Genomic DNA, 72,089 nt, shown 5'->3' on the forward strand with positions numbered 1-72,089 from the left:
ACTTTGAACAGCTTTATGAGGCGTGGGAAAGGTATAAGGAGTTGTTGCGGAGGTGCTCGAATCATGGCTTTGAAAACTTGGTACAGATTGAGCTTTTTTATAATGGGTTGAATGGCCAGACATGGACAACAGTGGATGCAGTGGCAGGTGGCACGATCTTTGCCAAATCTCCTACTCAAGCCTACGACTTGCTTGAGCAGATGACTATTAATAGCTACCAATGGTCGTCTGAGATGTCAGGAGTACAGAGGACTGCTGGAGTTTATGCTGTGGATCTTATCACACCACTCACTGCACAAGTATCAGCATTGACTACAAAGATAGCGACTATGAATAAAGTGAGTACATCAAACACCGAGGGATTGTCATTTGTTGTTGAAGAATCGCAAATTCCTGAAGAAGTGCAATACATCAACAACAAGAATTTTGGAGGCTATGGAGGATATCGAGGTAACCCTCCCCCAAAACACTTATCATCCTGGTTTGAGAAACCATGAAAATTTTTCATACGCAAATAATAAGAATGTGTTGAATCCTCCGCCGGGTTCAATACATCAAATGGGGAAGGGAATCCATCATTTGAGGCTTTAGTTGGGAAATTCGTTTCTGAATCTAGCAAGAGGATGGCTAGGACTGAGTCTAGAATTGAAAACCTAGAGACCCACATGGCAAATATTGGTGAATCTTTGAAAATCTTGGAGATGCAAGTTGGGCAGATAACAAAACAACTCATGTTTCAACTGTCAAGCATAGTACCAAAGACTGTAGACCCGAGTATGAGAGAGGTGAATGCTGTTTTCATACAACATGAGGAGGTTGGAATGATAGAATTAGAAGAGAAAAAAATTGATCATAAACCCAGCTGGGAAGATAAGCCGACTCCAAGCAAAGGGAATCGAGGTAAGAAAGGTAAGAGTTATGAATTTGATCAATGCATTGATATTTCTTTACTTTCCTATCCCTAAAGATTTTTACAATTGAAGGCTGAGTTTCAAAAGAAAAAAAGTTTTGAAAATCTCAAGAACCTACACTCTAACATTCAGTCTGCAGAGCAGGAAGATGTGACATTTACTGGAGGAGATGATAAGGGAAGGCAAGGAAACCTTCCTCAAAAGCTGCAAGACCCCGGGGAATTTGTTGTACCATGTGAAATAGGGGGTCAATTAGTGGAAAAAGCTATATGTGATTTGGGAGCAAGCGTGAATATAATGCCAAGTTCTGTCTATGAGAAACTTGGACTGACCAAGATAAAACCCACAGAACTAAGCTTGCAGCTGGCAGATAAATCGGTGAAGGTGCCATCGGGCATTGTAGAAGATGTTGTACTTGAAATTGACAAATTGAGGCTTCCAGCAGATTTTGTGGTGCTTGACATGGAGAACACTCAGAATGTTCGTATCATTCTAGGACGACCTTTCTTGGCTACTGCAGGCACCGTCATTGACTTGAAGCAAGAAAAATTGACCATGGAGGTTGAAGGTCAGAGGGTGAAAATCAAGGCAATAAAGGGATCACATGACCCACCATGAGCAAGATTGATATAGTTGGGCCGACGATATTAAACCAAGTGCTGTGTGGGAGGCAACCCACATTTATTATTTTTTTTTAGCATTAGTGTTGTTTTTATTATTTTATTTCAATTCCTTAACTGTTAATTTTAATTTTCTCTATTCAAGTATTAATTTAAGTGTTTTATTTTTGCAGGTTATGTTTTGAAATATATATATATATATATATATATATATATATATATATATATATATATATATATATAAAATAATAATAATAATAATAATAATAATAATAATAATAATAATAATAATAATAATAATAATGGACAGAGGATGTGGCGCATATGCGCAATTTAATGGTGCGCACATGAGCGAAGCCCCACTCGGATGGCAAAGAAATTGGTGCATATGCGCCACTCCTGGCACGCATGTGAACGGGACATGCATAGGTAAGGAATTTGGGCCAGAGGTCTTGGCGCATATAAGCCGATCCAAGGGCGCGCACTTCACATCAGTGAGTTGCGCGCATATGCACCGGTGAAGGGGCGCGCATATGTGCGACGTGTGATTTCAAAAAAATAAAAATAAAAATAAAACTCGTAAACCCTTCTTCAGAAACAAAACACCAGCTGCCTACTCTTTCTCAAAACACAGCCTCCCTCTTCAGCAAACACCGATCGCCGCCCTCTTCAGCAAACGTCGACCGCCGCATTCAAACTCCGCCACAATTTCCGACCACACTCCAATTTTCCATCATTTTCTCGTACAAGTAAGGGTTTTAACCAAATTTTGTTCAATTCCTCGGCATACTTGGAATATTGTGTTCGATCTAGTGGAGGAGCTTTTGTTATTGTGACTTGGTTACTTCTTGTTGCTCTAAAGTAATTTGTGACTGGGTTTGCACGTTATATTGCTGACCGGTTTTGTTGGTGTGGTGAGATTATATTTGCTCAGCTACTATTTGAATTGAGTGTGTTGGTGTGCTTTGAATTATTGATTCCATGGCACCGAAAAAGAAATCGAAAAAGGGTGTCTATTCCTCTTCAAGCTTTGATACTCATAGTTTTTTTAATGAGGAAGCTTAACAGATATATGAGAGCTCCATGACAAGATCAATCATCCCGGAAAGGGGATTTAATTTGTCAGTTTCTCGTGGTGTTATTGTGAATGAACTGGAACGGCGACAATGGGTTGAATTTGCAAAACCCCCATTGGATGCCATTATCTCAGTTGTCTGAGAATTCTATGCCAACCTCTGTATACGTCATGACGGTTCTAAAGTCTTGGTGAGAGGTAAATTGGTGTTGTTTGGCTCTCAAACGATCAATTTGAAATATCAGATTCCCAGCTTTGACCATGACGAGTATAATGAATTCCTCGAAGAAGGGGTTAATAATACAGAGGTCATCCGGACCGTATGTCAAGAAGGCGCCGCTTGGAAAATGAGCTCGAGCGGTCCTATTTCTTTAAATAAATCCAATATGGGCCCTAATGCGAGTGCTTGGACATCTTTTGTATTGGCCCGGATTCTCCCATCCTCGCACTACCATGATATAACCAAAGACAAAGTTGCACTTGTCTTTGCTATTTTAATGGGCAAATCTGTTGACTTGGGGAAAATCATTTACGGATCGATTATGAGAGCCGGCATAGGGTTAGCCACGGTCGCTCTTTCATGCCCTCGTATTGTTACCGAGCTATGCTGACAGGTCGGCGTGGCATGGCCACCTGATGAGCAAGTTTTAAAGCCGAAGGCTCCCATTGTTGCCTTCTTTGGAGATGCCTCTTACATTCCCCATGAGTATCCGGCTGAAGAGGAGATCCCACAGCCACAGCTTCCACCACCACCACCACCACCACCACCTGCAGCAACCAGATAGCGCCGGGGAAACAGATTTGGGCGGTTATAAAACGAGATGCAGGACCAAAGGAGGTTACTAGTTGAGCAGCGTCAGGTGCTGGATTCACTTTAGTTCCGCACCGACCATTTTATGGGATATATGATAGACTTCACTGCCGTGCTCGCTCAGCGGTTTCCACCTATAGGTCCAGAGGATGCGATGTTTCCCCAACCACCGGTATGGCCACCACAGTACCCTAGAGCTCCTTACCAGGCCCCACCCAGCACATGGATGAGGATGATGACGATGGTGATGGCGAGCACTGACGCTCGTCGTGGGAGGTATGATTCTTCCGTTCTTTCTTGTTTATACATTGAGGACAATGCATACTTCAAGTTTGGGGGGGTGATTTGATTTTTTTTAATATATATCGTAGGAGTCTATTAAAAAAAATTCATTATTGTTTTCGCATGTTAGAGTTGTTAGCAGTAGTCATGGATAAGCTATTGTGTAGCCGATGATGAAAATGAAATTGTGGGTCTGAAACATATATGTGTTCATGATAACTTCGGAGTCACATTTTCATGCATTGTCTTGTTTATTGATATTATCGATGCTTAGGGATAATTTGCATGCCTGTGATGCTAAGTAGACGATGGAAATCTGATTTTTAATAATTCTCGCATTACATTGACTGAAACTTTTGCAAACACATGAATGATCTAGGCAATTTTTTCTCAATATCTTTGGGCCTATATTCCTTGTTTACTATTAGTTGTTAGCCCATTGAGCCTCGAGTTAACTGAGATGCTTAACTTTCTTCGTGCACATACCTGATATAACATTTTTGTAGAACAATGCATGTGATTGGTCCGTATGAGAAGACTAATGGATTGACGGTAATCTAGAACTTGTTTGAGCACTTTTCGAGGAGAAATACGGATAATATGTGACATAAGAATGATTTAGGCGATCTTTGGAACTGTTTGAGCATTCGAGCCTACCAAATGAACATGAAATATCCCTAGTGTCCCATTTTGAGCCTACAAAAATCAAGTGATGTGTCAATGGCATACAATTAGCCCCCACTTGTATCTATTCTATATCCCACAACAATACCAAATAAAACTTATACACTTATTATCCTACCTGATTTTTGAGAGAAATAAGTTCATTGGTATTGTAATGATTCCAATACTCCTTGAAAAGAAAAGAAAAACTAATTATGTATAAAGGAGTTGGCAAAGAGAAGAAGAAAAAAATAATGAAAAGAACGAATCAGAAGTGGTGAAAAAGAAAAATTTGGGAAAAGAATGATATGAATGAGAAGAAAACAATAAGTTGGTGGTGAATGAAAAAAAAAAAGAATGATAATGAGTGAAATTGAGGAAGTTCAAATATTTCTCTCAAATTTTGATCTCAATACCTTTATTGTAGCCATGAGCCGTAGCCTAACGTTACAAGACTACAAGACCTATTAACCTTGTCACATTTATCCAATATACTATTGGAGAAAAGTTGTTCAAATCAAACTTATGGATACCTGAGAAATATGGTTAACGAGTATAAACTTTAATCATTTGCATACAAGCATTTCATTGTGTGATTTCATCTTTGCTATACCCGTGTTGAATATCTTACGAGCAAAATATTCACCAATAAAGTCCTTTGTGATCTGTGTAAGTAATTGTGTATTTAAATGAAGTGTGGGTTGAACTGAGCTGAATATTTCTTGAGTTTATAAGGCGGGTAAGTGTTGTGAATCTATTTGAGCATTCGATGAGGTAAATAAACATTGACATATCACACACACATATGGCTCTCAAGTAATTGTGAATCACATGAAAATAGATAAGTCGGAGGCCATTGTCATTTTCTGCTTATCCAGGACTATAGTTGTCAGTGTTTATTTCTTGTTGTTTGAGTCTGCACCTCTATTTTTATTTTATTTTGCTCGGGAGTAGCAAAAGTTCAAGTTTGGGGGGATTTGATAAGTGCATTTTGTGCACTTAAATTATCCTTATAATTCATTTAGATTGTTAGTTTTCTTGGGCAGAATTATGCGTTTTTGTTATTTTTGGTGTGATTGCAGGAAGCTAGGTAAGGCTACGACATAGGCGTGAAAAGGAACAAAAATGGTGCTTAGAAGAAGAAGTATGACAAGCCCCCAGGACTAAAAGCAGCAAGACCCGCGCATATGCACGAGTCTGAGGCGCGCATATGCATGCAAGGCATATGGCAAGACCAGAGAACATCGCGCATATGCGCGGGACATGGGCGCGCATATGCGCGATATAAGAAAAAAATGAAGCGCAGAACAGAGGACTCCGCGCATATGCGCGGAGCAATGGCGGGCACAAGAGAAACTGCCCAATGATGACAGAAAGATGCGCGCATATGCGCCAGTCTTGGTCGCGCATATGCGCGTGGCGTGAATATCAGAATTAAATAGGTTACGACATGAAGGGAGGTTCTGAAATTATTAGTAAGCAGCCGACAGCAAGCAACCAAGGAACGAAAAAGTGAGATCCAACGGAGGACGGAACGTGAAGAACGGAGATAGAAGACGCTAAATCTGGACAAGAAGACGCACTTTCATCTCTCCTCAACACGTTTCTAATTCGGTTCTTTACTTTTACGTTTTTAATGATTACAAACAGGTTTTGTATTGATTTAGATTCGAGTATGAACTAATTCTATTTTCTAGAGATTGACGTAGTTGTGGTTGAACCTATGTTATTGACTTTGAATTTTCATTGAATTATTTCATCATGTTTATTTGTGATTTCTTGTCTTTAATGCTTTTGGATTACTGGCCATAATTCGATTGATCAAATAATTGAGGTCTAACACTCGAAAGAGGGGATTGAAATTAGGACAAGGGGGAAATCACATCGTCAGATGTTTATAACGTGCAAAACACGTATAACTCTGGTGAATCCATAGAGAGAACCTTGTTTGCATTTATTACGTGTTACATGATTTTGAATAGACATATTAAAATCAGTAACATGTAATACATTTCTATTTATCACTTGAAAAAGGGAATAGGAAAATTACGAGTTCTTGGTTAGTAAATATGATGTAATTTAATAATATGTTAGTCAATTTTAATTTAGCATAGGGGAAACCAAACAAAATCATATCTCTAGATTGATCGACTCATTGAATTTCAATTGCGTTCTCAGAATTTACTAGGATTCGTTATTTATCTATGAATTGATTATAAACTATCTCATTGATTTTTCTAAATAAAGTTGAAATATGTCAATTATGGTACTTAATATACAGTTTTAAATAATTACTCCTCGTGGGATCGATATCTGTACTCATACCAGTACTAAAACTTGACGCCGTACACTTGCGGTAGTGAATATACGCAACACAAGCCCTAGCCATGGTGACTTTCAATGAGAAGGAGAAAGGCAAAGCACCCAAAATATCTGAAGCCTCATCTCCTGAGGTACCAATTGATACTGATATTATGATCAAAGGCATTTAGTCCAGTTTACACAACTTGACATCAACGGTCTCTGAAATCAAATCGACTCAGCTAATGCATACGTTCAGATTTGATTCCATCAAGTAGAATACTATGAAGAACCTCAAGCAGGTTTCAAATGATATCACTACCTTATTTCTCCTTGTTGATCAACTGAAGAAAGACAGAGTGACAGCTCCGGCTCTATTCCAGACTCAAGACATGCTTGTCAATCGAATTGACTTCGTGCACACAAGTATGACAAAGAAAATGGATTTGATGCAGGAACAAATGTTGAATGCTATATCTCAAGTCAGTTCTGAAGTTCGTCTTCTTTCTGACCTTGCTGGTGTTGACAAAAAGGTGGAAGACGAGCAGTCAAAGAAAATAACTAGTCAACCAACTGATCAAGGACCTGCTGACAAAAGAGCTAAGAAGTGAAAAGCAGTCAGTTCAGTTATATGACAATTCACTTAGATCTTATCTTACTCTTAGTTTGTACGAATCAGTACATTTGACGATTATTTTATCTACAAAGAGTTCTTTTATTTTATCTACAATGAATTATATCATTTCTTGGATTCTATGTATTTTCAAACACCAAAAAAAGAGAAATTGTTAGAATTAAGATTTCGGAGTTTGACAAATTTGAAGAACTGAAGCCAACTGAATTAAGGTTATATAACTGAACCTAATAAAACTGATATAATTCAAAACAAAGTCAACCAAACTGAAGATTAATAAATAAATGATCGGATGAAATCGAACTGACTAAAGATAATTGAATCGTAAAGTCAACTGATCTATCAACTAAAACTGAACAAGACGCATTAAGAGATATCAATGGATAAGTCATAAATCGAACAACTAATATCAGTTTGACATGTCATCATCAAGCTCAGCCAACAACCGACAAATTGTACACAACATACTGTAATTAACAGTTGAAGCGTCACATATCAGACTGCTATATCGTACTATTGTCAGAAGAATTTTAACACATTCAGATAGAACAATTCAAAAAGATATGAATCATTTAATGCATTCATTGTTACCGTTGAGATGGAAGCCTATAAATAGCTAAGGAATTCAGTATGAAGAAGATTGATTTTCTACGTTAACATCGATTTTGAGAAACTTGAGAAATTCAGTTATACACGATCAGTTGCGATATTCATACAGAGAAGCTCACACTTCAAATATATATTCATAGCTTTCAGGCTATCATTTGAGCTAAGATTACTAGAACATTACATCAAAATATTAGATCTTCTAAAGATCAGTTGTGCTACGAAAACTAAATCAGTTGTGTACTGATAATCGTAAGAAACTAAGAGTTTCAGTTTAACAGTGTTTAAGTCCAAACTGAAGTGGGTTATTACAGCTTCTGTATTTAATGAAAGTCTTTTAGTGAAAACATATACTTGTGATAGAAGGGGTGTCATAGGAGTATTTGAAGTCTCTGACCATCCATAAAATCTTTGTGTTCATTATTGCAGTTATTCTTTGAGTATTCAATCTATCAGTTAGTTTATTTCCTCACTTAAACTAGTTAACTGACTGTTATCAACAAAAAGATTTCTTAAATAAGTTTGTCACTAAACTGATTCATTATTTCGAAAAAGAGCCAAAAATCGTAAAGTATTCATTCAACCCCCTTTTTAAACACTTTGACCCTTCAACCGATCCTAACATACTTGTTAGCAATGTTTTATTAACTGGACAGGTGTTCAAATATCTTAAGCAGAAGAAGTCATCTGCATCAGAATCAATGCCTCCCAAGGTAACCAAGCTGGCTTTGAAATCTAGCTCTGATGAAGATTCTTGGGATGATGTGCTGGTCTCCAAAGTTTTTAAGAAGAAATGGTCAGAACAGCCCAAGGCTATGAAAATCAAGTTTATCAAGAATGTTTCCACATCGTTGATCCCTCCTCCAATTCTGACAATCAAATTGAGAAATCTCAAGTGAATTCAAATAGCCGAACCAGAAATCACAACTTCTTTCTCAAGTGTTCCTCTTTTTCATCCTATAGATAAAAGGGAATAAAGTTTTTATTGAATACCCAACCAAACAAAACAATGTGGACACTGCCATCGTGCTTATAGTAGAACGGGTCAATGAGATTGTTAAGAAGGAAATAGAGTTGTTTGATAAATTGGTTGAATTCCGAACGATCACAACATTTGACTCCCTTATTCAAACTGGCAAATTCAAAGCAGCTGCCAAACTCGAGCTTTCAATGATGGAGTGGATAGAAGCCTCTGACATTCCAACTTCTCTTCTCCGATGAGACTTCCTTGAATTATAGCTAAAGTAAATTGTTCTCCGAGCATTAATCCAACTCAAGAGAACAATTTTGTTCCCACCTATCCAATAGCAAGGGATGATTTGTCCGTCATCGCTCACTTTGAACAGGCTGCTCTATCACTCTCGGGGATTATCATTCTTAAGCGGCATGAACTTCACCTGCATGTGATTGGCGATAAGGCCAAATTCCACCCTGAATTGAATTTGGATGAAGTGCTGGCTCCTGAGAAAATTGCAGATCTATCTACCACTCAGTAGAGATTCATGTGGAAAACACACTGATTCAAGAGCCTGAATCATTTGTGCCTTTTCTCTTGGTGCATATCGATCTATTTGAAGTACCTCTGATTTCTGCCGAAGAAGTTGTGCAATCTATTTGTGTCTTTGATTTCGCCATGAATAGCAGTCTTTCCCTCCGACAAGAAAAGAACAATTCCTCGCATATTCACATCTGCACTGAGCTTTCAGGCCAAATATCTAGATTACAAGAACACATTGATCAGCGCATGGATGCCCAAGGAACTCAACTTACTGAAATCATGAAAATTCTTCTGCGTGTTGATGTCAAAAAATGGGAAAGAAAGAGGCAAAAGGAAGTACAGAAAGCTGTAGAGGATGTCAGGAAAAGAGTTGCAGATCGTGCCAAAACTTATAAAGCTTTGGTACAGAAACATTTTGAAAAAAAAAAGAAGAAAAAACGAGCAAAGAAGAAGGTTCAATATATTTGTTTGTATTTCTTGTAGCTCGTAATTTCATTCACTCAATGAAATACAATATTTCTCTTATTACGATGTTATGATTTTCTATAAATTGTTGTATAGTTTTGCAGCTGGGCTTTGTCATCACCAAAAAGGGAAAAATTGTTAAGATATTTTTATTACCCTTAAGTTTTGGTGATCAACAAAATCAAAACATCATCTAACTGTTTCAGGAAACAGACGCAATCTCTCTTCTACAACAGGAACGCTTCAACCGCTTGGATCTCAACCTATTGCAGTATCTCAGCAGCTTGAAGTGTTTCAACCGTTAAATGTTCTCCAACAGGCGATGTTTAAAACTTCAACCGCTTCATATAAGGAGCTATTTATTGAACACTTAGTGAAGAACATTCTCTGACCGAATCATGACATTCAATGGGTTGCACCGCTACATGTCAAATGTGTCTTGCTCGAATCTCGATAAAGATTTTTATCATCCAGATAATTCTGTAATTATCCCAAAAATGGAAAGATTATTCAAATATCCTACCAGTTCTGATGGAGCTAACAGCTACCATTAACAGAACATCTAGCAGCAACCTTTCAGAAGAACGTGACTCAGAGTTGCACAAGCAAAGAGAACATTAAATGTTTATGCAGCCGCTGATAGTGACATATCATATTGACGCTAAAATTTTACGTTATTTGACCAGTGTTCTGTTAGTCTATATAAATGAAGAGTTGAAAAATTCAAGAGCAGAGCTCGTTGACTTTTGCACTCTCTGCTATACAAGCTTTTCAACCGCCATATTGATACATCACTAAGCTTGCATATCTGCAGATCTTGAGCGCACTTAAAGTTTCATCTTTCATCGCTCATTCAAGCACGCACTAATCATAAATTTATCTGATCATTCAAGGATCAACCTCGTACTACTCAAGCCTATTGTTTTTTATATATGAATGACATTTGGACTGTTTGATTTACTGAGTGGTCTAGTGAACCTAGGGTCCTTAAATATCTAGAAGTGTAAAATGATCTCTAAGAGTTCCAACAGAGATAGTGTGATAAGTCATGGTTGGAGTGGGCTGTTGCAAAAGTTTGTAAGGCTAAAGTCTTTTAGTGGAATCTTTCCTGAAAAAATAAGAAGGGGTGACATATTAGTTTTATCTCAAAACATCCATAAAACCTTGTTTTTTTACTCTCTGCAAATTCTTACATTTTGAACCATTTCTTGTTAACCAGCTAGCCTGCCGGTTGTAGCTATCATTATAAATTCTAAACCGTGTTCCGCATTTTTTAAGTGGTTCAGATTTCTAACTGTTCGAGAAAAGTTTCAACCTCCTAAAAACGCTTGAAAAAAAAATTAAAAACATTCATTTTAAAAATAGTTTTTTCACCCCCCCCCCCCCCCCCCCTTTCCCCCTTCTCTAAACTCTTTTCCGATCTCAACAAACTAATTTTTTGTTTCATAGCCGATTCAATCAATTCTTGACTTATTTTACTGGTCGAACATGTAGATCCGGTCCAGTTTTGAAAACACTCCTTAGCTCTTAATAAAAATATCAATGGTACAGTTTCCTAATATTTCAAAAATAGTTTTATGCTATTATTCCTCAATGTCAACTTTATAATCAAAATAAACGAAAAGGTTTAAATTTCGAGTAAATTTTCAAGGATCCAATAATTATTTATAGATATAAATTTGGTATTCCCTGAATCTATTACCATGTTGTTATAAGGATAATTATACTAAAATAATTAAATCTAAAGACAAGTTTAAGATCAGTCCCTATGTCAAAACTTGTATGTTCTAACTCCAAAACAAACTTGAATTATTTGTTTAAATTCCCTAATTGTTAAAATTACTAAAATAACCTCCATAATTCTTAAAAAATTCCCAATTTATACTAATCAATGAAAATGATATCAAAGTCGAGGTAAAATAATTCAAACATACAATATTATTACTATGTAATTAGATGTTTAAGGAGAAGATTTTAATAAAATTATAGATCCTAACATACGTTCGAGATTTATTATTTTTAGATTTTATTTCAATATTTTAGAATATTTAAAACAAGAATATCTAACTCAGGTTAGATATCAAGAGAAACAAGGGATGAATCAAAGAACTCACGTATAATTCAAAATATTAGATTCCTAGAAATGGATCCAGATTCCTCTAAAATCTTCGGAAATCTTAGAAAAATCCAAAAAACGGTACAAAACTATGACAGTCAGTTATACTATGTACCATATAAAATTGAAGAAATCCTTGAGAAACAAAAAAAGTTGTTGGAATTTTAACTGATATTCAAACAAGAATCCAAACTCTAGAACAACTAAGTTCAAGTAAAATGAACTATAACGTCCAAAAATTCGGTTACGTAAACCGCATACATGAAAATTATTAAATGACTAAATTATTTTAATTAAATGCTTTTGAATGCATGAATGATATATTTTGATTGACTAAATGATTAATTGTGTAAATTTGCTTGAATTCATAATTTAAATATTTTCAGGAGAATATCGGTGGTTGGTCGGAGACAGGGGGACCAGAAACGATTAAGGTATTTGAAGGATCGTTTGCAGAGCACCTTGAGGTGATTCAAGCAAAATATTCTCCAAGAGCTACAATAGCTCGTGTTCTAAGAATGTATACATCGATGAATTAGATCGAGTTTGGTATAGAACCATGCGGAAAAAACTCGATCTAATTCATCGATGTATACATTCTTAGAACACGAGCTATTGTGAACCAAGCGGAAAAAAATCGAAATAATCCTTCGTTAATAAACACTGATATATGCGTATATCACGTGCAACTGAATAACCAAAAGACTAGATTAGTTTTTGCATTCATTAGTTCAGTTATGGTGAGAACTGAACCGACGAATGTTCTAACTCGTTAAATCAGTTTGAAGCAATAGTTAAATACACAAGATATATTTATGGATGTTTGGAGAGTTCAACTGCTCCTACGTCACCCCTTCTACCACCTCGGGTAGGATTCAATAGAAGACTTTGATTTATACAACTACTTGTACAAACCCACCTAGCTTAGGACTTACCCAATGCCTAACTGAACTCCTAGACTAGACTGAAGTCAGGACCTTCCAGTCAATACTTCGTTACCGTCTATGTGAGAAAGACTACAGACACAAGTTTATTGTCTTTGTGCAAGACTGTATTTGAGTGGTGGTGTGTGTGTGTGAGAGAACTGTTCTTTGAAAACTACCCGAAAGTGTTCTCACACACTAAGGGAAATATGCTTCTAAACTAAGCTGATAACATGTTTAAGTGTTCCCTCTTGGCTGATAGCTTCTTGTAAGCTGATGAGTCAATAAGCGTGCCTTCTTCTTTTCGTTGGTCAACTCTCATCTTTTTCTTCACTGAGCTTCGGCTTCTATTTATAGGCGTTTGGCTGAACGTACAGTGAGACTCAATTATTGTGACCGTTACATTTTAATCTATTCCTCGAAATCCATTCCGAAACTTTTGCTTTAAGCGCTGATGCAACGTCTCTTATTGTACTTTGATCGTACAATAGCTTTTGTACATTTGTGCGTAGCTGGAATCCACTAGAATACAAAGCTTGTCTTGATCCGCAACTGATTGGTTCCGACTGATGCTCTGGACTGGTCATCTGAACTGATCTTCAGTTGGGCTGGTGAAATCAGTTGATTCGTCAGTTGAACTGATTTCACTCTTTCAGTTGAACTGCTTAGCTGGGCTCTTCATCAGTTGAACACTTCATCAGCTGGCCGGGTTTTTGAAGATCTTCTACTGAACCACCCATCAGCTGAACAATTAGTTGAACTGTTCGTTTACATTTCAGTTCGAATGGTTCAGTTTGTGTGATCAGTTGGACGTCTTCAGTTTGTGATTTTGACAGTTCGTAACTGATCTCTGCTCCAATTTTGGCTCGATAACTGATCACTTCGAAGCCTGATCAGTTCTTGCTACCTGCGCACTAAGTTAAATACATTAGAACAAAATAACAAGTTTTGTTAACATCAAAATCAAGATTGTGAACATGAAATGTTCCAACAATCTTCCCATTTTTGACGATCACAAAACTTGAACATTTAAATCGAAATTATTATCCCCCTTTGTGAGAATCAAAAACAATTAAAAAAAACTAAGGCGGATAAAAGAATTTTCAGTTCGAGGGAAAACAGTAAGAAAAGCTCCCCCGCAACAACTGAATAAAACGAAATTTAAAAGCAATTTTTCAGTTTGAGGGATACCAAATTCGAAAAAAGTTTTAAAAATAAAAGCTCCCCCTCAACAACTTAATTAAAACTCCTTTTAAAATCTGAATTTAAAAAACAGAAAAACTCCTCCTTAAAATATAAATAGTCACGCGATTTTATAAAAAAATATTTTCAGCAGCAATTATCATGCAAATAGTTAAGGCTACACAAAAACTGGAAATATTCAGTTATACTTAAACTAATTCGATAACAAGATATTTATTTAAACGAATAAACTTCCCTTGTATTATAATTAAGCACGTCAGTTATGTAAGGGAAAAATGCTACTACACTTAGCTAAAGTTTTAAACAACATTAGAACTAAATATACCAACTACTATTCCTTGAATGCTTGAAAGACTGCATAGTCTTGAGTTCATTTTCCAAATGAATGGCTAGCTGCTTTGAACTTGACTTCTGTGCTAGCTAACTGGTCTAGCTGATGCAAATTGGACTCAACTGATTGCTGAACCGCATTGATCATCTCTTCTGATCTGATATGGCAATGAAGCGGCAGCACTTCTGATGATTAATCTCCACTTAACTCATCAGTTTCAGCTGGTAGTTGGGTTTCGTCTATTGATCAGTTGAACTAGTAAACTTGCAACTGAAATCTTGTCCGCAGATCAGTTTTGCTGTTCTGCTGTCAGTTGACCTCAAAAACCTTGCAAACTGCTAGAATAAAAAAACTGAATCGAGTGAAGTGGCTATAATGTTAGTTGCTGAGCCAATCCCCTCTATTCTAATAAATGCGTAAGATATAAAAATTTTAGAAGGATTTTGAAAACCATTTTAAATACCATATTAAAACACATTTTAAAAGAAAATATCAGTTTTCAAATATACTTCTTAGAACAGCTAGCTCTGATACCAATTGAAGGATCGTTTGCAGAGCACCTTGAGGTGCTTCAAACAAAATATTCTCCAATAGCTACAATAGCTCGTGTTCTAAGAATGTATACATCGATGAATTAGATCGAGTTTAGTATAGAACCAAGCGAAAAACACTCGAAATAATCCTTCATTAAGAAACACTGATATATTTGTATATCATGTGTAACTGAATAACCAAAAGACTATATTATTTTTTGCATTCATTATTTCAGTTATGGTGAGAACTGAACTGACGGATGCTCTAACTGGTTAAATCAGTTTAAAAGAAATAGTTAAACAGTTAAATACACAAGATATATTTATGAATGTTCGGAGACTTCAACTGCTCTTACGTCACCCCTTCTACCACCTCGGGTAGGATTCACTAGAAGACTTTGATTTATACAACTACTTGTAAAACCCCACCCAGCTTACGACTTATCCAATGCCTAACTGAACTCCTAAACTAGAATGAAGACAACACCTTCCAATCAACACTTCTTTACCATCTATGTGAGAAAGACTACACACACAAGTTTATTGTCTTTGTCCAAGACTGTATTTGAGTGGTGGGGATGTGTGTGCGTGAGAACTGATCTCTGAAGACTACCCGAAAGTGTTCTCACACACTGAGAGAAATATGCTTCTAAACTAAGCTGATAACATGTTTAAGTGTTCTCTCTAGGCTGATTGCTTCTTGTAAGCTGATAAGTAAATAAGCGTGCCCTTCTTCTCTTCATTTGTCAACTCTCATCTTTTTCTTCACTGAGCTTCGGCTTCTATTTATAGGCGTTTGGCTGAACGTACAGTGAGACTCAATTATTGTGACCGTTGCATTTTGAATATGTTCCTAAAAATCCATTCTGCAACTTTTGGCTTTAAGCTCTGATGCAACGTCTCTTATTGTACTTTGATCGTACAACAGATTTTGTACCTTTGTGCATAGCTGGAATCCACTAGAATACGAAGCTTGTCTTGATCTGCAACTGATTGGTTCCGACTGATGCTCTGAACTGTTCATCTGAACTGATCTTCAATTGGGCTGGTGAAATCAGTTAACTCTTCGGTTGAACTAATTTCACTCTTAGTTGAACTGGTCAGCTGGGTTCTTCATCAGTTGAACACTTCATCAGCTGGCCGGGCTTCTGAAGATCTTCTGCTGAACCACCCATCAGCTGGATAATCAGTGGAACTGTTCGTTTACATTTCATTTCGACTGGTTCAGTTTGTGCGATCATTTGGACGTCTTCAGTTTGTGATTTTGACAGCTCGTAACTGATCTCTGCTACAGTTTGGCTCGATAACTGATCAGTTCAAAGCCTTATCTATTTCAGCCACTAAGTTAAATACATTAGAAACAAAAATGACAAGTTTTGTTAACATTAAAATCAAGGTTGCGAACATGAAATATTCCAACACTATTAAAGATTTAAAATCTAAATTTTTATTTTTAATTAAGAAAATGTTTATTTTAAATAATTTAAGAATTTTACCATTTTTAAGTTCAAATTTAAATTAATTAGTTGGAGCAATTATGTAATTTATAAAGGATATATTTTGGAAATAGGAATTTTAAAACTTTTAGTTTGAGGCCTAATAATTTTATTATTATTAATGAGCCTAATTAATTAATTAAAATTAGGGTTAATTAAGCCAATTAATTAAATCCTTTGAAACATTTTTTGTTTTTTTATATGATTAAACCATAGTGCACACACATACAACGAAACATACACACACGAAAGTTACGTGAAAGGGTGCAGTGGCCGATTTCTTTTTCAAGCCAAAGGAATTTCGAAAAATTTTCTCCTTCGTTCTTTGATTTTATTCCTCGTTCTTTCTTCCAGCAACAATCTCTCGACTCCCTGGCATCCTTAGGTGAGTTTTCGGTGGATTTTTGCCAAGAAAAAAGGTAGAAATCGTCTTCGTCACTGACATTCCACCGCATCGATAATCATATTTCAAGTGTTTTAAATGCAAAGACACGTTCTAAACCTTTCTTTTGCATCATTCAAACTATATTATGTATGTTTACGATATTTTGAATGAAAAAATGATGATCAAGTTTTATTAACATTTTGAATAATTTATTTTAAAGTTTCAAAGTTTTTAATGCACGTTTGATTCACGTTATGATTCCTTGGGACTCGCTGCCATTAAGGGGAATGGAGATGATGTTTACAAGTCCTAAAGGAAGTCCCATGTAGGTTAGAAAAGGGCTGGAATGAGAGGGTAAAGTGCTGAGCCTTGGTTTGGGTGTATTGCATGCGTTGGGTTCGGTTTTGGGGAAAGAAATGGGGAAAGACGGGGCATGGTGAGCTGTGCATTGGAGCTGGTGGTCTTGTGTGGGCTGGACTGTGGCTCTTGAGGGTCGACTAGGTTCTAGTAAGTCGTGGTTTGAATTTGGGAAGAGTTATCAAGTTTTGAGTCAATTCGGGTTATAAACATGGTTTCAGTTTAGCGATTAAGTTGAATAAAACGAAAGGTACAATTGTATGTTTAAGAAAATTAGTAGAAGTCAACAATAAGGTTATATGATTAAGTTGAATAAAACGAAGGGTACAATTTTATGTTTAAAAAAATTAGTAGAAGTCAACAATAAGGTTATATGATGGTTCGAGATAGGCTCGAGTCATGAAAGGTAGGAAAAAGTCAAAAACGAGAAGTTCGAGGTCGAGGGTAAAATGTTCATTTTATGCCCCGGGTAGTTCGAATGTCCTGGCAGTGTCCCAATGTGTCATAATACATGCTAAATGATTTTTAAATGATTGTGGTGAATTTATGATATTTTTACGATAAATGCTACAGTTGAGCTATTTCCGAAAGTGCTTATTTTACGATTTTTAGAGGATATTATATATTATAAATAAAAGGAAATGAGAAATATTTTAAAGGATATGAATTGACTGTGACTCAGAGGATTTGTGGGGGATCTCTCTTAAGAAGGGGCGGTTGGCCACGACCTAGTGACGAGAGTTGCTGACTCCCCGTTGCCAGGTACCATGGTTTATCGATTGATTAATCTAATAGAGGATAAAGGATAGAGAATAAATGATAGTCACTTTCAATTATCATTCTTCACCTAAAATGATTTAGGTTAAAGGATAAGGAAATGGTGAATAATGTTGAGTATTTTGAATGATTTATCAAAATGTGTATGCTTGTGATTTTAAAGTCGGAAATATTTTATTAAAAATATTATTTTAAATGCATGTGGTTCTATATATATTATTTGCTATTACGGTTTGGATGTGTTGAGTCCTTAGACTTACTAGATTTTAATGGTCACATGTGAGGATGATGTTGAGGGAGGCTCGGACGCTTGAGTGGATCGGACATGGTAGTACACTCCCGAAAACCTTACTTTTTCCACAATATTATGATAATCAAAGTTTTGATTAAGATTTTGAGGATTATTTTAAAGAAATATTTGTGATTCGTTTTTAAAAGTTTAGACAATGTATTTCGTATGATTGACGTATGCTTTGATAATTGACGATATATTTATTTTTTATCGCAAATTTAGTTTTTTTAAAATATGGATTTATGTTTTGATATGGTTCGGTCTTTATAAAGATACTGAAAAAAATTTCTAGTATTATTTATTTAAAGTAAGAGGTAAGAGATGTTTCATGAACTCAGAAGGAAAGTTACCACCATCATTTGGTACCAGATCCTTATAAAATCAAAGAGGGAATGCCAAAGTAATGGAAAAAATTTTAACTGACAATGAAAAAATGATCAATATTATAAAATTTGTCTCAGGAAAGAAAAAATATGATGACAACGATATTGGTCTTAATGATCTACAAGACCTTGCAGAGTCTTTTGATAACTTCAAGATGATCTATAGATGAACACGGAGGAGGTAAAATTCTATTATCAATAGAACACCTTTACTAGAACCACCAATGGAAAATATAGGATCCTATGGCACCAATATGGTAGGATCAAAAACAGATTTACAAACTGGTGGAGAATCACATCCAGCGGAAACACAGTCCAATAATAATCAAATTCCCTTGTACCAAACACCATATAAGAAGAATGTTTTAGCACCAATACATCTGTACGAGGCTATTCTTAATCTTGATGTACTGGACTTTAAAAATAGATAAGATCTCATAGATGATTGGACATTGGTTATGAGAATCACAGCAAAAACATTTGATCTCAACAAAGAATGATCATTAAAATTTTACAAGTAAGTATGATGGAATCGGTCAAAATCATCTGGGACACGACTTTGGTGGAAACCAAAGACACAATCATATCTGAAGAATCTCTTAGCGAGATAGGCGGGAGAAAGAATACCCTATTTAAAGCACAGTTTATAGGGGTAAACTATTTTAACAGTTAAGACACGGAAAGAAAATACTCAAGCTCTTGAATTACATGATCTATTTAGTTGATGACTATATTATGTTATTCACTAAATATTGATGAAATTCAGAACTCGAAGAAAATATAGTAATACAACTTTTCTTCACCAAAATGTCAAGTTCCTGGAGAGAAATGCTAATAAAGGAATATATTCCTAATAATCCAGATACTCTGACTAGACGAGCCTATTTTCTTAAAGAAAATTGTCAGAATGGTCTCATATGACAACATTTTAAAAGAACTACAAACGATTAAGGAGTATAATAAATGTACATTTTTATGTTATAAATAAAATGATTTTCCAACAATCATTAGAAGTCACCAAAAAAAACTTTAGATGTCATCTATATGCCAGAAATGGAAGAAGTTGAGGAAGCTCTTGGGAAAGAATAGTATGGTCTAGACAGAAAGCCAAATCTTACAAATCTGGACAAAGAAGTGGACCATCAATGAGTAGGATATCATTCCAAGCATTGAACTCATCTCGAAGCACGGAATTAAGTAGAGCTCGCACTAGACCTAATGAAAATTTTAAAGATTGTAATTTATGGATATGTGGAGCAAGAGGTCGTATTTTGACCAACTATACAAAAAATGATAGAAAAAGAATAAGACACTTCAAATCAACTCCAGATATTGAAAAAGCATTCTATTACCAAAATCTAGTTCGAGTGTCAGTTTGAGAATATTCCCTCAGACGATAGTAAATATGAAGAAAAGGAAGTTTTGAGTCAAGAACGTTCTGATGGAGAGTCAGAATCAGAATCTGACTGAAGACGAAGTGTTTCGAAATGAAACACATGAAAATTGCATGAATTTTTTAGCCAAACAACTATATCTCATAACATGGTGTAACAGATCATGAAAGAAAACCCTAGCCTACATATATATCAAGGATTCTCAGCAGAACAAGTAGAAAAGCTCTTAGGAAGTTTTGGCCTAACAAACAAAAAGCATCACATCATCTAATTTATAATGTTTCTAGCAGCACAAAGCATCACTTACGTATCTGCATCCCTGCATTTACCTAGGTTTGAACATGGATCTATATATGGCTCATATGGATCAGTTAACTCTCGATTATTGATCATTTTTTTATTATTTATAATACTCGTGATATATTATAAATAATCAGTATGTGCGTTATTACTGATATAATAACAAAAGTTGCATAAATCCGGAAAGCATACAAACATACATGTACAAGATTTTAAAATTAATAATGAGACAAATTTTTAAAATAAAATCCCTCATTTTGGATAAGATCCAAATTTTAACTCAAAACCATTAAAACGAAATTAAAAAGTTTAATATTTCATTGCCTTATATCAATGGTAGTTGTATGATGAACGCTACCCGTGGTCAGTGTCCAACTCATACTATTGGGGAAGCCTAGACGCCGGAAAATTGTTACTTCCACTAACATATTTGATGTGTGCTAATTCATTTTTTAATCGTTCTTTGGAATAATTCAATCAATTAAGATAAACAGGGTCTAAATTTTTTTTTTTAAATACAACGTAATGGAATCACTCTGATATACATATCAAAAGTAAAGTGTAGGTCTTGTACTTAATACATTAAAATCAACTAGGGTTCAACTACTATATATCAAGGGCTGACACCTATCTACTTCTGATCCAGATCTCCACGCTAACTTGTCCTCTCTCATCCTCTTCTTGACCTTGATCATGTCCCACCTGTTGTCCTGCACACACACAAACACGACAACAGCCGGATAACTCCAGTGAGAATGTAATCCCAGTATAAACAACGTAAACATGCAATCATATAAAACATATATATAAAAGCATATAACAGTTATCATTAGCATGTATTAAATCTGAAAACATGAATGATATAAAACTGTAAATAAACTCATGACTCGTCATTTCAGACTCGACTCATCTCTAATCTAGGAATCCCGGTTCCTGGAAATTGGCCCATATATCGAATCTCAGCGATAGGAGTCGATCTACTCCTTAGCAACATCGATATAATTCAATCATCCAGTGTCTTGGCATATCCGCCACAGACTTGGCATATCCGCCAATGACTAGGCATTTCCGCCCATGACTCAATACACGCTTTGCTATTAATCAATAGACTAAGCATATCAATTCCATTCAATTGCAAACATCAATGCAATAAAGTAAAGTATGTGGTTTTTGGGAAACTCAAGTCCAATCTGACTCAAGTCGATGTCCCAGTTAACATTGATTTATACCTTTCTTTCTGTCGGTTTCTGGCTTTGTCGAAGTCTCGAATTCGAAGCCTGTCAATAATCAATCTGGCAATGACAATGTTGAGGAGTATAATATCAATACACCACTCAAGTCAATACTAGATATAAACAGAACTCAATCTAATTCTGTTTCAACGGCATAACTGCATAATCTCAATATACCCAACAATATAATTCAACAGATATCAATTTTCACAACTTATAATCGATAACAATACAAATCTAATATCAAATCTCAATCAAATCCCTTTTGAAAATCATAACAATTTCATATAGTATCTATTCTTCAATCCGGTTTCAATTATACGATGTCTACTATGTCAAGAACACCATATATGAATCATATCTGATTCCTTCAATATCATATTTTAAAATCATAACAAAACGTAGTAAAACTTACGTCCAGTTGAATCTCTCGTCGATAGGAACACGGTATTGAAGTCGGATTGAAAATCTAACGGACGGATCGTTCACAAATCACAAATCTAAGAGGTGTAAAGGCGTAAGGATTTTTCTGAAACTTCCTTCGTTTCCTCTTTCTGAATTTTGAAGGAATGCAACAATATATATCTATTTATATATCCACTTGAATGTAAAAGAAACGTGGCTTACTATTCTTGAATTTCAGTCGGCGCTCGAGCGGTCATAAACTACCGCTCGGGCACGGAACTCTCTGTCCGAACCTTTGCTTGTCATACACTGGTTCTTGGGCGGTCAAAAACTGCCGCTCGGGCACCAAACTTTCTGTCCAAATTCTAATCTTGTGATGTATTGGCGCTCGGTCGGTCTTTTCCTACCACTCGGGTGCCAACAGTTCTGTCCAAAATATTGGTCTTGCATTGTATCGACGCCCGGCTTCTCCACTTGAGTTCCTAAAACCTCAATTCCGTTAATTAATCAATATCTTATCATAGTGATAACATCTCGGGCATTACATGATGTGAACTATTTAGAACTCCCATTTCGACTCATATTATTTGGGGATCTCACGACGACCGTCCACTAAGGTTCAATACTGATGGATAAGGCTCGACATGTGAAGAGGTAGATGATCATGTTATTGATCCCTCCTCAAACATGAGGCAAAATTACGTAAAAGTTGCAATTGAGCTCTACCTTCCGGAAATTATGATAGGATGATATTATTCGGGATCATGATAAAGCAAATGGGCCTTGCATACTCACTAAAGAAATTGAATTTCTCGTTTTAATCAGATGGTGGTAAAAATGTCAAAATAATAGGAAGAAATTTGTAAAAAAAAAATATCGTATTTTACGTCTTATAAAATGTTTAAAATAGTCGACAACGATAATATGTTTCATATTCAGTAAATTTACGATTTCGTCAAGTACTCCATTTCTACTATTAAAACAAGCAAACCAGACATAACTACCAAGATTGGCTAAGAAAAATTGTTCTGAATTCAGAAAAATGACATACACACTAATGTTAGTCTTGCTGAACTGACGAGGCATGCAAGATGATGGAACCATAGTATGTAAGCTAAAGTGTAATATGCTTGCTTATATGTTAAATAAAATGTAGAGACAATTTGAGGAAATATAGAATGATGATGACATTCGAATACACATGTAAGAGTTGTATGGTACTGAAACTCATACAATGATGCACACTAATTTTAAGGAGTTCATGAGTGTACGTATGCAAGATGGGGCTCTGGCCTATGAGCATTGTTTACATACGATTGAGCTTACTAAGAAGGTGGTAAGGCCTGTAATTGATGATTTTCAACGAGTTACATGATGACATCATCTTGTTGTCGATCTCTTAATCATTTGATGGGTTCGTGGTGAATTTCAACATGAATAAGAGAGAGGCTAGCCTTGAAAAGCTACTCAACATGCTTACGACTTACGAAGTCGCCATAAAGAAGGAAAATGTTGTTTACTTAATGGGCTTCTCGTCAGGGACAAAAAATGATCCGCAAGGTAAGAGAAAGAAACGTTCTGCTCCTTACAAGAAAAACAAGCCCAAAAAGAGGCAAGCTCCAAAAGATACTTAAAGAGCCCACAAAGCTCAATAAGTCAGAACATGTTTGTTTCACTGCAAGAAGAATAGACATAGGGAATTATCTAGGCCAAAAATGTTTTTAAAATGATAAGTGAATGTCCAAGTAAACACGGTTTGAACAACAAAGAAAAAAACAAGATAGTATAAATCAAGTACATTTGTGGCACGCTAGGCTAGAACATATTTCTCAAATAAGGATGCACAAGCTAATGGGAGAGGGCATGTTTGACTTGTCTGACATAAATTATCTATAGACATGTGAGTCTTATCTAAAATAAAGATGACCGAAGCCCCTTTCCTAAGGAAAATAGAATGTACACATGATCTGTTGGATTTGATCCATATAAATGTGTGTGGCCCGTTAAGTGTTAGCAAGAGATATGGCCAAACAAACTTCATTAACTTTACTGATGATTTCTCGAGGTATGAGTATATGTATTTAATGAAATACAAGTATGAAGTCTTTGAAAGGTTCAAAGAATGTAGAGCTGAATTAAAGAAAAAATTAGGAAAGATACTAAAACATTTCGATCTGATCGAAGTGGAGAATACTTAAGTAATGAGTTTCAAAACTAGCTTAAAGAGAATGAGATTCTCTCACAGTGGACTTCCCCTATCACACTCCAGTTGAATGGTGTGTCAGAACGTCGTAATCGAACATTGATGGACATGGTTCGATCTATGATGAGATTCACTGAATTGACATCATACCTTTGGGGATTTTCACTTGAAATAACGACCAATTTGTTGAACCAAGTTTATACAAAGGTAGTAGACAAAATTCCAAATGAGATATGTATAGGAAAGCCACCTGAATATTCTTTCTTTAGAATATGGGGATGTCATGCTTATGTGAAGCAGATAGTGTGAGCCAAATTGGATAGTAGAGCCAATCTGTGCTACTTTGTGGGATATTCAAATAATTCTATTGGATATTACTTCTATGATCCCAATGAAACAAAGATGTTTGTTTCAAGGAATGTTATCTTATTAGATAAAGAGTCTCTATTGGATAGAAAAAGTAGGATGATGAACTCAAAGAAACTCGCGAACCACCCACTTCTGAAATAGTAGAACCTACACCCTTCAGTATATTGAAGAAACACAAGCTTCTAAGAGATCCGAAAGGGTCTCAAAGCCGCATAAGAAGATGAGCCTCTTTCTTGAAGAAGGCCAAGATGAACCATTCCTGGATGTGATCCAAGAAACTTCAAAAAAACATTTTTTGATTTCATATAAATGGCTTTAAGCCATGTAGTCCACAATCCGGGATGGAATCCATGTATTCGAAACTACCGTAATGAGGTCATCTAACTTCATATTTTTATGAATAAGCAGCTAGTTGCATGATCGGGGGATAGATCTGATACAATTGCTTATTTCAATATATGATTTTTTTTATAAAAAAAAAAAATTTAACTACCCTAGTAGATGCTGGCCTATTTCTCAAAACATATGGTGTTAAAAACCCTAGAATTTTAATGTCCTTCATTTTCTTCTTGGTGTCTCTTTCTCTAGGGTTTGCGAACTCTTCATAAAATGGCCATTTTTGGATTATAATTTGAAAGATGATCAACTAATGTTTCATTCAGTAGTGAAAAATTCTTTATAATGTGTTGACCCCAGTGAGAAAGTCCAGTCACCCGTTCCACCTAAAAATGTGAACTCCCCAAGGAAAAAAAAAAAAGAAAAGAAACCAGGATTGGCAACATGGGTGTTCAAACTTCGGATAAAACCGAAAAAACTGAAAATCCAAATCGAACATCGAACCAAACCGAAAGTCGAATTTTGTAATTCGGATATAAATATTAAAACCGAAATTTATTTGGTTCGATTTCAGATTATATATGTCAAAACCGAAATTTCATTAAATTAATAATTTTTTTATATGAGTGAGTCTCATGTGAGACCGTCTCACGGATCATAATCTGTGAGACGGGTCAACCCTACCCATATTCACAATAAAAAGTAATACACTTAGCATAAAAAGTAATACTTTTTCACGAGTGACCCAAATAAGATATCCGTCTCACAAATACGACCCGTGAGACCGTCTCACACAAGTTTTTGTCTTTTTATATTATATATTTTGATATGATATTTAGTGAATGAAAAACTATTTTGAATAATCTTTAGTTGATTGTTGTTTGTTTAATGAATTTAGACCTTATATTTAACTATTTTACTAAGAAAAACACCTAAAAAGTTAACATATTATATTTTACAATATATTTATATTATTAATTTTAATAATTATACCAAAACTGAATTAACCAACTGAAATAACCGAACCGTTTTGGTAGAAAACCGAACCAAACCGAAGACAAATGGTTCGGATATCGGATGATATATTTCTAAAACTGAAAACCGAAAAAACCGAAATAAAAAACCGAAAATCGAACCGAACCGATCGATGAACACCCGTAATTGGCAATGTTATAATGCAACGGAAACGTTGAAATATTATGAAAATGCGTTTGGCCTTTCGTGTGCTGTAATTCATTGTGACCGTAGGTTTTATTTATGTAGGTTGTGTATGCTGAAGTCTACATGATAGATGATGATATGAAGTGGAAAGTGCTACCTCCTATGCCGAAACCCGATTCTCATATTGAATTTCCTTGGCTGATTGTTAATAATTCGATTGTTATTGTTAGAGGTACCACGGAAAAGCATCCTGTCACCAAAAAGATGACGCTGATTGGCGAAATATTTCAGTTTCAATTTGATACGCTGGTATCTTCTCCATACCTTCTAACCACTTTGTCATTACAGATTCCTCATTCTTGTTTATTCTTGATTGATGGGCATATCTAGCACAAATTACTCTTGATTGATGGGCATATCTACCATGATGCAACAAGTAATGTTTCTGGTCTTATACTCGGAACTAGTTTTCATATCCTTGTAACAGTTTCATTTATTTTGAATCATTGGAACAGAAATGGTGGGTGATTGGAAATCTCCCTTTTCGAGTCAAAACCACTCTAGTTGGATTTTGGAATGGAATGCTGTATTTCACATCTGGGCAACGAGACAGAGGGCCTGAGGATCCAGCGCCATGAAAGGTAATAGGTGAGATGTGGAGCTGATATTGTGAGAATTATTTTTGTGGTTGCAATGGGTGCCACAATATCATTAGTTGTACAAGTAGTGGTAGGTACACTTGTTTCTATTTTATTTATTGTTTTAGAAGTCCTATGTAATGGAAAGACAAGTCCAGACCCTGTCGAATAACGACTTGAGGCAAGAGTATCCATGCTTGCTATGTTTTATACAGTTCTACATCTTGCTCCTACCATATGCCATCAGGGTCTCTAAAAGCATTCTGAAAAGGGTAAAAGAAGACCGACAACTAAATTCGGCATATGAATGCATCTCCATATGATCACAAACCAGCTGAAATGGCATACCATATTACTCCTATTTTGTAATTCCAAGGGAAATTGGAAGCGCAACAAGTACACACTGGCATATGCAGGCACCTCAATATTTACATAACATTTCCCATTGATTAGTTTTCTTCTGAGTAGTTTTGCGTTTTGAACTGCTGATTCCTTACATGGAAAGCAATACGGTGACCTCACCAGCCTTTTCTTCTATACATGCGAAATCACGGAGACTAGTGCAGTATAAGTTCCACAAAGAAAAATTCTCCATCGAACCTTAAGCCTGATGAACCAGCAGGCTCAACTGACCCATCAACCATTCCACCATGCACAAACAAATAACACCCTGAATTATCAACACAAGCACCATGAAATGACCTACACTTGGGTTTGTGGCCCCCCTTGAATTCAAGCCTTCTCCATGTTTTTCTATGCTGCTGCTGCTTCGTTGTCATCGACTCGATGTCTAAAACCCAAAAGTCATCTTTCCTATGCCTATTTGAATCTTCACCTCCGTAAATAAGAAGTCTATGTCCTATTATAAGGTTGGCAGAGTGCCCCACTCGGGGCATTGGCATAGGCATGCTGTTACATAAATCAAATACTAACTGAATCCATCTACCGCCTGAAGAATCAAAGAGCCATACATCATTAAGCACTTCATAACCTGATCCCCTCCCTCCAAATAATATATTCTTTGCTTCATCAATATGAGTTAATGTGTGTCCCGACCGAGATGGAGGGCATGGTTGAGACAAAATTTCTCTCCACGTCCCAAAACAGACATCTTCCGTGAGATCCAGAACCCATGTGTCACATAATCTCACACCGGATGGCCCGATGCCTCCGTGGATAAGCATCCTTTTATTATCAATACAGCAACCAGCATGAGCACCCCTCGGTGATGGTGGCGGTGCACTCAAACAACTCACATCAAGAAGCCGCCAAGATAATTTAACATTACCAAGTTTTTCTTCAACTGTGACCTGGCCAACCCATGTGTCATTTTGGCGGACACCATGTTGATTGATCCCTCCAAACAAGACAAGATAATTGCCAACTACAACACAAGAGTGCCCGAACCTCCCCTCAGGAATGCCCGAACTTGTCTTTTGCCATTTTATTCTTCTCCTCTTCAACTCATCAACTCCTGCATAAGCCGTCCATGTGTCTTCGAGGTGCCTTCCTGAACCATCAAAACAGAGAGCAGCAATGACAAACAAGAAATGACAGAAATTCAGTAATCAAATTGATTGAAATAACAAGTATTTGGTCAGTTTCCCAGCATCTGCAACAATAATATTTTTATAGAATGAAATTATCCAACGGACTCGATCTTTATCTTTATTTCATAAAGATAAAGGCCTTGAGAAACGAAAATACTGCTAGTATAGAGTACGATGATGTTTTTCTACCACTATGGAGATGGTTCTTGGGTCAAATGTTGAATGATAGCTCCATAACACATTTCAAAACTAGAAGCTCCTCTTGTTATGTCAACAGAGTAACAAATTCAAGTTATCAAGACGAATGAAATTGTTGCTTTATTTTCTGCTGACCATGATATACAAGTATTAGGGGTGGGGAATATCAATTCCATCTGCAATACATATGCACACAACGTTACAAGGATGAATTAATTGAACAAGAACCCTCGTGGGAAAAAAGCAAGTAGAAAGAGCGATTGGGTAAGGTTAACCTCCCTCACATCCCCCACCGAACAGAACCAAGCATCCGGACACCAAATTCAGAGAATGGGAAGCTCTGGGTCTTGGGCAGGGCCACTCATCATCGTTGCCCAACAAGAGACTGTGGCAATTCACAGTGTCCAACTGGTAAACCTGCCGGTACATATTCTTCCATCGAAGCTTGGCCGCGTCCGCTGGTGGATGTCCCCAGTCCCTCCTATATACAGACTCCCACAGAGCATCTGAGTATGCCAAAAGATTCAACCTTTTGCATGTGGTGGCGAAGCAGAGAATTGATTGTATGGGTAAGAGGAGCAAGATCGAAAACAGTTGGTCTTGGGATAATCTTGCTATTGGAGATGAAGATACCGATGCATCAGCCATCTGTTGATGATGATTGAATAATACTTCCTCCTTTCGCTTCTTTTTCATTCTTCTGTCTGTACGAGAAAAGGATGTGAAATTTCCAGTTCCTATCTTCATTTATTCACTCTTTCCGTATCTTCTTGTGCTAATTTACTAATATGCCATGGAACGTATAGGCTAAAGAGTTCATCTATATTTTTTATATTATATTATTAAATTTGAGATGATTAAAATAATTAATTTTTGATGTCACCATATATTTTTAATAATTATATTTATATATATATTAATAAAATATTAATCTTTATTGCAAGTTAAATATGGCTCGGTTGATAGAATTTTAGTATTATAAGTATTAATAAGTTGTAGCTTTAATTCATATCTGGATCTTTTCTTTTCCTTTTTTTCATATTTATTTTTTTAATTCATATATCAAAATTACAGTATAGTCTTCTACTATTTTTTATAATTATATTTTATACTCATTTAAAATATAAATCAAATAAATTATAAAAAATAATGCACAAATACGTAACGCGTGCGTCAGTATGATAATTATAATAATGAATAACCATTAATTATCATATTCAAAATTTATGATATAGCTTCAATAGGAAAAAATCCATGCCAGCTTCATTTTGTAAGAGTTTGATGTATTTAGGAAAAAAAAAATAGACATATTTATCTAGGAAAATAACAAAATATAATGTTAGAAAAACATATTAGGCCAACCAGATTCAATAACCGGAATAGCTTTTTATAACCAATCATACTAAATCAATAACAATAGACATTAATAAGAATAAAAATTAACAACAATATTAATAAATGAGAAGTGTAATTAATTCGTATTTGCTTTCAAGAGATGTGGGAGCTGATTTGATAGATAAAAGAACCAACATAGTTGGGAATTTTGATAAACATAGGAAAATAAAGATTATTATTGTTTTTTTAGGATTAAACACAGTATATTAGATCAGTGTAAACATAAAATCTCTTTTAATTTGTCTCTTGACGGATCATATTTACAAGTAATAAGTAATACTTTTAACATAAAAAAAATAATGAATAACTCATATAAAATTATATGTTTCACAAAATTAAAATTGTCGGTCTCACAAAAAATTTCGTGAAGACTTACACGTGAACCTCTCTATACAAACATAATCGATTGATGTTTCCCAAAAATTTCAATAACAGTTGAGCCACATGAATGTATTTTAATAAACACAATTATATATTCACGAGGAGATGATTGATCCTAGATATGACAATGGGACAGGGTGGGGACGGGTTTGTCATTCTCATCCCCGTCCCCGAATTCCATCATCACCCACATACTCGTCCCAATCCCCGCTTTTTCGGGTTCGGCTTCGGAGATCAACTTCTCATCCCCATCCCATCCCTGCTTTTTAGGGTTCGACTTCAAAGATCAACTTCTCATCCCCGTCCCATCCCCCGTTAAACTTAAAGAACTGTGTAAAAACAGAATCGAAGTCTCCTGGAATTTTTAGAAATTTGGATTTATTTCCTTTAAAAGTACATCATACGCAATCACGTGAGTTGGCATTTGTGTAGGAGTTTCCTCCTCGCTCACACACACTTCTTTATGGAGCCCGGACAAATAACTAATAATGCACTTGTCTTTCAGAAAAAAATACAACTAAGGTGTGGGGACCCCACCATGATTAATACAATACTATTATTATTATTATTATTATTATTATTAGACAAAAACTTGTGTGAGACGATCTCATGGGTCATATTTTGTGAGACGAATCTATATTTGGGTAATCCATGCAAAAGTATTACTTTTTATGCTAAGGGTATTATTTTTTATGGTGAATATGGGTAGGGTTGATCCGTCTCACAGATTGAGATCCGTGAGACGGTCTCACATGAGACCTACTCTTATTATTATTATTATTATTATTATTATTATTATTATTATTATTATAGCAGAGATAAATATAATAATAAAATATGAACGCCGAAAAATACAAGATGATCCTCTAGTGTTTCAACCATCTGCCCTTATTCAAATGAAATTCTCTTATTATTAAACTGTGAGAGACGTTATAAAAACCAATAAAAAACAGAATACAAACAAAAAACAACATCTTCTATATATATAACATGACAATCTATACGTAACCTGGGTGTCTTGGCGCACACGAATATCGTCCCGGCTGTCTTTTGATATGAGAGCAGCATAATCTAACTCAACTTCTTTTAGACAAAACTACTTTCAGAGGCTTTCAAAAATATTGCATTTAATTCCTACAGGAGTACTATAAATGTTACCAAAAGAAAGCGGAGCCATAAAACATCAATTTGATCAAGACACGACTCTCTGTTATAAACATGGAATGAAGTTTCGGTGATAAACCTTTAGATTTTGTTCGCCTCCATCAGCTACAATCTTTTCGACCGTTCTTTGACATCAACCCAAGCAACAGTTCCTGATACCCCAGGGATGAACCCATCAAGATCCGGCCCAGGAGCCCGTGGCCCATCCCAAGTCCAAATGGAAGACAGGCCCATCAAGGGCCCAGGTATTCTCCTATAAATACCAGGTTTGAGCGTATGATAGAAAATTCACTATATTGCTTTCAGCAGCACCCTTAGCTGCTCCCCCCATATATCATCAGTCACTGACTTGAGCGTCGGAGGGGCTACGCCAGGACACCCTCCTGGCCCCCTCTTAACGGTCTTTTTCTTGATTTCAGGTTCAGGGTCATCTTAAAGCCCACGTCTGAACTAGTGACGCTCGTTGGGATCGGACCCTAGATTTTCCGTGAGTATCACTTGGCGCCGTCTGTGGGAAGTTTGAGTTGAGACGTAGATATGGTAGGTAAGAGAGGGAGTGGAAGAGCTACCTCAGCATCATCACGTCCTCGGAGGGGACCTGAACCATCTCGTGCTGAGACAATACAGGAACAACCGCATCTTGTGACGAGACAGGAGCAACCTCGTCAAGAGACGAGAACCGAGCAGCCCCTTCACGAGACAAGGGTCGAGAAACCCCGTCCCAATGAGAATGTGGGGAACTTGACCCTAGAACAGTTGGGTCAATTTATCACCCGGACAGTGGATGAGGCCATGAAGAGGAATCAAGAGTCTATGTTTGCAGAAGATCAGGCCGCTCGCCAGGAACGAGAGGAGAATGTGGAGGGAAGTCAGAGTAGGGTGGAGGAGACGCGACCTCGCCCAGGTGAGGAGAATCCGGAGATGGAAGAGATGTGGAGGGAGATACGGACGCTGAGGCAGCAATTGGGAAACAGAGCTGCTGCAGCCCCCAAGAAAGGAAGTCCTTTTTCCCTCGCCATTTTGGAAGAGGGGCTTCCTCCAAATTTACGACAGTCAAACGTTGGAGAATATGATGGACATACAGACCCCGAAGAACACTTGGGGAGATTTGAGAATGCGGCTCTGTTGCACCAGTATTCAGATGAGGTCAGGTGCAGGGTTTTTCTGGGCACGTTGGTGAGGTCAGCGCAGCAATGGTTTAACACTTTGCAGCCCAGCTCTATACGTTCTTTTGAGGACTTCTCAGCTGCCTTCTTGCACCGATTTGCTAGCAGCAAGAAACACCAAAAAAACTATTTGAGCCTGTTTGTGGTGAAACAACAAGAAGCTGAAACTTTGCGAGAGTTTGTTCAGCGTTTCAACAACGTAGCATTGGAGATACCAGCGGCCACTCCTGACATCATGATAAGTGCCTTTACCCAGGGACTTAGAGGAGGAGAATTTTTCAAATCGCTTGTCAAGAAACCTCCGTCGAGCTATGATGATTTGTTAGTTCGGGCGGAAAAATATGTAAATCTAGAAGATGCCCAGCGGCACAAGAGGATGGAGCAGCGGCCCGGGGGAGGAAGAGTTGAGGGAGTAGAGAGAGGAGGAAGGAAGAGGGGTGCAGGTGAAGGGAGGAGGATAGAACTAGAGGTAGAGGACGGTTCTCATCTCATGTTCATGTGGATAGAAGTCATGACAAGGTGATGGAGGTGGGAGAGTCCGAGGGGAGGTGGGAGAAGTCGCAGAGGATTGAGAGCAGGGCTAGATTGCCTTCGCGGGACAGACGAGAAAGATCCGCATCTGGGAGTCGACCGAGGTCTCGTCTATCCCCTAGACGTCGTCAAGGTCCTCCATGGGTACATCAGAGGATCGAGGAGTCGAGGAGAGAAAGTCGAGATCAGGATGTCCCTCGAGAGCACGCAGAACCGAGGAGAGGAATGAACGAGGATAACCACCCTACGAGAGGAATGATTCATATGATCTCGGGGGGTGCTACTGATGGAGACTCTGGGCGAGCTGGGAAAGTACGTGGGAGAAGGTTGGAGAACTTTGAGATATATAGGGGTGCAGACTTACCACAAGACATCGTCATCAGTTTTGGGCCGGAAGACCTTCGAGGCATCGTGGCTCCTCATAACGATGCCTTGGTGGTGACAGCCACCATTGCCAATTATGATGTGGCAAAGATATTTGTTGATAATGGAAGCTCCGTGAACGTCTTGTTCAAGAGCACGTTCGATCAAATGAAGGTGGAAGGATTTGAGTTTGAGCCGGTCTCCACCCTGTTGTATGGGTTTGCAGGACGCGCCATCCCACCTTTGGGTCAGATTGTGCTTCCCCTATCCTTGGGGACTGATCATCGGCGAGTAACAAAAATGATAGCGTTCACCGTGGTGGATACCCTTTCGGCGTATAATGGAATTCTGGGGCGACCAGCTCTAAAGGATTTCAAAGCTGTAGCGTCCACATATCATCAGAAGTTGAAGTTCCCTGTAGGGAAGGAGGTTGGAGCCTTATGCGGGGACCAGATGGTCGCGCGTCGGTGTTATGAGGGGATAGTGAAAGAAGATGGGAAGAAAGCGAGTGTGGAGCTTAGCATGATTAGGAAAGGAAGAAATGAGTAACTTTGTCCTGGGGAGGTACAAGAGGAGCAGAGATGAAAGTTGGAGAAGGCGCTGGGCAAAGGTCTAAAGAGGCTCAGGAACGCTTGCCACCTTAGAGAATATTAATCTTGACTTGAATTTTGATGTATTTCGTTTATGAATTTGTCTTATTTATCCGTTGGAATTCAATAAAATAAGGTTTCTCTTTTCAGTTCATGAATGTTGTTGTATTATGAGAGGGAAGGAGAAAAATTTTATTTTCCTACTAAGGCATCGCCTAGTAGAGAAGCAGCGTGAGAAATTAAATTTTGTTGCTAAGGTATTACCTAGCAGAGGAGTTAAATGGTGGGAGTGTTGAATTTTCATTTTCCTGCTAAGGCGTTGCCTAGCAGAGGAGTTAGAGAGTGAGGGTGGAGAATTTTTATTTTCCTGCTAAGGTGTCGCCTAGCAGAGGAGTTAGAGAGTGAGGGTGGAGAATTTTGCATTTTCCTGCTAAGACCCGGCTTAGCAGAGGAGTTAGAGGGTGGAGGTGTTGATTTTATTTTCCTGCTAAGACCCGGCTTAGCAGAGGAGTTAGAGGGTGGAGGTGTTGATTTTATTTTCCTGCTAAGACCCGACTTAGCAGAGGAGTTAGAGGGTGGAGGTGTTGATTTTATTTTCCTGCTAAGGCATCGCCTAGCAGAGGAGTTAGAGGATGGAGGTGTTGAATTTTATTTTCCTGCTAAGGCATCGCCTAGCAGAGGAGTTAGAGGGTGGGCGCGTTGAATTTTATTTTCCTGCTAAGGCATCGCCTAGCAGAGGAGTTAGAGGGTGGGCGCGTTGAATTTTATTTTCCTGCTAAAGCATCGCCTAGCAGAGGAGTTAGAGGATGGAGGTGTTGAATTTTTATTTTCCTGCTAAGGCCCGGCTTAGCAGAGGAGTTAGAGGGTGGAGGTGTTGATTTTATTTTCCTTCTAAGGCATCGCCTAGCAGGGGAGTTAGAGGGTGGGCGCGTTGAATTTTATTTTCCTGCTAAAGCATCGCCTAGCAGAGGAGTTAGAGGATGGAGGTGTTGAATTTTATTTTCCTGCTAAGGCTTCGCCTAGCAGAGGAGTTAGAGGGTGGGCGCGTTGAATTTTATTTTCCTGCTAAGGCATCGCCTAGCAGAGGAGTTAGAGGGTGGGAGCGTTGAATTTTATCTTCCTGCTATGGCGTCACCTAGCAGAGGAGTTAGAGGGTGTAGATGTTGAGTTTTTATTTTCCTGCTAAGACTCGGCTTAGCAGAGGAGTTAGAGGGTGGAGGTGGTGAATTGTTATTTTCCTGTTATGGCGTCGCCTAGCATAGGAGCAGAGTGGAGGAGGAGAATTAAATTTTCCTGCTAAGGCATCGCCTAGCAGAAGAGCAGAGTTTGGGAGGAAGAAAAATTTTTTGGTTAGTCGATAACGGAAGTTGTTGGGAGCAGAGTTTACGGGGATCGACGGTCAGGTCGTGGGGGTGTGGGGGCAACGCCCCCATAATTTTTTCAGAAATTAGACAATCATTCGCAAGGGGCGTGCTTGGGCGAGAGCATGTTTGGGGCGTCGGGGCGAGCTGGCGGATGAAGGGCGAGCGGGCGAGAGCCTGGCAAGGGCGAGCCTGCAGCTTTGGGCGAGCATCGAGTGTGATGGGGCGAGGCTGTTGTGGCGTCGAGGGGATATCGAGCTTCGCAGCAGCAAGGGGCGAGCGCTGGGCGAGCTTAGAGGCGAGGGGATGGCAAGCTTGGCACAGGCGAGGGCGAGCTCGTGGTGATGGGCGAGGATGTGCGGGGGAGGACAGCGCTGTGGGCGAGGCTGTGGCTAGGCGAGGTGGTGGCGTTGGGCGAGCTGGTGAGGGCGAGCGTGCGCAGGATGGGGCGAGGTGGTGGTGCCGGACGAGCTTGGGGCGAGCTGGGAGATGGGCGAGCGCTGGGAGATGGGCGAGCAGGGCGAGCGTGCGCAGCGGGGCGCTCGGCAGGGGCGAGGAAAGGCGGCGTGAGGCGAGCTCGGCTGGGCAAGGATCCGGTAGGGGCGAGCACGAGAGCTGTTCTTGGGCGAGCACAGGATTGTTCTTGGGCGAGCACGAGAGCTGTTCTTGGGCGAGCTGGTAGGGTGAGCACGAGGGTGTGATGGGCGAGCGCTCGAGTGGCTTGGGCGAGCACGAGATTGTTCTTGGGCGAGCAGTAGTGCAGTTGTGGTTGGGCGAGGCTAGGGGCGAGACGGTGATCGGCGAGGGCAGCGGCGAGCGGCAGGCGAGGTGCTGGAGGGGCGAGGGTGAGAGCACAGCAGGCACAGGCTGGGAGCACGCTTTTGGGTGAGGCTCGAGGCAAGAGGGTGATGGGAGAAGAGTGAGGGGCGAGGGGCGAGGGCTATTGGAGTGAGATGGGGCGTGGTTGTGAAGGAGGGTGCCAGGGGATGAACACGTGAACGGCTGGGAGAAAATGCACAACTCGCACCCGGTACCCCGAGGACAGCACAACTAATCGAACTTCGAACCTACGATTCAGTTCGACTCGGGAGGGGGAGACTGGTGATACCCCAGGGATGAACCCATCAAGATCCGGCCCAGGAGCCCGTGGCCCATCCCAAGTCCAAATGGAAGACAGGCCCATCAAGGGCCCAGGTATTCTCCTATAAATACCAGGTTTGAGCGTATGATAGAAAATTCACTATATTGCTTTCAGCAGCACCCTTAGCTGCTCCCCCCATATATCCTCAGTCACTGACTTGAGCGTCGGAGAGGCTACGCCAGGACACCCTCCTGGCCCCCTCTTAACGGTCTTTTTCTTGATTTCAGGCTCAGGGTCATCTTAAAGCCCACGTCTGAACTAGTGACGCTCGTTGGGATCGGACCCTAGATTTCCCGTGAGTATCAGTTCCGAAGCCTCAAATGAAATAGATATCACTGCTAATAGGTTATAAAGCTAATCAAAATCTTGAGGCTATTCATCTCAACTGTATGACATTGCATTAGATTTTCGTTTTACTATTCTTTTCCTCTTTCCTTTTTTTAAAAAAATCACCATTGATACGGGCTTGTTCACAAATAAACATAAAAAATACATAAAGAGGAGCGTCGAGCTTGAACTCCAGTCCTATGTTAAAAGTAAATGTAGCAAATAGGGCAACTGAATCCAAAATACAGCGGTGGATAGAAAGTCTGATCAAGGAATTTTGATCGAAGGTGACCAACCCAACATCACTATTCCCAGCCAAAACACAAACAGTGCACCAAAATACCTCAACACAATCAAACAAGTGTCATGTCCATGATACACACATAAAGGCAGTAATCCGAGTTATGCAACTATCATAATTATTCAAATCACTTGTTTGGTTGAAGAAGCACTTCATGTGGCAAAGAGCCAAAAAGAGGATTTGGTTAATCCACCCCATGAATTAATTTGGAAGATATATCACGATTTAACAATTGTTTATTCAAATATAGGAAGAAAATGGAAGCATATTTTTCTTTTTTAGTGATGCCTAGTGAAGATTATTCGATGAAACTAGCACCACTGCACTACAACAAAACAGATGCAGGAGGTCATGCGAGGGCAGAGGAAAATTCCATGCAGTTCTATACGGTGTCAACAACACAAAATTGACTAATATTGAGATACAATGTCATAAATATACATAAAAAATAAACATATCATTTCTAAAACTAATCATCGTGAACAATTATGTCAAAGAATTCACAAACCTTATGTTCTGCATCCAAAAATAGAAGAAACTTCCCCACCGTTGAGAAGGTCCTGGTTGATGTTTTGACATATATTGTTTATGAGCCCATTCCTGCAATGCAATTAGACATATTATCACCAGCAAGAAATATAGAGTGAAACCGTAATCAATTGGGTGCTGAAATGCCAGTCAATTGAGACACATGAAGCTGTATACAATAACTCCATTAATATGTATGGAACATTCAGGAATCAGCATTAGTATTCATATTTACATATACAGTTTCTAAATGAACGCCAACAAGTATCAATCATCAAAGAAGGCCTAAAATTCAGATGAGAATTTCTTCCATATATGTGGCGAGATGACCAATAACTCTAAACAGTAGTGACACGGGCACACGTCATTCTAATTACTAGCAACGCACATATGAGAATTTCAAAGCATGTCATTACAATATATGTAGTATATCAAGTGAAACATTTACTAATTTCATGAAATCAGAGCAAGAAGAAAATCACCTGCTGGTCTTTCGGGAGTGGGTATACATCACCAAAGATTGTTACACATGCATTTGACAAGCCACTCCACCCAAGAATCTAGTGAATTTTCATCTTTGTCAAAGCCACATACAAAATACATGGCAATGTTTTTGGTGATGAAAGCTAAAAAAATTGCAAAACGAACCAGCTACCTGTACCACAGGTGTGAACCTTGGATCAGCTAACAAATTCCTTGTATGTATAGCCAATCGTGAAAATGAAAAGATTGGATCTGCAAATATAAGTTAAACAACCACTCCAATCTCAAAATGAATTTTTATTATTATTTTAAGCCTATCAAGTAGAATGTGTCCAGTAAAGAAGAGGTATAAATAATGAGTAGTTTTCAGACTCTAGATCATTCAATGCTTCGCAAAATCATGTCTTTGTTTCCTCAAGGCAACCCTTCATAGCATGTCATACTAAAGAAATGAGGCATTCTCAATGACTCAATAAGGCTATTATTTTTAAGAGTTTGATAGGGAGATATTAATGACCCCTGAAACGAAGAATCAGGAGTGGCTTCTGCACCAAAAAAAAACCCAATTACTAGTACCAAAAGCTGCATCTGGTACATTAATTTTTTTCTGCTCTCTCAACTGTGTTTTTCTGAATCCTTACATTCAGTTCATGAACCAAATGCATCTCTTCTGTCATTCAAATAACAAGTCTAAATGTTTACTTTGTCAATAATTAAAGAGAACATTTTGAGGCCAATTTACACATGTTAAGGAATAATAACTTTCCAGATTCCAAGAAATGTCGCAATAAACAAAAATGGATCAAAATTTTATTGAAACTAAAGATAAACGTGACACAACAAAAAAACAAACAAGGCGTTCCGGAGGTGGACACAAGAACAAAAACTTTATGATGCGTTCCGGAGGTGGACATAAGAAAAAAAACTTTATGATACTTACACCCAATAGGGTCTGCTGCAAAATCTACGAGGGAACCAAATGGATAGCCTTCCCGATGGTGGTGCATCCGAGACATAACAGTAGACAGATGAGCAAACCTAGTCTTCTCTTATTTCAACGAAGCAATATAATAGAGGAACAACTCATTAGAGGCAGTTTTTGTATAAGATTGGACCAGCATAGGTATATCGCTATGACTGCACAAAATATATCAGCAAATTAAAAGTTTTACCTGTTCCATTAAATTTCGGACTGCTCTAAGGCCGGCTGTCAGGGACTCAATCCATGGGGCCCAGCCCAACTCAAACAAGAATCGAGCAGCAAAAATCAAAGATGTGCTATAACAAAGGTTTACTCATGGAAAGTTTAGAAAATAAGGAATGAGATTGATTGGATTTTTATTTACTTTCTTTAATAAGTGCTAGAATCTCGAGCTTAGAAAGGGGAATAATGGACATATTTCTGGGATGTCAATTTAATGTTTATCTTGTATTTAAAGGGTTGCTGATGAAAGAAATAAGACATTCAGCTTTTTATAGCTAATATTGAGATCGCGAGGTTCTCTCAAACGAGCCTCGAACATCCAAAAAAATAGGTAGATAAGGTAGAAAAAGCCACAAACAAATCTCAAAGTTAAACGATCAACATCTTCACCGACCCATAACCCGATCCTTTAACCGTGCTCATAACAAGTTGGTATCAGAGCCAGTAGTCATGGGCGATTTGCAAGCAATCCAACAGCAACTTACGACCCTTTTCAAGTTGTTCAAATCCGAAAAAGAAGACCAAGCACGCAGACAAGATGAACAAGAACACAACCAGCAAGTTCTACACAAAAGGCTTGAAGAATTGGCTGCTCAAATGTCAAAAACCAGGAAGGACAGTGAGGATAGCAGCGGAGCATCTGATTCACAGACAAGAGATCAGCGGAAATCCAATGAGTTGGGAAACTCGAATCAATTCATTCCCAAATATTCTAGGATGGACTTCCCGACATATGATGGGTCAACCGACCCCATTAGTTGGATAAGCCGATGTGAACATTTTTTCCGCCATCAACGCACACCCGAAGATCAGCGTGTGGGGCTCGCGTCTTTTCATCTTGAAGGAGACGCTCAACTGTGGTTCTTAAAACTTGAGCGAGATCGACCCGATCTTACATGGGAGTTTTTCGCACAGTACTGCCACGTGAGGTTCGGACCACCGATTCGCACCAACAAACTGGGAGAACTATCGAAATTGCGACAAACAGGCACGGTGGGAGAATACCAATGTCAATTTGATCAACTTTCTGCACGAGCTTCCTCCCTTACAAGCGAGCAAGAAGTGGAAATTTTCATTAGCGGCCTACAAGAACACATCGCGATTGAGGTAGACATTCACCACCCAAAAGATTTAACAACTGCCATGGGCCTGGCCCGTTTGTACGAAAGACGCACAGGAAGCCTACGACAAGAACCCAATTATCCAAAAAGACGTAACATCCCAACAAACACACGACCATCGATCACGAGGCAATTGAGCAGATCGGAGATGGAGGAACGACGCTCAAGAGGGTTGTGCTTTAACTGTGATGAACTGTTCGTTCCAGGACATCGTTGCAAACGGTTGTTTGGTCTAGAAGTGGTCGAGAACAGCGACCCAGAAGATGAAGTTGACACGATTAATCCAGATGACCCCGGCATCTCTCTTCACGCCATTACGGGAATCAGTAACGCGCAGACTATGCAATTAATAGGGTACATCCATTCGATACCTCTCCGTGTCCTTATTGATTCCGGCAGCACACACTGTTTCTTAGACTCCAATTTGGACTCACAATTAAACCTTGAAATATCGCAACGAGGAGACATATCTGTGAAGGTCGCAAATGGGAAGAGTCTACCATGTTCGGGGATGTGTTCGGCTGTTCAGATTCAACTGGAAAAGCATATCTTCCATGTTTATTTTTACGTCCTCACACTTGGAGAATTTGGTGCTGTCATGGGAGTAAATTGGCTCCGCTCTTTAGGAAATATCACGTGGGATTTTGAAAAAATGCAGATGCAGTTTGTAAGAGAAGGCATGCTGGTTACGTGGCACGGAAACTCATCCTACATTCCGTCACACCGAAGCCTCTCGGCAACTATACTAAAGGAGGCACCCCTTACACAGTTACAACACCTTCTGGAAACCTACAACTGCCTGTTCGAGGAATCTCAAGGACTTCCACCCTCGAGAGGATCCAGCCATAAAATCCTACTAGAACAAGGTACCAACCCCATTGTTGTTAGACCTTATCGATATCCTCATATGCAGAAAGATGAAATTGAGAAGCAATGCGATGAGATGCTACAAAGAGGGATCATTAGACCCAGTTCATCCCCTTTCTCCTCACCCGTATTGTTAGTCAAAAAAGCAGATGACACTTGGCGCTTTTGTATCGACTATAGTGCCTTGAACGCAAAAACAGTAAAGGACAAGTTCCCCATTCCGGTGATCGACGAATTATTGGAGGAATTACACGGCGTTGAATATTTTTCGAAATTAGACTTGCGATCCGGGTACCATCAAATTTTGATGGACCCCAGTAGCATCCACATGACGGCCTTTCGCACCCACCACGGCCACTTTGAGTTTATGGTGATTCCATTTGGCCTCACTAATACGCCTTCTACTTTTCAATCTTTAATGAATTCAATTTTCGGCGGCATTTTGCGGAAATTTGTTTTGGTTTTCTTTGATGACATACTCGTTTACAGTGCAACCTGGGAAGATGACATTTGCCATCTTCGTACGGTGTTCACAATCTTGCAACAACAACACTTATTCCTTAAGAAATCCAAATGTTACTTTGCTCAAAGACAGGTTGCTTACTTAGGACATGTGGTTTCACGGAAGGGGGTGAGTGTAGATGAAAATAAAATAGCAGCCATTCAACACTGGCCACAACCCATGACTCTAAAGGCACTCCGGGGCTTCCTCGGACTAACAGGGTACTACCGCAAATTTGTGCAAAACTATGGAGTTATTGCTGCCCCCTTAACCAATATGCTGCACAAACAAGCATCCACATTGAAGAAAGTGCTCACTTCTACACCCGTCCTTGCTCTTCCCGATTTTTCCACACCTTTCATCGTGGAGTGTGATGCATCAGAAACAAGAATAGGGCATGTACTTCAACAGCAATGGCGCCCCATTGCATTCTTCAGCAGCGCACTCGCCCTTCGCCATAGGAAACTACCCGCATATGAAAAGGAACTCATTGGACTCATCAAAGCCGTGCGTAACTGGCACTCTTACTTTTGGGGAAACTCTTTCATCGTTCGTACGGATCATTATAGTCTCAAATTTTTGCTCGAACAACGTATCTCGACCTCTCCACAACAGCAAGGGATAAGCAAATTAATGGGTTATGACTTTAAGGTAGAATATCGGGCAGGAAAATCAAATGTCGTGGAAGACGCACTTTCACGCCTAGGCGAGGAGGAGGGCTGTTTGATGGCCATTTCGAAACCACAGTGGGATTTTCTAGCAGCCATCAAAGAAGCACACTCGAACACACCAGAAGTACAACGCATAATTCGAGAGGTTCAAGATGGAGAGGCTTTCGGACCATGGGAAGTTAAAAACGACATTTTATGGTTTAAATCCAAAATCTACCTTTCTCCACAATCACCATTAACTGCTCTTATTATTGCAATGGTACATGAAGGCTGTCATGAAGGCTACCAGCGCACTCTCCACCGCATGGGACGAGAATTTTATTGGCCGGGGATGAAACGTCAAGTCCAAGCAGTAGTGTCCAATTGTCCACATGCCAACACAACAAAACGAAAGCAATGAAGCCAGCTAGACTCCTTCAACCTCTGCCCATCCCTTACCACATTTGGGCCGACATCTCAATGGATTTCATCGAAGGGTTGCCTACCTCACAAGGGAAGACTGTAATTTTCGTGGTTGTCGATTGCTTTTCTAAATATGCTCACTTCATTGGCTTAGCCCATCCTTACACCGCAGTTTCAGTCGCCAAAATCTTTTTCGACAACATCTTCAAGCTACATGGGCTACCCGAAACAATAGTAAGCAATCGAGACGTAACCTTCACGAGCTCTTTTTGGCAGGAACTCTTTCATCTAAGTAGCACCAAATTGTGTTTCAGCTCAGCTTATCATCCCCAATCCGACGGACAAACCGAGGCGATAAATCGAATCCTAGAAATGTATTTGAGGTGCTTTACAAGTGATCAACCGAAGAAATGGTTTGAATGGCTAGCTTGGGCATAATTTTGCTATAACACAAGCTTTCACACAGCCCTTAAGGCCACCCCTTTTGAGATCGTTTATGGTCGCCAACCACCAAGCCTTCTGTCTTATCTCCCCGGCCAGGCACGTCTGGAGGCCGTGGATCACGCACTGAAACAGAGTGACCAACTGTTACACCAAGCTCGTGATCGCTTGTTACAAGCTCAGAACGTTATGAAGCTGCATTATGACAAGAAACACAGGGAAGTGGAGTTCAAGGAAGGGGATTTGGTACTTCTCAAGCTTCCAACCTATCGACAGCAAAGCTTAGCATCCAGAGGCATTGCAAAGCTTTCTCATCGCTACTACGGTCCATTCAAAGTGTTAGCCAAAGTAGGGCAAGTGGCTTACAAGCTACAACTTCCAGAGAACTCGAGGACCCACCCAATTTTTCATATCTCATCCTTAAAGAAGTTTAAAGGAGGTTCCTTCTCCAACCCAGTACTTCCTCCCCCTCCCTTGGAAGCATTTCATCCTTCACCAATGGCAGTATTGGACAAACGCACGAACCAAGGCAAATCTGAAGTCTTAGTGCATTGGGAGGGACTGTCACCTGCAGAAGCTTCTTGGGAAGACGCTGCCATGCTCACAGCTCGCTTTCCCTCTTTCGTGTTTGAGGACTAACAACGATTTCCAAGGGGGAGCAGATGTCAGGGACTCAATCCATGGGGCCCAGTCCAACTCAAACAAGAATCGAGCAGCAAAAATCAAGGATGTGCTATATCAATGGTTTACTCATGGAAAGTTTAGAAAATAAGGAATGAGATTGATTGGATTTTTATTTTCTTTCCTTTAATAAGTGCTAGAATCTCGAGCTTAGATAGGGGAATAATGGGCATATTTCTGGGATGCCAATTTAATGTTTATCTTGTATTTAAAGGGTTGCTGATGAAAGAAATAAGACATTCAACTTTTCTCAAAAAATATAGCTAATATTGAGATCGCGAGGTTCTCTCGAACGAGCCTCGAACATCCAAAAAAATAGGTAGACAAGGTAGAAAAAGCCACAAGCAAATCTCAGAGTTAAACGATCAACCTCTTCACCGACCCATAACCCGATCCTTTAACCGTGCTCATAACACCGGCCTACGTGAGCCATCAGCAGAAGTTGCACTCTGCACTCCACCAGATATTGGCATTCTAAAAAGCACAGCTCTTGTCCCTCCACCAGTCGAGATTCCAATGAGATCACAAGAGGTTGTGTCGTCAAATTTAAAACCGAATCCATATCCTTTTGGTTACTTGGTCTAAGATCTGAATTACCCTTCAAGATACAAGAGATGACATCACAATAAAGCTGAAAAAACGATTTGAAATATCCAAATATGTACTATATACAATAACAACTAACTATTCCTATCGTGACTCATCAAGTACAATGACGCTAACTAGTCCGCATGAGCCAAGAATAAGAATTCTTCCAAACTCCACCATGAGAAAAATTAGATATCTATATTCCAAACAAATCCAAGCTTCGGGAAAGTGGGATGTGCACCCCGATTGTTTATGCATGTAGTTACATTTAGATAGATATTTCACTTGAAGCTTCCAATAAAGTTAGTTAATATTTCACTATCATTATGGATTCGTTTATGTCTCCTTTCAATCCATTCTCCTCGTAATGCCTTCATTTGACTGAAAAACAAATGTATCACTGCCATTATCATAATCATAAGCCATAAGTATTCAAGTGAACTATTGAGGCGAATTGAGATTGGAGCAATGTTGGTGTAAGGATTGGATCTTTCCCATTCTCAGTCTCTTGAGAGGTTAAAAAGAACTTAAAGTTGGGAATTAATCATTTCATTTTCCAAATTAATGGAGTTACTGAAGCATTTGAAAAATTAAAATCTAGACTCTTGTTCTTCCCAACAGTAAGGGGAATTAAATTCTCATCAAGTGAATAAAAGGAGTAATGAGATCATAAATGGTATAAGAAAGATAAAAGCGAGCTACTACTCCTCATGAGAGGAATTCGAAGAGTATGAAGTCACGACAAAAAGTGAGACAAAACTTGAAGATAGTGGAAGACACAAGTCTTGAACCCTATGACTAATCCTCTACCATAAAAGCCAAATTGTGTCCACATGAAGGGTTTCAACTTCCATAGTTCAGCCGTAACAAATCATAAATAAGTGTAAAAATAATTGTTCCTTGAGGCATTTCATTTACTAGCAATGAGTTGTGTGTTTCCACACTCCAGGGTATCCTAGTGAATAAATTGACGAAGCTCCAACTATTCCAAATTAATCATCAAACTTATAGAACATAGTTCATGTTAGTGCTTTTCTTTTGTTAGTTAGAAGTAAAGGAGGGTCTAACAGAAAAGGAAACGAGGAGTCCAGAAAAAAGAGCTCCATCCTAAGATTTTGCTGCGTCTCTCAAAAGACGGTACTTACAATAAGACTGTCCTGCTGAAATATGCTCTCGTTGGTGGAGATTTCAAGAGCTACAATTTGTACAACTACATGTACAATCAACCCATGTTTGGAGAACTCTTTAATGTTGTTTGTGGTTTTCCGGCTTCCATGCTTTCTTGTAAAAGTATGTATTTTGAACAGTCATAATTACGGTTATTGGAGGAAAATTATCTTTATTTTCAACGATGACACCTTCGTTGAAGTTATTGATTCTGAAATATTATACATCAAACATACTTGTATCAGTAGAACGCAGTTTCCGCTCCCCACTTTTCAATTTTTTTCAGATGTTTGAAAAAGGTTTTCAACAAGCTTTACAGGTTTGGAACAAAGGATGTTGCTACATCGAACAAGTTACAATCATTAGAATCGAACAGCTACTTTTACGTACTTTCCATCTCCAGTTTTAAGGCCACCACGCTTTATGACACTGGAAGCAAAACCATAAAACAGTTCCACTAGTGACTTTATAAGAAGCAAACCACATTTGAGACTTAAAATCAAAACAAAGTTAAAATCTTCAGTAAAGAGGAAAAGAATTGAGTAGACTGCACCTCTTCTTCAGCTGAACTCAAAGTGAAAATAAATCAGAAGAAAATTAATGGCTATCACTTTTCTGTTCTAAGGGAAAAGGAATAGGAAAGTTCGTGATAAATTCAAAATCAAAGCTCGGTACAAGACACCTAGAGGTAATAAAAGCTCGAATTTTGATTAGGGAAGAGCAAAAAAAGAGGGGAAACATGAAACGAATCATCAAGAAATGACTATACCAGCTTGAATTCATACAATGCGAATGAAGAATAAAGAGAAGCTATGTACCTCGCATTGAAAATTATGTTCTTCCGAGACTAAACTGAATGCAACATTGTTATTATCCAACCGACTGTCCTCTTCGGTGCCGCCAGTCTCCGATAATTTGCTATCCAGCGCCGAAATTCGCGAAGTTTTCGATCTGGAGCAGCTTAAACTGAAATTCCGAAAAGAGAGAATTGGTTTTGAGGGATCGATTGGGACACTGGGAGGGCGTCTGAGAATTTGGGAAGCTGTGATCTTTTAAGCAAAGTTTTTGCTTTTTTTGAATTTGTTAAATACACGAGGATGACGGGAAATCGAGGAAAACGGGTACAGCTTTTCAGGTTCGCGGGAATTTTAAGATCCAATTTCAGCAAGCCTCATTAGTTCAGACAAAATTTTCAAAATTATCCTGAGCCTGATAGAAGGGGGCGAGAGAGTGTCCCGGCGTAGCCTCTCCGTAGCCCCTCCGACGCTCAAGTCAAAGACTGAGGATATAAAGGAAAGCAGTTAGGGGTGCAGCTGAAAAATAATATAGAGAATATATGAATCGTACGATCAAACCTGATATTTACAGGAGAATACATAGGCTTTTCATGGGCTCTCCACCTGGGTTAGGAATGGGCCGTTAGTTTAGGCATGATTTGGATGGGTCATCCATGGTGTATCACCAGTCTCCCCCTCCCGAGTCGAACTGAATCGCAGGTTCGAAGTTCGATTAATTGCATTAGCCTCGGTTTACAAGGGGTGAGTTGTACATGTTTCGTCTGCTGCTTATTAGTCTCCACAAGTTTGGAAACATATCAAATCGCAATCCCGTCTTGAACGGAAAGATTTGGTCTCGGCTTCCCTTGAAAATAGAGATCCCCTCCTTACTTCATTATCACTTCTCTCCCACAGAATTTCCTCTACAATTCATGTACCAGCTCTCCCTCGCCTGGCAACCGCACTCTCCCACCCATTTGCGTGCTCATCCTCTGGCACCCTCCCTCACAACCGCGCCCCATCTCACACCAACATCCCTCGCCCCTCGCCCCTCGCCCCTCGCCCCTCGCTCCTCGTCCATCACCCTCTTTCCTCGAGCCTCGCCTAACCGCACGCTCCCTGCCTCTGCCTGCTGCGCTCTCACCCTCGCCCCTCTAGCACCTCGCCTGCCTCCGCCTGCGCACTCTCACCAGCCGCGCACGCTCGCCCTCGCCCGACCCCACGCTCCCCTCGTTGATCACCGTCTCGCCCCTAGTCTCGCCCAACCACACTTGCACTCCCGCTCATCCCCTCGCCAGCCTCGCCCTCGCCGATCACCGTCTCGCCCCTAGCATCGCCCAACCACACCTGCACTCCCGCTCGCTCCCTCGGCAGCCTCGCCCTCGCCCTCGCCGCTGCTCTCGTCGATCACCGTCTCGCCCCTAGCTTCGCCCAACAGCTGCCCTCGTCAATCACCTGCTCTCTCCTCGTCAGCCGAGCACTCGCCCTCGCCCCTCGCTCGCCCAACCGCACGCTCCTCTCGCCCATTAACATCTCGCCCCTAGACTCTCCCAACCACGCCTGCACTCCTGCTCGCCCCCTTGCCAGCCATTGAATAGATTATCAGCGAGAAACACTTGAAATAAATTTTACCATAAAATTGTTAAAAAAAACTATAAACACATTTAACATTTAAATCGGAAAAGGTAAAAAATAATAAAATCACAAAAAAAAATTCTTATATAAATATAAATATAATTAAGGGATTTAAAATATAATTGAAAATGAAAAAATAAAAAATTCGAATACCAAAATAATCATATCACAATGTAAATGCTTTGTGCTCTGAAACCATGGCTTCAATGAGATAAATATGGTTGAAATGTGTTAAAAGTGTGAGGCCATTAGTGGTTATATCCTCACCGCGTAAGGGTCACGTCATGATCGGGATTCCCACCCATATATATTCGACTCCTCACAATGCTTAAAACAGTATGACAATCAACACAAGAAAGGAGTACAAGAAGAATTTTACTCGACTATTTTCGAAAACCAAACACATGCATCGAAAATTTCAAGTTTAAAACAAGCCCAGTTACCGTATATCTTGATGTTAAACGAAGGTGCACGATGCTAGACTTGGACTAATTCTTGATCTTCACTTGGGCGGAACTTCGGCTCGAATTTTGGCCTCACTTTGGGACGATTTTTGGGCAGAGTTTTGGCTAGAGAGAAGCTGCTGGAACTCGAAATTTGCAGCAAGGGGATCTCAAATTTAGGTATGGTGAGATGCTAGGTATGGTGGATTATTTATAGGAGAGGGGGAGAGAGCTAAATATGGTGGCTGAATCATGTCCAAATTGGCCCCTAAATCTCACGTTTTTTGGGCTTAAAAATCCATCCCATAATTGAGTTATTTAGCTACCAAAATGTGGGATTCATTCCTTAATCCAATGCCCTCCATTTGATTCGAAATTTAGGTGCAAGGAAGGGGAGGGTTTTTGAGCAAACTTAGATGATTTGCTTCTAAATACCTTGAAAATTTCCTTGTATCCAAGCATCACAATAATTAGGCATATAATATTGTAGGATTTTCGAAAATTTCTACAAATAATCATGCCTTAATTCTTTTAGCCTTGTGTCCCAAGCTTGCCATATATCCCACAATTTCGAAAATATGCATATCCTTGCATAAACTAATACCATTTAAATAAAGATTGTATTTCCAAAATATTACAAAATATTCTCACCTAAAATATGGACACTAAAATTTTAGTGGTCTATCTTAAATTAGGGTTGCATGTGTAGGTTTTCACATTATGTGTATCATTGATACAGCATTGAGATTATGTAATTCCTGTTGAAAGTGGACCACTAGTCCACTGATGTACTTAATTCTTATCATATTATTAACAAAATATCGTTTTTTATAAATAAAAAAATAAGAATCAAGCACAAAAATATACATAAAAAAGAGAACCAAACACAATAATATCCATGATCTCCTTCACCATATCCGAAAAAATTTCCATCATGCATCGTGGAAAAGTAGCTGATGCATTACAAAGACCAAATGACATTATTCTAAATGCATAAGTACCGTAGGTGTAAGGCTCGAGATTAATAGTCTTCATTGACAAAATACTTGGAAAATACGAGTATGCATGATATAGGGCTTGAGATTTGATTTATTAATCTTTATTGACGTGAGACTCGGAATATATGAGAATGCATGACATGAAATGAGAGTTTTTAATAAGGTGAGGACGAAACCACACCGCACCCGCGGTAAGGGAAGACACCGCACCCGCGGTAGCATGGACAGAAAGTTGCACATTTTTAAGAAGCAAGACCGCACCCGCGGTAAGAACAGGACCGCACCCGCGGTCGATGTCCAGTAGGGTAGGAAATTTTATTCGAAGCAAGACCGCACCCGCGGTGCGAGAAGGACCGCACCCGCGGTGGTGTGACCGCACCCGCGGTCTGATATGTACCGCACCCGCGGTCGATGATTTTAGAAAATAAAAGAGTTGCCGCAGCATGAGCGCACCCGCGGTGCAAGAGGACCGAACCTGCGGTGCTGCATGCGAGAAATCCACCTTTGAATTGTATGATGACACATGGCATGGTATATATATAGAACTCGAAGATGAGTCATTCTTCCTCATTTCTTGCAGCTAGAGAACCGAGAGAGCAAGGGGTTTCAAGTCTTCCTTTCATCTTTATCATTTGGTTGTGCAAGATTTAGCCATCCAACTTTCAATCCGAGTCCGGATTTGTGTTCCTCTCTTTATAAACTACAAGAGGATGTAAGTTTTGTTAAATTTCAACATGTTCTGAAGTATAAATGTTGGAGAAAGCTTGATATGATTGAGATTATATCTTTATATGATTATAGTGATTATAGATTCGAAACCGGATCGAGAAAATGATATGTGATGCTATTGTTATGAGATTCCAGCTTGTATGAGCTAAGATAATGCAGATTTTGAGTTGTTGATGGATAGATTATATTGAATATGAGTTGAGATTGATGAATTGATCATGATAGGTTGAGATTTGAGTTTATTGGTACTGCGAGATCACGCCGTTATACCGTCAAGATTGATTTTAGATTGTGAATGTGTGGAATTAAATAGAGATTGATATTGAACATTCAACATTGTCATTTCAGATTTGTATTGGCAACTTTGATAGTGAGACTTCGACATCAACAGAGATTGTACGACGAAAGGTATAATTCATGTGATTGTAGGGAAGACACGACTCGAATCAGACTTGATTAGAGTTTCCCAACTAAATCACATACTAGATTTATAATTTATGTTTTGATATGTTTTGAATTGTTTACAGATTATATTAAAATCTCCTGATATGATAATGCTGTGTTTATATATTTATATTCAAGCATTGAGATAGGAGAGTCATTGATAGAGTTGTCAAAACTAGACGTTCGGGGTATCGACGCATAGGAGCAGACTTCCTCCGATTGTAGACATTCGATACAGACACGACCGAAGTCTAGAATTAAGACGTACAGTTACCCCGATTGGGAGGGTAGGTAACAGACAGTGACGTCTAATTCACCCCGAGATCCCTAGAGTAGAGTCAAGACATGAGTTGATTTGCATTGCATGCTTACATATGTTGGTTTCATAGACTATGGAACCTATGATTTAGATCACATGCATGATATTGTGTTTTATGATTTTATTATGCATATGCATGTAGACATGTTTTATACTGGGATTGTTCTCACCGGAGTTTCCGGCTGTTGTTATGTCTGTATGTGTGCATAACAACAGGTGGGGCAGGATCTGGGTCACGACAGAGATGAGTACGAGATAGCGTGGTGACTACGGACGCAGATGATGACTAGTGGCTCTTACTAGACTTGTAGTATTTGTATTTATGGTTTGTATTAAACTATACACTAGTTGGATTGATGTATTAGGACGAGACACGTTTATCATGTTTGTACATTATGTATGATGTAAATTAATAAAGAAAGATTATGCTTAATAATGACATTTGATTTAATGTTAAAAAGCGAAAATTTGACCCACATTTTCTCACAGATCCATTTAATCCCAGATAGAATTGAGTTAGAGCTCGGGTCCCCACAACAGGTGGTATCAGAGCAGTAGGTTCTGTAGACTGAGACAGAATAGACTGAGAGGGGTAGATCGAGTCATCTTCCTTGCTTTTGATGTGCTAGCATGCTTTATTGCTTTCCATATTATGTGTTGTTGTATTATCTGATTTGATTTACAGCATATAATTGTCAAGCCTGGATCAGAACTGATTCTCGATCAGAGGTATATGATCAAAGGAGGGCTGAGACAGATGGTATAGACTGTATACTAATCTGTTTGATATTCAGATATGCCGCCTAGAAGAGTACCACAACCAGCTGCCGGACAAGTGCCAGAACAGGGGAGTACGTCAGGCACTCAGATGGACGTGACCGCTACACCAATGGAGACTTTGTTGAAGCGGTTTCAGTCGTTCCGACCCCCGATTCTGAAAGGCACTGAGAATGCAGCGGATTGCGAGAGTTGGCTGGATGACATAGAGATGCTGTTCGAATCACTTGCCTATTCAGACGAACGGAGAGTAAAGCTGATCGGCCATCAATTGCAAGAGGTGGTCAAGAGTTGGTGGCTAACGGCGAAACGAGCCCTAGAACATCGAGGTATTGATATTACTTGGAAAGTTTTTAAAGATGAATTTTATCAAAGTTTCTTTCCAGTATCATACCGAAAAGACAAAGGGGCGGAGTTCGCTAATTTAAGACAGGGGCAATGGAACATCGAGGAGTATGTTGCCAAATTCTCGTCCTTGCTTCGATTTGCACCACATGTAGCAGGGAATGACGAGGCATTTGCTGATCAATTTATAAACGGTTTGAATCCGGACATCTTTACTCTAGTGAATACGGGGCAACCTAATACCTTTTCTGAGGCGCTGAACCGAGCAAAGGGAGCAAAGGCTGGTTTGATCAGACAGCGAGGAGCTTCCTACAGTGTTCAGGGTTAGAGACCGACGCCACCGTCTGCCGCACAGTTTCCACCACCTCCTCCGCGATATGATAGTGGAAGCGGTAGTGGCAAGAAAGAGTTTTTGATGGCTAAAGGGAAGCAGTTCAAGAGAGCAGGGAGCAGTTCGTCGAGCTCCAGCGGATCCCGACAGAGAGGTCAGGGTCAGAGTTCTGAGTACAGTGGTGTTTATTGCAGTGCGTGTGGAGGTAGACATGCCACGGAGCAGTGCCAGGGAGTGATGGGCAGATGTAACTACTGCAGGCAGCCGGGACACTTCGCCAGAGTTTGTCCCCAAAAAGGTGCCCAGAGATTTCAGAGTGCAGGGTCATCAGCTTCAGTAGCTCAGCCCGAGAGGCAAGATTCGTCTGTCCATTCCTTCCAGCCCATGCCTACACAGTCCCAACCTAGAGCCAGAGGTGGCCAGACGGTGAGCCAACCTCCCCGACAACAGGCTCAGGTGTTTGCATTGGCAAAGGAGCAAGCACAAGATGCGCCAGATGACGTGATTGCAGATAACTGTTTTCTTTGCGGTTATCCTGCATATGTGTTGATAGATACAGGTGCATCACATACATTCATATCAGAACGTTTTGCATTGTTGCATTCCTTGCCTGTCGAGTCAATGTCTACTGTAGTATCTATTTCTTCTCCGTTGGGGAGTGATCTTATATCTGTGACTTCAGTTAGACATTGCATACTACAGTTTGAGGGGCATGAGATCGATTTAGATTGTGTTGTACTTGGTCTATTTGATTTTAATTGCATTGTCGGAATTGACATGTTGACTAAGTACAGAGCTACCGTAGATTGTTTCCACAAGATTGTCAGATTCAGACCTGAGATGACAGAGGAGTGGAAATTCTATGGTAAGGGTTCCAGATCTCGGATTCCCTTAGTGTCTGCTCTGACTATGAGTAGATTGTTTCAGAAAGGAGCAGAAGGGTTCCTTGTTTATGCGGTAGATCTACAGAAATCTAGCCCGGCATTGGCAGATTTTCCAGTAGTGCGGGAATTTGCAGATGTGTTTCCGGATGAGATTCCAGGGTTACCTCCAGCTCGAAAGGTAGATTTTAGCATTGATTTGATTCCAGGTACCGTCCCTATTTCGAGAGCTCCTTATCGTATGGCACCGATAGAGTTGAAAGAGTTGAAAGCACAGTTAGAAGATCTTCTGGCCAAGGGATACATTAGACCTAGTGTGTCTCCTTGGGGTGCTCCTGTGCTATTTGTGCGGAAGAAAGACGGCTCTATGAGATTGTGTATAGATTACAGGCAACTGAACAAGGCAACGATAAAGAACAAATATCCTTTGCCTCGTATCGACGATTTATTTGATCAGTTGCAGGGATCATCTATCTATTCCAAGATTGACTTGCGATCGGGATATCATCAACTCAGAGTTCGAGATTTTGATATATCGAAGACAGCATTCCGAACCAGGTATGGACATTATGAGTTTGTTGTCATGCCTTTTGGTTTAACGAATGCTCCCGCGGTGTTTATGAGTTTGATGAACCGCATTTTTCAGAAGTACTTGGATGAGTTTGTGATTGTGTTTATTGATTATATCTTGGTATACTCTAAGAATTTAAATGAGCATGCCAATCATTTGAGAATTGTGTTGCAAACACTGAGAAATGAAATATTATATGCTAAACTGTCCAAGTGTGAGTTTTGGCTAAGACATGTTGTCTTCTTGGGTCATATTATATCTGGAGATGGTATTTCTGTTGATCCAAATAAAGTTGAGGCTGTGATCAGATGGCCTAGACCGACTTCTGTGCCAGAGATACGCAGTTTCATGGGTCTAGCAGGGTACTATAGAAGATTTATTAAAGATTTCTCCAGTATTGCGAAGCCGATTACCCAGTTGACACAGAAGAATACGCCATTTGTGTGGTCTGAAGATTGTGAGTCTAGCTTTCTAGAGTTGAAGAAGAGGCTGACCAGTGCACCTGTCTTGATGATTCCTTCAGGTACGGGTGAGTTCGTTGTATATTGTGATGCATCTCACAGAGGGTTGGGATGTATTCTTATGCAGCAAGGACACGTGATAGCATATGCCTCTAGACAGCTGAAGCCACACGAGACTCGATACCCAATTCATGATCTTGAATTGGCGGCTATCGTATTTGCACTGAAGATTTGGCGTCATTATCTGTATGGCGAGAAATTTGAGATCTACTCCGATCACAAGAGCTTGAAATACCTATTTTCTCAGTCAGAATTGAACATGAGACAGCGCAGATGACTCGATTTGTTGAAAGACTTTGATTGTGAGATAAAATACTATCCAGGAAAGTCAAATGCAGCAGCAGACGCCTTGAGTTGAAAGGTTTGTGCTTTATCCTTGTCGACGATAGGGGTTTCCAATTTAGTTGAAAATTGCTGTTTGTCTGGATTAACATTTGATACAGGTAGTAGACCATTGCTACTTTCTTCGATTCAAGTTGAGCCAGATTTGATTATGAGAATCGAAGAAGCACAGAAAATTGATCCAAATGTCCAGAAATCGATTGATATGGTCAGATCAGGGCATATATCCGAATATCAGGTACGTGATCATGTGTTATACGTGAATAACCGTCTTGTAGTGCCAGATGTTTCAGATTTGAAACAACAGATTATGTCAGAAGCGCACTGTAGTCGGTTTAGCATTCATCCTGGAGGCCGTAAAATGTACAACGACCTGAAGATACAGTTCAGGTGGAAACAGATGAAGTCAGATATTGCAGAATTTGTGTCTAGGTGTTTGAATTGCCAACAGGTGAAGGCCGAGAGAAAGAAGCCCGGAGGTTTACTTCAGAGTTTGTCTATTCCAGAATGGAAATGGGATCACATTTCCATGGATTTTGTGACGAAGTTACCTCGTTCTTCCCGTGGCTGTGATGTGATTTGGGTCATCATTGATCGACTGACCAAATCAGCGTGTTTTATTCCATACAGAATGACCTACCGACATGATCAGATGGCAGATTTGTATGTCAGAGAGGTAGTCAGATTGCATGGTGTGCCGAAGTCTATCGTATCAGATCGTGATCCACGATTCACTTCGCACTTTTGGCACAGTTTACAGCAGGCTTTGGGTACGACATTACACCTGAGTACTGCATATCATCCTCAGACAGACGGACAGTCAGAGCGGACTATCCAGACCTTAGAGGATATGTTGAGAGCTATAGTACTAGATTTTGGTACTAGTTGGCAAGATTCCTTACCTCTTTGCGAATTTTCTTACAACAACAGCTATCAGACGAGTATCGAGATGGCACCGTTTGAAGCTTTGTATGGCAAGAAATGCAGATCTCCGTTGTACTGGGATGAGGTATCCGAGATACCAGAACTTGGGCCTGATATGATACGTGAAATGATTGAGAAGGTTAAGATCATTCAGAAAAAAATGAAGACGGCACAAGATAGGCAAGCTAAATACGCCAATATCAGACGTAGACCGTTGGTATTTAAAGTAGGAGACAGAGTATTTCTAAAGATTTCTCCTTTCAGAGGCGTTGTCAGATTTGGCAAGCGTGGAAGGTTGTCTCCTAGATACATCGGTCCTTATGAAATTCTTGAGAAGATTGGCGACCGAGCCTATTGACTTGCTCTTCCTCCTTCTTTATCCGGGATACATGACGTCTTTCATGTATCGATGCTGCGTAGATATATGCCAGATACCTCTCATGTCATTCACCCTGACGAAGCTGAGCATGATCAGACGTTGAGTTACGTTGAACAACCGATACAGATTCTTGATCGGAAAGAAAAGAAGCTCAGAACGAAGATTATACCGTTAGTGAAAGTCCAATGGAGTCGACATGGCATCGAAGAAGCGACTTGGGAGACAGAAGTAGAGATGAGACAGAAACATCCCGAGTTATTTACATAATGTAAGTAAATTTTCAGTCATGATTATATTACTTTTCATGTATGCTTTGATGGATTGCCTGCGATTTCGAGGACGAAATCATTTCTTAGAGGGGGAGAAATGTAAGGCTCGAGAGTAATAGTCTTCATTGACAAAATACTCGGAAAATACGAGTATGCATGATATAGGGCTTGAGATTTGATTTATTAATCTTTATTGACGTGAGACTCGGAATATATGAGAATGCATGACATGAAATGAGAGTTTTGAATAAGGTGAGGACGAAACCACACCGCACCTGCGGTAAGGGAAGACACCGCACCCGCGGTAGCATGGACAGAAAGTTGCACATTTTTACGAAGCAGGACCGCACCCGCGGTAAGAACAGGACCGCACCCGCGGTCGATGTCCAGTAGGGTAGGAAATTTTATTCGAAGCAAGACCGCACCTGCGGTGCGAGAAGGACCGCACCCGCGGTGGTGTGACCGCACCCGCGGTCTGATATGTACCGCACCCGCGGTCGATGATTTTAGAAAATAAAAGAGTTGCCGAAGCATGAGCGCACCCACGATGCAAGAGGACCGCACCTGCGGTGCTGCATGCGAGAAATCCACCTTTGAATTGTATGATGACACATGGCATGGTATATATATAGAACTCGAAGATGAGTCATTCTTCCTCATTTCTTGCAGCTAGAGAACCGAGAGAGCAAGGGGTTTCAAGTCTTCCTTTCATCTTTATCATTTGGTTGTGCAAGATTTAGCCATCCAACTTTCAATCCGAGTCCGGATTTGTGTTCCTCTCTTCATAAACTACAAGAGGATGTAAGTTTTGTTAAATTTCAACATGTTCTGAAGTATAAATGTTGGAGAAAGCTTGATATGATTGAGATTATATCTTTATATGATTATAGTGATTATAGATTCGAAACCGGATCGAGAAAATGATATGTGATGCTATTGTTATGAGATTCCAGCTTGTATGAGCTAAGATAATGCAGATTTTGAGTTGTTGATGGATAGATTATATTGAATATGAGTTGAGATTGATGAATTGATCATGATAGGTTGAGATTTGAGTTTATTGGTACTGCGAGATCACGCCGTTATACCGTCAAGATTGATTTTAGATTGTGAATGTGTGGAATTAAATAGAGATTGATATTGAACATTCAACATTGTCATTTCAGATTTGTATTGGCAACTTTGATAGTGAGACTTCGACATCAACAGAGATTGTACGACGAAAGGTATAATTCATGTGATTGTAGGGAAGACACGACTCGAATCAGACTTGATTAGAGTTTCCCAACTAAATCACATACTAGATTTATACTTTATGTTTTGATATGTTTTGAATTGTTTACAGATTATATTAAAATCTCCTGATATGATAATGCTGTGTTTATAGATTTATATTCAAGCATTGAGATAGGAGAGTCATTGACAGAGTTGTCAAAACTAGACGTTCGGGGTATCGACGCATAGGAGCAGACTTCCTCCGATTGTAGACATTCGATACAGACACGACCGAAGTCTTGGAGTAAGACGTACAGTTACCCCGTTTGGGAGGGTAGGTAACAGACAGTGACGTCTTATTCACCCCAGGATCCCTAGAGTAGAGTCAAGACATGAGTTGATTTGCATTGCATGCTTACATATGTTGGTTTCATAGACTATAGAACCTATGATTTAGATCACATGCATGATATTGTGTTTTATGATTTTATTATGCATATGCATGTATACATGTTTTATACTGGGATTGTTCTCACCGGAGTTTCCGGCTATTGTTATGTCTGTATGTGTGCATAACAACAGGTGGGGCAGGATCTGGGTCACGACAGAGATGAGTACGAGATAGCGTGGTGACTACGGGCGCAGATGATGACTAGCGGCTCTTACTAGACTTGTAGTATTTGTATTTATGGTTTGTATTAAACTATACACTAGTTGGATTGATGTATTAGGACGAGACACGTTTATCATGTTTGTACATTATGTATGATGTAAATTAATAAAGAAAGATTATGCTTAATAATGACATTTGATTTAATGTTAAAAAGCGAAAATTTGACCCACATTTTCTCACAGATCCATTTAATCCCAGATAGAATTTAGTTAGAGCCCGGGTCCCAACAGTAGGGACATGTAAAATTTGTCTTCTCTTGATCCTCCGGGGCAATAGAAATTTGATTATATCCTGAGTAACCATCTAAGAAGCAATTATGCTGGTAACTATCCAATCTATCAAGAATTTGATCAACAAAAAGAAAAAGAAGATGATCTTTTCTAGTCACCTTATTCAACCTCCTATAGTCAATACAAACTATTCAACCAGTGATGGTACAAGTCGAGATCAACTTGTTTTTCTCCTTTTTAACCAGTAATACCTCTCGTTTTAGGCACAACTTGCACTGGTGAGACCAAAGTACTATTTGAAATCGACCGCCCCAAAGCATATTTAAATTCTCTCAAAATTCGTAATAAATTTTCTTTTTCATCAGGAGTAAGATAGGAAGAAATAATTACCGGATAAGTTGAATTTTCACCAAAAAAAATGCATAGCATGAATTACTCGGCAGTTCTTTCACTTCCGGAGTAGAAAATGGTACCTCTTTTGCGAGCTCCTCAAGTAATTTCATTTGCTTTTCGTAGCATTCCTTTTCTTTTGGCAAACTTTCAAGAGCAATAAATTGCACTCAAGTTCCCAATCATCAACATCAACATGAGTCTCCGAATTAATCATATATCTAGCCAAAGCATCTTCCAAATTTATTCATACACGCTACACCAAGATTATTCATATAAAGAATCAAATAAATCGGTACGATTACAAGTACATGCCTCTTCTTGGTTAAAAGTACCCGTTTCACCACCAACTCGTAGAGTTAATTTACCCTCATGTACGTCAATTATAGCTCTTCCAGCGGTCAAGAATGGTCTCCCCAAAATTAAGGGGACATCTTGATCTTCTTCCATATCTAGAACTACAAAATCAGTGGAAAAATAAGTTTATCTACTTTTTTTCGTACATCCTATACAACTCCACGAGGATAAGTTAGAGATCGTTCAGCCAACTGCAAAGTGATCATGCTCAGCTTCACCTTGCCAAGCTCCAAGACCCTGAAAAAAGACAAAGACATTAAATTAATAGTTGCTCCGAAATCACATAAATCTCTATTAATTGTTTGGTATAAATCGAAATCCTGATCATGACGTGACCTTTACGTAGTGGGGATATAACCGATATATGTTAAAATTTCGAAGACCAAAATAATCATACCACAATGTAAAAAAGATGAACCGATTTATTGAAAAATTGACATAAGATAGTTAAAATTTTATAGGAAGCTTATATAATAAATTAGAAAATTTAAAATGAAAAAAAATAATGAAAATTACATAAAAATACTATCAGACCCTCCAAAATATCGTCCAAACATGTTCTGTATTATTAGATCTTGAATGTCGTTGAAACGTCTGCCCTTTTTATTGCTTTAAAAGTACTAGAAATTTTTTTTTTCTTACTCTCACTAACATCGGCCGAACCACCAAAAATTTCATAAAATATTTTGGACATCATTTTAAAATAAAGCAACCTACTATTTATTTGAGAAATACAGCCCATACTATAATCTCTCAAAACATAAATAAAAAGTCATTAAATAACTTTAACATAACTTAAAAATAATAAATCACAACTAGTGCGGAAAACTAGCGTCGGTCCTCGGGTTATGTGCACCTTCAGTCCAGCAAAGTCAACCATCAAGACCTCCATTATCGTATTCATAATCAATAGCACATGCATCAATCACACCTAGTGAGTCTAAAGACTCAACACGTCATATTCTTGATAACGAGTAATACGTAATACAGTTAACATATAACAGTGAAAAATAATTGTACTTAAAATATCATTTTCATGAAGATGAATAAACTTAAACTTAAACATTTTAGTAAACATTTTCATGATGCATAAAACTTTTAAATAAAAACATTTCCATAATCCTTTTTCATAAACATTTTCATAAACATATTCATGTCATCATCAACATGTTCATATACATATCATCATCAACATATACGTATTCTTTTTTCCTTTCGTTGAATTCAGATCGTTAATTGTGACTTTCGTGTTCATCTACGTCTACGTCTACGTGTTGGGCGATGGATCCATCTACATGTAACCACAGTACTGGACGGCGGGGACACCAGCAACACTCTCACCGGTCAACTGGGCCTTGACCTTACGTATTAACATATCATCGTATACATCTACATGTCCGTATCCAAGGAAACACGATCGTCGGGTTCCCACTGGGACCATAACCCTCACGAAATTTCCAACATATCATCGTATTAGTCACAATTACTTCACTTCCTTCAACGTTTCATATTCTCATCACCTAATAAAATTTAAACATGCATATAACGTTTTTCTTTTAAACCAAGCATGCATCATGTCTTTTAAATGTCCATAATTAAACCATAAAATCCATAAACGTTTTAAAAATAACATTTTAACATATACATATCCATGAACATTTAAAATAACATTTGAACATATAAAAATTCATAAACATTCCAAATAATCATATTAGCATATAAAACAGCATTCAGGACACTGCCATGACGTTTACTAATTTCTAGGTGTAAAAAGACTGTTTTACCCCTGGACTTGTCATTTTACGTTTTCGACTTTTTTCTTGATTTCATGACTCTAACATGTCCCAAATAATTATTTAAGCCTACAAGAATTTTCTCATATTTTTATTTAGCATAATTCGATGACTTTTAAATTTATCTTTAAATATAGCGTTTCAATGCGTTTTTTAATCCCGAATTAAACCAAACTTTCATATAAAATTCCCAAATTAAAAACTTAGACTTATAATAATTATTTAAGCTTAAACCTAATTTTTCATAATTTTAGAAAGCCTAAAACTAGACTTTTCAATTAACTCGTTAATTAGCGTTTCGTGCAGCGATTAAATCCCGAATAAATCCAAAACTCGTTATTTTGATCCCAAATTTTTAACATAGCCTTTTTATTATTTATTCTACCCTTCCATGTCATGAGCCACCCCCGTGGACCAACGGAATCAATTTTGGCTTAATTAATCTCGTTTTTGACCCTTCGACGAACACACCGAGCCATCTCCCAATTTACTCGAGCCACGCCCGAGCCCCCTCGAGCCAAAACCTAGCCAACCCATCTAGGGACCCTACTGAACAATTAGAACCCATTGGACCTTACCCTAAGCCCCAAAAACGAAGCAAAACATTAGCTGCAGAAACAGCCCCAAAAACACATCTAGACACCCTTGAGCCTAACTCGTTTTTCCCTGAGCCAAGCTCGAACCCTCTTGAACCAACCTCGACCCAGACCCCCTATGGACCCTACTGGACCCTTAGAACCTAAGGACTCGAACCCAGCTCCTAAAACCGAAGCCACAACAGCAGGTGCATGCAGCAGCCGAGGAAACCCATTTGACATGGACTCTACTTTTCTGTTGCTTGGACCTAGCCAACTAACCCAGACCCTGAACCAGCCCCTTGTGCACCTTCTTAGGACCCTAAGGACCTAACCTAGCCCAGCCCAGACCCCCTCGCCGAGCTACTTCTTCCTGCACCAGCAACTGAACCTGCGCCTCTCCTTGATAACTCTCTCGGGTGGTGTCCTCGATGGATGGGACTCCTCCCAGCCCTCTTGTTTCGACTCCTAACATGTCTAAGTCCCTACCCTTGACACCCCCACGTCCCTGGCTAGCCCTGGAACCAAGCCAACCCAAGCCTAGCCAACAACTCATCAAAACCGAGCCCCTCAAACTTCATGACAGAAAATACGTACCAGCTTGTGTTCTTGTTCGTGTTTGGTGATTAGGGAGTGTTTTAAGAGTTTAAAATTCATGTTAAACAATACCCTAACACTTCCTAGACATGGCAGCCCCTTTATGCACATAAACAATACAATTTGGATCAAAAATCCTACTTGAAAACTTCATGATACATGCAAAAACGAAAATACACAAAGTGCTACTTGTTTTGCAAACTTTTCGTGCATAAGAAAAATACTATGATGTGATGATGGTTTGAAGAAAAGAATAGGCGTGCCTTTGCGTAATTTACGCACGAAAAACCGTTGACGATGAAAAACGGGACGCGACGTCGGCTTGAACTTGACTTGATGCCTTACGAAAATTCTTCCTTGATACCCAAGTGTGCAGCCGTGAGATTTTTAGAGAAAAAGCTGTCGTGTGTTTGTTGTGTATGAGGAGTTTTGGTGTGCCAAAATTCTGAAAAAGTGGCCGTGTGTTTTATGTGAAGGGTTTGGGGTGAATTACATAATTTATACTAATTAATTCCTTAATTAAGCTTAAGCCCATTAAGCCCCCAAATTAGGCCCACTAGTGCTTGATTAGGAATTAATTAAAATATTATAATAGTTTTGTTAAAAATAGTTTGTGAATTTAATAGCCGGGTTTCCCAAAAGTTCGCATTTTTGATGAAAAACCAACCCGATAAAAAATACGTCCCGACGTATAAAATCACCTCAAAACTCCTTATTTTCAAAAATAATAAAAACATCACCTTTAGTTTAAATAATTAAAAATAATTATTTAATAAAAACATTTTCTATTTTTTTCAGCCCTCGGTCTCCGTTCCTCGATCGCAACTCGAATAACCTTTAAAAATACCTTTTAATGCAACAATGTAGAAAAATATATTTTAAACATGTAAATATGCACAACATAATTAATTCATGCAATTAAAACATTTAATTAAAATACAAAAAATTTAATAACTCAAATGCATGTGGTTCGCGTGGACCTTTAAATTTTTGGGGCGTTAAAGTCGTTTTGTCCTTCTCATTTATGTTTGATTTTTTTGTTCCTTTCAAACACATTTAGCAATGACGGGATCAAAAATAGTGTCTAAATCGATCATTAAGATTTTATTTTACTTTTTCCTTTTGTACATTAACACTTTCTTCTTGTTGTGACTGCATCAGCTAATAAATTTTGAAGTTTCTGATTTTCTTCTTGGATTGTGATTATCAATTTACACAAATCTTCATCGTGTATCTCTTCAATTTAAATTTTTTTTACCTCCTCTAATCGTTGCAATGATGAGACACCGCTAACATTTTCATCACTTTTTTAAGGAAAACAAAAGACATATATTAAACCAAATCAGGCACGTTTATATCTTGGATAATATAAGACGGAGGAATAACTCGGCCTTCAAGATTGAATATCCAAAACTAAGATTGTGTAGTCTTCAACAATGATCCCAATGGTAGAGGAGTCTTGAGCCGAGGAATTTAAGACATCGACGATTAAGAGAGCATCAGACTCAATGACTACATTTGGAAATATGCAAATCTTTAATACAACTTAGCGCTACCCTAATTACCAGAACTTCGACAATCGAACAAATTCATATCATTATTTTACACTTGTTGCAAAATATGAGAGGCGTGGAATGATGGGAAAGTGGAGGAGCTTTGATGTCAGTAGTGTCAGAAGGGCATTATTTTCCACTTATTCCAAATTTTATCAATTAATTAGAATAAAATCGGTGTTGTAGTCAAGTGAGGTCATACATCATGCACCACATGATGCACATGGTTGTAGAGGATCATACCTTGGGAGATTCTGGAAGATAGGAGAATACTCTTCTGTTAGATTGTTGTAACAGATTGCTTTTATCTTCTATTTTCCATTTCATTTATTTTCACTAATTGTACATATAAATACTCTTGTATTCATTCAAGGAAATATACCAAAAATTTAATATTTACCACAATACATTTATCTCATCTATCTTCTTATTTCCTAACTTGGTATCAGAGCTTCAATGGCGGAAGATACTTCGACTCTTGGGTCAAGCCCCACCACATTCGTCAACCCCTCAGCTAAATTTACGATGACAAACCCAGCAAATCAAACCAATTCCATCAAGCTCAATGACGATAATTTTTTTTCTCTGGAACCTTCAGGTTCTAGCTGGTATCCAAGGTCTGGGTCTCGAGCTTTTCATTGATGAATCGTCATCCATTCCACCCAAAAGGATTCTCAGTGAAGAACATATGGAAGGTTTGAATCCATTATATCTTTCCTGGCATAGACAGAACCAACTTCTTTTTTCTTTTCTATTAGCATCCATGACTGAAGGAATCCAAGTTCATATGGTTGGCTGCCATACATCAGTTTAGATCTAGAAATAATTTCCACATTATTTGCCACCAGATCTAAAGCTCGTATAATGCAATATAAGCTTCAATTGCAGACTCTAAAGAAGGGTAATCTAAGCATGAAGAATTACCTTGGAAAGATGAAGGGGTTTGTGGATACTTTGGCAGCATGTGGCCATTCAATCTCTGAATATGATCATATCCTATACATTCTTGGAGGAGTTGTTATGAAATATGACTCTGTTTTCGTACATGTAACCTCTAGGATTGATGCACTATCATCCTCCGAAGTGGGAGCTCTCCTACTCTCACACGAAGGTCGCATCGAGTCATACACAGTCAATGTGGAAGGTACGGTTCCCACAGTCAATTACACTATTGTAACTCAATCAAAGGATTCCAATAATCCACAGGGGCAGTTTAATTGAAGAGGTCGTGGTTCTGATCGACCTTATCGTGGTGGAAGAAAGGGCTGGTCTGGAAACACCAACAACCATCCTACTTGCCAAATATGTGGCTACATTGGTCATGTAGCTGAGAAATGCTACTACAGGTTCGAAAAAGACTTTGTTCCATCACACCAAAAGCAAGGGTCTGGCTCTATCAATTTCCCTCATGCTCGTAATGTGTCCGATCCAAGTGCTACGGCTGTTGCGGCAATGACATAATCTGAGATAGTTCCTGATGAATGGTGGTTCCCAGACTCCGGTCCTCGCACCATGTCACTAATGATCTCTCCAATTTGTCTCTTGGAGATGCATACAATGGAGGAAGTAAAGTTCACATGGGTGATGGAACAGGTTTGCATATCACTCATATTGGAAATTCTCAATTCTTATCTACTTCATCACCTCGTGTTCTTCGTTTAAATCAACTTCTTCGAGTCCCACATATTACCAAAAATTTACTTTGCGTTAGTAAATTTGCTACAGACAATGATGTCTTTTTTGACTTTCATCCAACCTTTTGTGCTGTGAAGGATCAATCAACGAGACAAATAATTCTCAAAGGCATGTTGCATGAGGGTCTCTATCGTTTCTCGATGGGAAAATCAGTTCCTCCCTCATCTCCTACAGTTGTTTTCTTAACAGCCCAACCTCCTTCAACACACTCCTCTTCCAATCAAGTGCTCCAGGCTCTTCCCAAATTAGCATCGTCCACTCTTAACCACTATCACAATAGACTAGGACATCCAAACTTAGCTACTGTAAAGAACATCTTACATTATTGTAATGTTCCTCTTTCAAGAAATGATAATTTCAGTTTTTGCTCCTCATGTGAACTTGGTAAAAATCATCTTCTATTGTTTCATCCCTCTCAAACAAGTTACAAAAAACCATTACAATTAGTTTACTCTGATGTATGGGTACTGACCCACACTATGTCTACCAATGGTTATCGCTACTATCTCAGCTTTGTTGATGCATATAGTAGATTTACATGGATATATTTTCTCAAAGCAAAGTCTGAATTATTCCAAATTTTCCATCAATTCACACTCAAGTTGAAGTTCAATTTGACACAAAAATTAAAGCACTACAAACTGACTGGGGAGGGGAGTTTCAACCTCTTGTGTCTTTCTTTCAACACTATGGCATTGTTCATCTTCTTACATGCCCTCATACCTCCGAACAAAATGGACTAGTTGAGCGAAAACACCAGCACATTGTTGATATGGGTCTTTCTCTTCTTGGCCATGCTCACATGCCTATCAAATTTTGAGATGATGCCTTCACAACTGCCGTTTATCTCATTAATCATCTTCCTACCACTGCCACACATGGGGCAGTCCCTCTTACAAGACTAACAAACACTGCTCCAGATTATTCCTTTCTCAGAACTTTTGGGTGTCATTTTTTCCCATATCTCCGACTGTACAACTCGCATAAACTAGATTTTAGATCTAAATCATTCACGTTCTTGGGATAGATTATTCATCATAAGGGATATAAGTGTTTAATTGATGATGGTCGCATATACATCTCCCGACATGTCAAATTTGATGAATTTTCTTTTCTCTTTGCACAAAATAAATCTTTCCCCACTACCAATACTGATCACTCCCCTCTTTCTTTATTTATTCCTTCTATCTCACAACCATGTTTGCCATCCCTCCCTCAATCCTCTGCTGAGTCTATATATCAGGATATTGTACCCTCGGAGTCACCTATTGCTACTGCTCCGGCATCTTCTGACTCTGTTTTTTCTCGGCAACCTGAACCCACTCTTGTGAATGCTCATCCCATGCTTACTCGATCTAAATATGGTTTCTATAAGCCCAAAGTTATGCTTCTCGGCTTCTTAATGTTCATGAGCCTACTTCTCTGGATGAAGATCTTTCACATTTTGAGTGGCGTCAGGCTATGAAATCTGAGTATGATGCCTTGATCCAAAATCAGACATGTTCTTTGGTTCCTGCTCCTGTAGATGCCTCTATTATTGGCTGCAAGTGGGTTTTTAAAATAAGAACTCACGCTGATGGCTCTGTGGCTCGACATAAAACCCGTCTTGTAGCTAAAGGCTACTCTCAGACAGCTGTACTTGACTACACTAAAACGTTTAGCCCTGTAATTAAGCCAACAACAATTCGGATTGTTCTTACTATTGCTCTATCTAAAGGATGGTCTTTGCAACAACTCGTGTCAAGAATGCTTTTCTCAATGGGTCTCTTCAGGAAACCATTTTTAAGTAGCAACCTCCTGGATTCGAACGTCTACAATCCGGGTTGCCACTTGTGTGCCGTCTCCATAAATCCATCTACGGCCTTAAACAAGCACCACGTGCTTGGTTTGATAAACTTAAAGATGCTCTTTTGTACAAGAGTTTTGTTCAATCAAAGGCGGATGCATCTCTGTTTATCACGTCTACATCATCTTGAATGATTTAAGTTCTTGTCTATGTTGATGATATTATTATAACAAGTAATGATACATCGAAAATCAAGGACCTTGTTTTACAGCTGAATGCGCAATTCTCTCTAAAGCATTTGTGTGATCTCTCTTATTTTTTCGGCGTTAAGGTCTCCCGACCAACAAAGAGTACATTATGTTTGTCTCAAACTAAGTATATTCATGACTTAATTACTCGTACCAAAATGGATAATGCGAAGCCTCTTCCCACTCCCATAATCTCTGGTCTAAAACTATCTTCACAAGAAGGAGATCCATTTGATGATGTAACACTCTATAGGAGTATAGTAGGTGCTCTACAATATTTGACTATCACACGTCCTGATATCACATATAGTGTGAACAAGGTGTGCCAATTCATGCATGCTCCTCTTCATCTACACTGGAAGGCAGTCAAACGAATCCTTCGCTACTTAAATGGCACGATGAATTTTGGTCTTCAACTTACTGCCTCTGCACCCCTTTATCTTCATGGGTATTGTGATGTGGATTGGGCCAATGATCCGGATGATCTTCGCTCTACCTCAGGTTTTTGTTGGTTTCTAGGAGGCTCTCCCATTGTTTGGTGTTCTAAGAAACAACTGGTTGTCTCCCAATCAAGTACAGAGGCTGAATATCGTAGCTTAGCAAATGCCACTTCAGAATTGATTTGGCTTCAGTCTTTGCTCACTGAGTTACATATTCCACTATCCAAATCTCTTGTCTTACGGTGTGACAACCTCAGCACCATCTCTTTGAGTGCAAATCAAGTGTCACATTCCAAATCTAAACATATTGAATTGGATCTATTTTGTTAGAGAAAAGGTTCTCTCTAAAACTCTAAGTGTCCAACATGTTCCCTCGATTGATCAAGCAGCCGACATTTTAACTAAACCATTATCATCAGCTGCATTTCACTGATTAAGACTCAAGCTCTGCCTTGTACTAAATCCCCACCTGAGCTTGTGGGGAGAAGTCAAGTGATGTCATACATCATGCACCACATGATGCACATGGTCTTAGAGGATCATACCTTGGGAGCTTCTGGAAGATAAGATAATACTCTTCCATTAGATTGTTGTAATAGATTGCTTTTATTTTCTATTTTTCATTTCATTTATTTCATCAATTTTACATATAAATATTCTTGTATTCGTTCAAGGAAATGTACGGAAGATCTAATATTTCCTACAATACATTTATCTAATCTATCTTCTTATTTCGTAACTGTTGTTCATTATAAAAATCGCACCCCCAACTAATAGCAAACAAATTAGTTTTAAAATTAATTCGTAGTAATATGAGACGAAAAATTAACATAAGATAGTTAATATTTTATAGCAAGATTATATAATAAATTAGAAAATTTTAAATACAAAAAACACTATAATTAAAATTACATAAAATTACTATCGAACCCTCCATTATCTCCAAAATATTTCCCAAATATGTTATCTATATTATAAGATCTTGATTGTTGTTTTGTCCTTCTATTTTATGTATAATTTTTTTTGTTCCTTTCAAATACATTCCGCAATGTCGAGGATCAGAAATAGTGTCCAAATCGATCGTAAGATTTTATTTTTTCCAAGCCATTGTGACACTTCAACATTTTTATTTTGTACATGAACACTTTCTTATTTTGTGAATGCATTCGTTAATAATTTTTGAAGTTTCTGATGATCTTCTTGGATTGTGCTTCCAATTTACACAAATTTTCATCTTTCTGTCTATCTATATATATATATATATATATATATATATATATATATAAAACCAAATCTGGTAGGATTATATTTTGGATTACAAAAGATGGAGGAATAACTACTCAATACCAGACAAAAAACAGCACCTCTAGATAATGAATGAGTAACATAAATCGATGATCTTCTAACAAAAACAAAAGAAACATATTGAATATCCAAAATTAGGATCGTGCAGTCTTCGACGATGATCCCAATGATGATGAGTCTTGAGCCGAGGAATTTAAGGCATCGACGATTAAAGAGCATCAGATTCAACGACTGCATTGGAAGGGTGCAAATATTTAATCCAACTAAACGCTTTCCTAATCTCCTATACTTCGGTAATCGAATGATTGAAAATATCTGACATTATTTTCCACTTATTGCAAAATATGGGAGGCGCGAAGTTATGGAAACTGAACAAATGGAAGATAGGCGTTGGCCGCGATGGAGGAGCTTTGATGTGAAATAGTGCCGAAGGGGGCATTCTTTTCCACTTTCCTAAGTTTAGCAATTTATTAGAATAAAAATGGGTGTTGTTCATTTTAAAAATTGGCATTCAACAATTTTTAGAAAACAGCATTAATTTTAAATTAAGTCGTATAGAAATGACATGAAACACTACCCCTAACGTGTTATATTTTTATGCAAGCCATTATGATAACTTAGAAATTGTAAATCAGAAAATACAAGCCTGCAAATTACAAAAGATGTTTACTATCGGACACGCCACAATTTTGCCCAAACATGTCCGTCATTACTGTCGATTTTGCATTTTTTGGTTTTGGTTGTCTAGTTTTCTGCTTTTATTACATTTTTTTTGTTCCTTTTTAATACAATATTTCTACAACTAGAAGGGTTTTAAACATTGGTGTCCCATAGTGACATCATAAATGTCCATACATATAATTTGTCAATCCAGTCAATTGAGACCAGTTCAATAAACATTTTTTTTGTTACTTTCCAGCGTGGCAATATACATGAGCAGCCATGAACATTCATCTAGCATGATACATGGCAATGTAACACATGCCTGTTGGATCTCGGTTTTTCTACGTGCCCAAACGCAGCGGAAGTTTAAAATTTTTATTTTATTTTGAAAAACAAAATAATTTTGGACACTCGTATGATTTTAACAAATACATAAGCATGCATAGGATGTTAGAAATTGTTATACCTTCGGTGAAAAATTCACAAGACTCCAACTATTCCGGGATTAGCGGAGATAGCTCTTGTTGTAAATCCTTACGAACGGTTTTCGATCTCCTAATCAGGTCCACGACCGGAATATATGTTCCTCTTCTAACTCGCACTAGAAAGTGTAGAAGATTTTGTATTTGAGATAGAACACCATTTTGAGAGCACCTTTTGTTTTTGAGAGCAAAAAGGAGGGAGGGCAATAATAATAATCGGCCGAGAGAATTGGAGACCTTCTCCTTATTCAAGCTACCGTCATCCTCCTTATGCAATAAAAAAATTATTCTTATTGCCTCTTAGATCAATCATTAACTTAATTGAATCAATTAATTAAGTTAACTATATATGTTCCTTTTTCCATGAAGCCCGAATGATTGCCTTATTCCAATTTTCGGTGATCTCCTACTATAATTAATCAAAGTAACATATATTTACATATATATATATATATATATTATTAATTTGATTAACTAATTGTCATTTTCTTAATTAATCATATTAATTAAGTCAATGAATTTCAATAAAAACCTTGTAATGCATGTTACGAAAAATGGGAATCAAAATTCCACATTATAATTTCCAATTCTTTCTTAACTTAATCAATCTAATTAATTAAGTTAATCAAAATTCTAAATATGCATGTCAACCTCTGATTTTCTTTTAAAACATATATTTGTGAGATCACCAAAATATAAGGCAATGTATTTCTTTTGACCGTCTTTAGCAGCTATGCTCTCAAAATTTCTATAAGCTTTTATAAACTTTATTTATAGGCTTATCGATTGATCATATCAAACTTATTTCTTATAAATTCAACTCATTGAATTTATTATCTCAACGGGAACAAGTAAACCAGTGCTTGTGTGACCCTCAATGGTTCAGGGATACAGTTAGCCGTGGGTTCACAACTCTTTGTGATTCAGGACAATTTCCTTTATTCGGGCTTACCCTAATTTGCCCCATTCCATGCATCAACATTTGATCATGAGAATGTCAGAAACTAATTTCTGATTAAACCCATCGAATCATGGTAAGAGCGTCTAGTAGCATCGCCCCATGATTCCCTAGGTATCACTGATAGTGCCTGCAAGAACCAGTCGATTATGATTAGCGTACAGTACGGTCCCTTCATCTCATATATCCCGATCGAATCTGCAACCATTGGTTCATCGAGGGTTGCATATTAATTCGATAACTATGTGATAACTATAATAGTGGCACCGCGTGTACTATTGGAGAACTCCTTCTCCAACGTACATCTTATACTCTGGCCAGAGATTCCATGCACTATTATTACATTAGATCACATAGGATATCCACACCCGTAGGTGAACGGTGAATTCCCGACTACAATGCACTGGCTCCTATATGTGTCGTAACTGTACCCAATCTCGCCACCTGATGACTCTCCTGGAGCCGGTAAACGAGTCAAAGCACAGCCCTCGCATATAGAGCCTCAGTGTTGTCCCGAGTCGTAAGGACTAATGGTGTACAATCATAACCACGGACTTATCCTCTCGATAAATGATAACCACTTGGAAAGTCCGAGGGAGGGTTGTTCGGTATAATCATCATA

The 72,089-nt window shown here is 38.7% G+C and overlaps 2 protein-coding genes across 5 annotated transcripts; both read right to left on the minus strand.

The window, feature by feature from the left end:
• Positions 1 to 26,929: 26,929 nt before the first annotated feature.
• On the minus strand, positions 26,930 to 29,222 carry LOC140804680 (F-box/kelch-repeat protein At1g51550-like). The gene is made up of 2 exons (XM_073160770.1): positions 28,724 to 29,222; positions 26,930 to 28,210 (listed from the first exon to the last, which is right to left on the minus strand). The coding sequence occupies exons 1-2, from the start codon at positions 29,193 to 29,195 to the stop codon at positions 27,258 to 27,260; spliced, it is 1,425 nt and encodes a 474-aa protein (XP_073016871.1). The 5' UTR covers positions 29,196 to 29,222; the 3' UTR covers positions 26,930 to 27,257.
• A 1,826-nt stretch (positions 29,223 to 31,048) lies between these two features.
• Positions 31,049 to 39,612, minus strand: LOC140804278 (uncharacterized). 4 transcript variants are annotated; one of them, XM_073160170.1, is made up of 7 exons: positions 39,352 to 39,612; positions 39,120 to 39,222; positions 38,352 to 38,431; positions 38,179 to 38,256; positions 37,677 to 37,768; positions 36,844 to 36,878; positions 31,049 to 31,534 (listed from the first exon to the last, which is right to left on the minus strand). In XM_073160170.1, the coding sequence occupies exons 1-6, from the start codon at positions 39,358 to 39,360 to the stop codon at positions 36,857 to 36,859; spliced, it is 384 nt and encodes a 127-aa protein (XP_073016271.1). In that variant the 5' UTR covers positions 39,361 to 39,612; the 3' UTR covers positions 31,049 to 31,534; positions 36,844 to 36,856. The 4 variants fall into 4 exon arrangements, 1 of the variants encoding a protein (XP_073016271.1); XR_012112156.1 differs by lacking the exons at positions 31,049 to 31,534; positions 37,677 to 37,768; positions 38,352 to 38,431; positions 39,352 to 39,612 and having other exon boundaries at positions 36,839 to 36,875; positions 38,179 to 38,351; positions 39,120 to 39,345; XR_012112154.1 differs by lacking the exons at positions 31,049 to 31,534; positions 36,844 to 36,878; positions 38,352 to 38,431; positions 39,352 to 39,612 and having other exon boundaries at positions 37,701 to 37,768; positions 38,179 to 38,351; positions 39,120 to 39,345.
• Between the last annotated feature and the right edge of the window lie 32,477 nt (positions 39,613 to 72,089).

The sequence above is a fragment of the Primulina eburnea genome, chromosome 11 (genome assembly GCF_022965805.1).
Source record: "Primulina eburnea isolate SZY01 chromosome 11, ASM2296580v1, whole genome shotgun sequence".
NCBI classification, from domain to species: Eukaryota; Viridiplantae; Streptophyta; class Magnoliopsida; order Lamiales; family Gesneriaceae; genus Primulina; species Primulina eburnea.

Excerpts from the sequence above, each read along its gene's own strand:
- LOC140804680 (XM_073160770.1), bottom strand. The coding sequence starts at position 29,195 with ATGAAGATAGGAACTGGAAATTTCACATCCTTTTCTCGTACAGACAGA. Across the intron at positions 28,211-28,723 it reads CGGTGGGGGATGTGAGGGAG|GAAGGCACCTCGAAGACACA; the intron begins GTTAACCTTACC and ends TTGATGGTTCAG.
- LOC140804278 (XM_073160170.1), bottom strand. Across the intron at positions 37,769-38,178 it reads CACTCCCGAAAGACCAGCAG|GAATGGGCTCATAAACAATA; the intron begins GTGATTTTCTTC and ends ATTGCATTGCAG. Across the intron at positions 36,879-37,676 it reads TTTTGGATGCAGAACATAAG|CAGTGATATCTATTTCATTT; the intron begins GTTTGTGAATTC and ends ATAACCTATTAG.